Consider the following 60,948-nt stretch of genomic DNA (forward strand, 5'->3'; position numbering starts at 1 on the left):
GTGATTATTTGCTCTGTAGAAATAATTAAGGTTTCCCTTCCTTCTACATTTGATTAAATAATGGCAGTGGACAGTTACATGCATGAGAATATGCACTTAATACAGATACAGAAGTGAACCAAAAGAAATGTGAGCTAATTTACTGATCACCTGAAATGTCTGAAATAATGTTTAACAATGCGGAAAAAACACAATAAGTTTCGTAATGGTTGAAGTAATATTTAAAACAAGTAGGACATGACTGGACCTGATCGCTCATTTGAGTAATGGTTTATAAAGGGATTGCCAGAAAAGTTAGGAGCGTGTGCTGAGTGGGGTTGGTGACGAACAACCTGTAACCGGTCGGGCTCATTTCACAACTACCTAATGTAAAACATAATACATGATTACAATATTTAAACATAAGTATGGCTAAAATGACAAAAACATACTGTATATATGTGAGTATACAATTATGACTAAAGATGTTCGCGTGACATTTACAATATGTCACTAATGTTAAAAAAACTGTCATACCTGTTTCCTTTTTACCAGCTACAAAAGAAGGCTTTCACAATTATAATCACATAAAGAAGGTGTTTTTTTTATTTCTTGTTCGAAAGTTTATTTAATAACAAACAATATAAAGAGCATGCACGAAACTGTTCTTTTAACAGCAATGCACCTTCTTTTCATAGACCTGTCATGTTTTGACAGTTAATATACATTTCTTGGTTATAAAAATAAATTCAACATAATTCATACCCGTGTAAAAGCATCTGTTTTATTCTCATACAGTTTTCGGGCTAGTTTACTATTCAGTGAGTACGTGTGCAGTGCTGTACCGGATGAAACCAACAGGTCTCCCTGGTGATTGGCAATACCGGCACATTTATGTTGTAACTGAAGCTGTCTTTCTGTTACCAGCTGGCTGTTGTTGACTTTGATAAACTGCACCTCTGAAACTAAATTAACACAAACTGATTTGGTGTTATCTGACAAATTTCTTTTGGCTGTTCAGATACCATATAGCGACTCAGCAGCTGGTACTGCTTTGCTAAGCAGCTGGACTTTATGATTATACGAGTTTGCAACCAGGACCAGTCCACTATGGAGAACACAAATGCCTGTGACATAGTAAAATGACTCTTTCTTTGAATCACCTTGTACGGTTATATCATACTGAGACTTCCCTTTTAACCTTATTAATTGGTCTGGATTTCCACCCGTTGTCAATGGCTTGCGGCTTTGTTCAATCCTCTAAAAAACTATCAGCTCGGGCAGGTAAAGCAAAATTTTAATATTAGGCTGAAAAGTTATTGAAGAATTTACTTAAACAACGTTCTCCTTCCGATATTTTTCAAACTGCTGTATTTTGTTCTGACGTGTACTGCTGGCTATAAAAGATAGTTTATGCTTGCTTTGATCGCTAATGGCCTGGATAGAGTCTTTAGCTTGTTTCTATTCATCTTGAAAAGTGGCACATTTGTCGACACCACTTTTAGAAGGGGCTTGCAGTTTGGTGTCTTTCATTGCCTGTAGTGTCTTCTTTATAAGCATGTCTTAGGTTGGAACTATTTAAACCTTCGGTTCTTGTATCTTTGTTAACTGGTTATTTAATGAACTTTGCAGAGATCAAATGCTAGCCATATGGTTGTCTTGAAGCTTATTCATCTCAGCCTGAGTAGTTTGGATAGTAAATGAAACTTTTTTGAGGTCTGTGGTTGAATTGTTTACCAAGTTTGATATAAACAACACCTAGTTTGCATGGCCTGTAAGAAAACGTGTTGTTTTTATAACAAAAAATAATTCATAACTAATGCAAAACAATAAGTTTATTACAGCTTGACCAATCAATTTTGTATCATATAATTTATATTGTCCACATAGTGTTCCACTTAAGTTTTTCCAATACACCATTTGCAGAGCATTTTACAAATATATATATAGTCAAAATCGATATTGTCTCAACATTTTGACCCCTAAACATTTCAATTTACCGCTGAAAATGTAGAACATTGTCATTTGACATCTTGTTATCAAAATCTATCGAATCCCTGATAAGACTTAAATATATTACCCGTTTAATATTAAGATGATAACTGTAGACTTCCTGCAATAATTCCGCAACCATGGACGTTTCTTAAAATAACATTTTACACATTCATATTATTCATATTATTAACTTACCTTATTAATTTACATTTTTGGAAAAGTTTTCAAGTTCAGTTCACATTAGTTAAATCATACACGTTTTCTCTTAAATGCTCTTATGTGCAAATTTGGTTTCAATACCTGTGATGTAGGAAAGCACATTGAATGCAGCACAGTGGTTATGGTCTTTGAAACATATTGCCAGGTTTTCTTCTTTTTGAACATCACATTTAACAAGAAACTTGTCCACCTTCTTGGCAAATGGCCATTTCTTCATATCACCTCTTCAATGAGGATACTTGTTGGAAAACGTCACACACGATTCACAATAGCAGATTCTTGCAGATTCCTGTCTTCGCGGTCCGAACACATTTCTGTGTCTTAAACCCAGTCTTTTTGAATGGTAGACTGCAAAAAGTTCACCATTGTGTTGCCAGCTGAAACTTTTGATCTCAAGATATTTGATTTAACTCAAATAATATGGTTTCTTGGCCCATTGATAACTAAACAAAACTTAAACACAAATCTTCATATAGTCCAAAGTATATAAACACGTAATGTCCAGCTAAACTGAATCACATTTAAGTAAATTTGAAGTGTGTTTGCAAGTTATTTATCCAGCAAACAAAGTAACTCTTGTAACCAGTCATGTCGCATGTATTTAAGTGTAAATCATAGTTACACACAGTCATTTAACAACTTTCTTACATGTACATTCACAGAGGACGTATCTCATCTCTTTGAATGTGTTCAATCAATAAACGCGGGTAACTTCAAAACATAAGTATACACAAAAGAATCATTAATCTATGGACTACTTGTATTTTTTAAAAGGCAAATATTGCGATTAAAGCTAGTGTTTGAATGTGCATTATTAAATCAACAAGAAACACATGTTTACAATATTATTACAAAAAGAGAATTCGTTACAATAAGATTACACTAAACTAATATACGTCGGAACTTAACTATTCTGCGAAGGTGGACCTCAGAAGAATACAGTAGTATATGAAACAAATATTTCATTTATATGCACACTATTATACTATATACTGTAAATGTCCAACGCAGAATGTATATACACATATAAAAACAGTATGTTATATTATATCAAAGAAAGTCAGAAGCTGGTTTTATTATATACCTGTTAAATGCTTTTAACAAAATACAGGTTGTATCAATCGTTGAAATAAATCCCGTATTATGTTACTCGCTGTTTTCCGATTCCGTGTTACTATACTAGCCGGACTACTTTTTTTCGACCCATTTAATGACGTCACATTTTGCGCACCGAAAATAGGAAACCCCTATTTTATGTTACGAAAAATGGGGCAATTTCACTTACGGTACGTAAAAAAAATAACGGAAAAACGTACCCTAACCCTAACCCGCAACACCTAGCACCTATCGCAACACCTAATAACCCTTTCTATCATATATATTTCCTTTGTATCGGGAGTTACCGCCCCCGAACTCCCGCTGTGTCGATAGTGATAAACAACTGGGCACCGGTAAAGTGCAATCTAGCCCGAAATATAATTATTACGTAGTACATCGTGTGACGTCATTACTGTGATGAAACACAATTGTTTTATTCTCACTCTCTGGAAGTTACGGACATGTCGGAGGTGGTGTTTTTTAACAGTAAACTATTTGTTTTAAACATCGAAAGAATGCAAAACGTATTTCGGAGTGTGTGTTTATCATGCATAAATGTAAATTTCCATACCATACAATAGTGTGGTTTAAGTAAGTTTCGATCAAGAAATGGAATAATAGAAGTGGAAGTGCATATCTTTTAAACGTTTTTGTTATAAACGTTGAATTAAAGCTGTCAACTTATTTGTTATAAATATTGGATTAACGATGTCATTAAAGTGATATTATGGGAATTTTGCACTGTTGAATTGAGCTGAAAATAATCAACAGGTCGAAAGACCCGTCAAAAAGTTAGTTAAAATGTGGTTACAACTCATTATCTGCAACTCATCTTGCTACCAGTTGTTTATGAAAATATATTTTATATTCGATATTCTTACGTGACCCATCCAATCCTGTAAGCCGAAATGATCCGTAAAACAAAACTGTGTCTTTGTGTCGTATGAACGAATCTGCAATAAAACTAAATTTAGGTTCACATCGTACATGCATGATCAGTTGTCAAACGAAAGTACGGTTGATATTCAAATGCATTATTTTTCTCTTTCCGGGATATTGTTTTAGTATGTTGATGCTGCATTAACAAATATAAGTGTATATGAAGTGAAAACACCAAAAATAAACAACGGTTGCGATAGACACCTATAAACTGCTAGATACCCATAATATCACTTTAAAGTAAGCGTGTCAAAAACCTGTGTTTTCCCGGTTGAAATGTTTACACGTTAATTTACATAAACTGTATTCATACGCGTTTTAAATAAACTATGGCGTACCGTTTTAGTCATTGTTTTGTCAGTTTTGTTAAAGCAAAAAAATACAATTCTTAACTGTTTTCGTCAGTTTTTGTATTTAATAAAATGAATATAATGCAAGTCAATTGTTCCAAGAGTTTTTATCAGTCTCGTGGCTTGTGCTATTTCGCATTACACTCGAGGCTCCGTCTCTCGTGTGATACGTCATCACACAAGCCACTCGACTGATACAAACTTTTGGAACAATTGACTAGCGTATTATTCCGTATATATCTCCTGCAAAAGGCTGTCTATACAATTTTCAAAATATTACTTCTGAATAAGTTTTAGATCAAATTGAAAAATTCCGATTATTGTTTATTGGATTAAAGGTAAAATAAGACTCATATAAAACATTTGCACGTGTTTAAATACTAAAGTATGTATTGATTTAATGCATACAAGTTTAATATGAATCTGTGAAAGCGGAATTATTACAATCCAAACATTTTGTAGAAGTCATGACACAGAATGTGTAAGCCTACTACTACTTTCTTTATTTACAATTTGCATACATGGGATAAAAAAAAAACGGCAACGGCAACACTGAACATCTGCGAATACTCCTGAAACTCACTACACCACTTATATAATCCCAACAAATAAACCTGTAATTGCATAGCACCATTTTTCGTTAAAATGCATATTGTCATATATTAAATAAAATGCGTGTGCCAAACCAGTATTGAATTTAACTAGGTGTATTGACTTTAATCGTCAAAGGGCAGTAAATTAATTTGAACTCTTATATGTATTTTGAACATTCTTTATGATTGTTACGAAACAAAAAGATCACGCCCCGTTTGCTGTATAGAATGCATTTAGGCACATACAATACATTTGTGTTTCTAAAAAAAACCTCTTTGAACCTCATGTCGACAAACATTCTATTCAATAAATGATGAACATTTTTTATCAGGCAACATCAAGTGTCTACATGCGATAGATCGATGAGGAAATAAAATATAATAATTTGTGAAAATGACATATATTCAAACAATATAATACTCACCGCATATACACAAACATCCACCATCGAAATTATGCGTTTTCACTGATAATGAAGTTATTTTGCTACTGATAACAGACGCAATTAGTAACTTCCCTTAATAAACGTTCTTTTAGTGATGATGGGCATTATCTCAAATGATGTTTACGCGTTGAAATTTGTGTCCATCTCCTAAAAACAGTACATACAAGCAATCCGCTATCAAAGCAAAGTAAATCGGAGATTCAGAATGTTAAATAAATATGTCTGTTTTATGTGCTTTCAATGTATTGGGGACTTACCCTATTATTGTATTCAGAATGCATATAGGTACACAATGGCATTTAACATACATTACTTAGGAGGAGTGATTCAGAATTGCCAGCAAAAAAGACGATGTGCGTGTAATGGCAAAGAGCCCGAGAAGATAATGCTCCACGCGGGAACGTCAGTAGACACATGCAACTGAACCGTCCACACTAAGTTCGTACTTGAGAAAGAGCCGATTAAACGGAAAAAAAATCCCGCTTAGCGAATATTATAAAGCACTAGGAGATATATGAAGATTGTACAATCAAAGGCGCACGAGGAATGTCAGAAAGAATGACTAACAAATTTAATAACGCTTTTAGTTATTCTGAAGTCCGACAAGTTGTTGTGCAACATGACCAGATGAATGATACATCACGGACAGACAAGCGACACTGACTTAACGTGAAGTCATATTACCTTTTTAGGTATGAAGCGGTTTTCATGACAAAATTGTAATGCGCATTATTAAAAGCTTGTTATGCTTGTTAATTATATTTTATGAACAATTATTATTCGATCACTGTTGAAATGTTTTAAATGTACTTTTCTTTCGGTAATTTCCAGTCCGCTTTTCAAGTTTTTTGTTATGATATTGTCTGTTTTATATCGGCAATTTGCAATATTGCAACTTCTAATCGCCTAATTCTTAACTGTACACCACAATGCCCTAAACCGCAATACGCTAAACTGAAATCGATAACGAAACTAAACTTGATGTCAGCTCTACTTAATGACGTAACCAAACGATAAATTTGCGTTCAGCAAGCTTTTTAATGTTTCACACAGTTTCTTAAAAAAAAAGTTGCGGTTGTTAATTTTCGTAAATTAAATCAATGCTTAATAGAAATGAAATTATTGCAATTCGAATGCATGGATTTAAATACTGAGTGACCTGTGCAAAACATGGAGGTCGACATGGTTGTATTGAAGCTTATTCATCTCAGCCTGAGTAGTTTGGATAGTAAATGAAACTTGTTTGAGGTCTGTGGTTGAATTGTTTACCAAGTTTGATGTAAACAATACATGGTTTGCACGGCCTGTAAAAAAACGTGTTGTTTTTATAACAAAAACTAATTCATAACTAATGCAAAACAATTAGTGTATTACAGCTTGTCAAATCAATTTTGTATCATATAATTTATATTGTCCACATAGTGTTCCACTTAAGTTTTTTCAATACAACATTTGCAGAGTATTTTACAAATATATATATAGTCAAAGTCGACATTGGCTCAACATTATGACCCCTAAACATTTAAATTTACCGCTGAAAATGTAGAACATTGTCATTTGACATCTTGTTTTCAAAATCTAAAGAAATCCCTGATAAGACCTTTATATATTACCCGTTTAATATTAAGATGATAACTGTAGACTTCCTGCAATAATTCCACAACCATGGACGTTTCTTAAAATAACATTTTACACATTCATATTATTCATATTATTAACTTACCTTATTAAATTACATTTTTTGGAAAAAAAATCAAGTTCAGTTCACATTAGTTAAATCATACACGTTTTCTCTTAAATGCTCTTATGTGCAAATTTGGTTTCAATACCTGTGATGTAGGAAAGCACATTGAATGCAGCACAGTGGTAATGGTCTTTGAAACATATTGCCAGGTTTCCTTCTTTTTGAACATCACATTTAACAAGAAACTTGTCCACCTTCTTGGCAAATGGCCATTTCTTCATATCACCTCTTCAATGAGGATACTTGTTGGAAAACGTCACACACGATTCACAATAGCAGATTCTTGCAGATTCCTGTCTTCGCGGTCCGAACACATTTCTGTGTCTTAAACCCAGTCTTTTTGAATGGTAGACTGCAAAAAGTTCACCATTGTGTTGCCAGCTGAAACTTTTGATCTCAAGATATTTGATTTAACTCAAATAATATGGTTTCTTGGCCCATTGATAACTAAACAAAACTTAAACACAAATCTTCATATAGTCCAAAGTATATAAACACGTAATGTCCAGATAAACTGAATCACATTTAAGTAAATTTGAAGTGTGTTTGCAAGTTATTTCTCCAGTAAACAAAGTAACTCTTGTAACCAGTCATGTCGCATGTATTTAAGTGTAAATCATAGTTACACACAGTCATTTAACAACTTTCTTACATGTACATTCACAGAGGACGTATCTCATCTTATTGAATGTGTTCAATCGATAAACGCGGGTAACTTCAAAACATAAGTATACACAAAAGAATCATTAATCTATGAACTACTTGTATTTTTTAAAAGGCAAATATTGCGGTTAAAGCTAGTGTTTGAATGTTCTTTATTAAATCAACTAGAAACACATGTTTACAATATTATTACAAGAAGAGAATTCGTTACAATAAGATTACACTAAACTAATACACGTCGGAACTTAACTATTCTGCGAAGGTGGACCTCAGAGTATATGAAACAAATATTCTATTTATATGCACACTATTATTACTAAATTATACAATTGTTACTGTAAATGTCCAACGCAGAATGTATGTGCACATATTAAAACCGTATGTTATATTATATCAAAGTAAGTCAGAAGCTGGTTTTATTATATACCTGTTAAATGCTTTTAACAAAATACAGGTTGTATCAATCGTTGAAATAAATCCCGTATTATGCTACTCGCTGTTTTCCGATTCCGTATTACCTTACTAGCCGGACTACTTTCTTCGACCCATTTAATGACGTCACATTTCGCGCACCGAAAATAGGAAACCCCTATTTTATGTTTCGAAAAATGGGGCAATTTCACTTACGGTACGTAAACAATAACGGAAAAGCGTACCCTAACCCTAACCCGCAACACCTAGCACCTATCGAAACACCTAATAACCCTTTCTATCCTATATATTTCCTTTGTATCGGGAGTTACCGCCCCCGAACCCCTGCTTTGTCGATAGTGGTAAACAACTGGGCACCGGTAAAGTGCAATCTAGCCCGAAATATAATCATTACGTAGTACATCGTGTGACGTCATTACTGTGACGAAACATAATAGTTTTATTCTAACTCTCTGGAAGTTCCGGACATGTCGGAGGTGGTGTTTTTTTAACAGTAAACTATTTGTTTTAAACATCGAACGAATGCAAAACGTATTTCGGAGTGTGTGTTTATCATGCATAAATGTAAAGGGATGGGTTCACGAAGGGGTGAAAAATGCCCTGTTACAGAAATAAATGAATCTACTTTTATCTTAAAGGGAAATATATTAAGTAAAGGAAAACAACAGTTTTATAGTTAATATCACTGTATTATGGTTGCCATGGCAACATCATAAATACATGTGAAAATGTGTTATGATATATAACATCAATTGCAAATGTAAATAAATATACATTATACGTCATTATTAAAATTATAAAAATGTACATGATTATTGAACACACACACAGCATGTCGTGAAACAGAAACTTATTGTCGTTGGTTGTCATGGTAACGAGCTACATGCTGAAATGTTGTATACATTTTTTTCCAAAGAAATCTAATAGAAGACAACTATCATGTATTATGAACTGCAGCTTTTTCCTATGGCATACCCTATTGATCGAATGATATGCAGAAATGTTTTAATTCATAATGTGTGAACCAACAATAGCCGTTTCCATGGAAAAAATTCTATATGTATATGATATGATATGTAATTTTGCTAAGTAAATATCGACCGGAAAACAAAATAAACAAAACAACTTAACAAATATATATCTTAATTATTTTCCTTATTACAATTAATAATTATTACATGTACAAATAATCGTATAATAAATACTTCTACATGTTACCATGGTAACGGAATGAAATTAAAATTAAAAGAACAAAAACATAATGTAAATACTCAATACACGCTCAAGTATCTGATAAAAAATGAAACATAAATCACCAGTATCACATTATAATAATTTTTTTTAAATGCACAGTGTTTCATGGTAATACATATTATATACAACAGTATTTCATACAACAATTGACATCTTTGCGTTACAAACGCATCAACGTTTCAGAATGTTTATGGCATAAGCAGACTAAAGCAGTCCTGCACATTACGTCAAATAACGTAAAAGTGTATAATTTTTTAATGTAAACGTTTCACTTCACAATGACTTATAACTATGCAAATAAGCGATACAATATTATATTTAAATATTCTTAACATCTAAAAAATGTTAATGTGTTTCATCAGCCGATAACTTGTATCTACAACAACTGGCATGTGACTATAAAAGCGAATGAACTGGACATTGCACATAAATCTTGTTAGGGAGATATATATCTATGTATCAAAGTTGTGCATATTCCGGTTAACAAGCCCACAATTATCTATTAAGATCTGTTGGTGAAAATTATACATTTTGCCATGTATAAACATGTTAAACTACACTATTGTAATCGATGATGCGTATGCGTATAATCAGGTATGTGTATTAACATAATGGTACTTTTCATGCATGACTAATCAACTACTACGTCTACTACGTATTTTCCCACTGCATACTATGAATATAAAAACTTAATAAAATAGTGTCCTATTGTTGAAACAATTATGGGTTAAAAGTCGAGATACGCATTAAACAAATTCAGATACACATTCCGAGTTACCAACAGAATACTTACATTATACGGAATCCGGAAAGTGCCATCTATAATCTCGCACTTCTTTCATCAAGGGCGACACTAGACACATGAAGCGATACTTGGTATTTTTCTTGACAGTCGCGGCGATGCATGACATATTTAACACGATATATCGCCTTTGTGTAGGTAGCCCAAAAAGGCGATATATCGTGTTAAATATATATCGCGACTGTCAAGAAAATTATCAGGCGTCGCCGCGACTGTCAAGAAAAATATCGTGTGTCGCCCCAATTTTCAAGAAAAATATCAAATATCGCTTCGTGTGTCTAGTATCGTCCTTGATGAAAGAAGTGCGAGATTATAGATGGCACTATCTGGATTCCGTAACATAAGGAGGAGTAAATAAGACTTAAGTCGTTGTTATTCTTTTATAAATATTTAAAAGACCTAAAACTTTTTTACTCCTCAACAGTACTGACGTCGGACTCTTTTCTTCTTTTAGTTTGGCCATTTGCGCACATAACATATCTTCAGAAGATTAACAATTGGCACTCAAGGGTGGCAGAAACTTGTTACATAAAGCACAAATAATTTTAACATAGTCGCCTATGTATGGCACTTGATTTGTTGGCAGGATGTGATCTAAATACTTCCACCGCTTGATTCTTGCGTTAGCCGCTTCAACTACCCATCTCACCTAGAAAGGTATTGTAAAATATTTAAGTCAATAAATCGCTTTTGCAGCTTACATTTGGTTTAAATAAGCCCACTTCCATACAACGTTCGATGTATCTACCTATAAAGAGCAGTTTATTACGGAATCCTGATAGTGCCATCTATAATCTCGCCCTTCTTTCATGAAGTGCGACACTAGACACACAAAGCGATACACGATATTTTGCGAGACAGTCGCGGCGACGCACGAGATTTTGCGCGACAGTCGCGGTGACGCACGATATTTTGCGCGACAGTCGCGGCGACGCACGATATATTTAACATGATATATCGCCTTTTGGGCTACCTACTCAGCGGCGATATATCGTGTTAAATATATTCTGCGTCGCCGGGACTGTCGCGCAAAATATCGTGCCCTTGATGAAAGGGCTAGATTGTAAATGGCACTATCCGGATTCCGTAGTTAATTGTTCCAATGCATAGAAATTAAGTTAAATCGGTATGCTGACATTTGACATTCATGCGCGGTTAAGACACACCGTTAGTCAATTGCAGATACAAACGTGCATTTGAAATATTTATATTCCAGTGTTTGATCTTGTGTTGTTTCTAAGAGAATTCTTTTTTAAATATTTTGAGACATGTTTATTTACAGGACGGCGCTGGTGTATTTTGAGCCGTTTTTCGCATAAAATACACGTTTTGAGAGGCATTCTGCAAGAAAAAGAAAAATCATATCAGCTTTCTCTTTTTAACACACTCATAAAAATAATGTTAAAATATTAGGTGCAATATTTTTTTTACAAAGTCACATATATATTTTTGCAGTTATTGTAACAAAAAAGGTGACTTGAACGAGAATAGAACTTCGCGTGTAAGTCTAACGCTGCATCCATTACACCACACATGCAACTGCCACTGATCGACGATAATGATTTATATATATATTGAGCTAAATAGATCTAACGTTCACTGCAATTTTCATTCGTCTTTTTAAATGGTTTTAATTGTTTATATCGTAATTTCTCAAAGCTTGCACGTTTTCAAGTTTAAACATTGTTTCAATCGATTCTATACAACTATATATAACATTGCGATAGAAATCAACAGGTTTCACAACAATATTGCTCGAGTCGTCTGCAGTCGCAATACACCAGAATACTCCGCGTGGATTTGTCAACAATTTATTGACTATTTCAACAGAAGAAAAACCATTTTAACGATAATAAAACATTTAAAATGGTAACCTAAAATTAATGAAAGTTAAATAAAGGTTAACATTTACGTGAATGCTAGTGATCCTTTAAAATTATCAATCTGAGTGTTGACTACATGTTGTCATGGAGCAATGTAAACAAACGTGAGAGTTGATTCCCTTACTAACAGTAGTTAACAAAATTCGTTAATTTACATAAAAAATAGTTTTCTTCCCATAAATTAAAAGAAACATTACATTGTGCATGGAAAACGTGTTTTAAATATAACTACATTATGAATTGACAACAAAACACATATAATTTACTTTGTGTTTTAATGTGCATAACAACAAAGAAATTGGGTTACACTGTAACTTAAAGCGCAATATTAAAATTCACAAAACTTCAAAATTAAATATGAAGGCATGTTTCCCACACACAGAAACTTTTTGTTTGCATCTATCTCCAAAATAGGAATCCTAACTTAAAATATAAAAGTGAGGGAAACTTGCCTTCATATTCTATTATATCATTAAATGTACAAAAATTGTCAAAATTTAGGTTATTCTGCTTAACTTTATGTGTTTGTGTTCAATTTTTGGAGATGTTTAATGCGATTTGTACGGCAAAAGTGCTTTTGAATGAGACAGGTAAGATGTTAAGTTCCACAAATATACAAAATTTATGATGATTCGTGGAACTTATTTTTTTACAATTTCATAGGGCATATAAAGCTGCTTCGTGAACCTTTCCATACAATACAATAGTGTGGATTAAGTAAGTTTCGATAAAGACATGGAATAATAGAAGTGGAAGTGCATATCGTTTGAACGTTTTTGTTATAAACGTTGAATTAAAGCTGTCAACTTATTTGTTATAAATATTGGATAAACGATGTCATTAAAGTGATATTATGGGCATTTTGCACTGTTGAATTGAGCTGAAAATAATTAACAGGTCATAAGACCCATCAAAAGAGTTAGTTAAAATGTGGTTACTGACCAATTATCTGCAACTCATCTTGCTACCAGTTGTTTATGAAAATATATTTTATATTCGATATTCATACGTGACCCACCCAGTCCTGTAAGCCGAAATGATCCGTAAAACAAAACTGTGTCTTTGTGTCGTATGAACGAATCTGCACTAAAACTAAATTTAGGTTCACATCGTACATGCATGATCATTTGTCAAACGAAAGTACGGTTGATATTTAAATGCATTATTTTTCTCTTTCCGGGATATTGTTTTAGTATGTTGATGCTGCATTAACAAATATAAGTGTATATGAAGTGAAAACACCAAAAATAAACAACGGTTGCGATAGACACCTATAAACTGCTAGATACCCATAATATCACTTTAAGGTAAGCGTGTCAAAAACCTGTGTTTTCCCGGTTGAAATGTTTACACGTTAATTTACATAAACTGTATTCATACGCGTCTTAAATAAACTATGGCGTACCGTTTTAGCCATTTGTTTTGTCAGTTTTGTTAAAGCAAAAAAATACAATTCTTAACTGTTTTCGTCAGTTTTTGTATTTAATAAAAGGAATATTACGTAAGTCAATTGTTCCAAGAGTTTGTATCAGTCTCGTGGCTTGTGCTATTTCGCATCACACAAGCCACTCGACTGATACAAACTCTTGGAACAATTGACTAGCGTAATATTCCGTATATATCTCCTGCAAAAGGCTGTCCATACAATTTTCAAAATATTACTTCTGAATAAGTTTTAGATCAAATTGAAAAATTCCGATTATTGTTTATTGGATTAAAGGTAAAATAAGACTCATATAAAACAGTTGCACGTGTTTAAATACTTAATTATGTATTGATTTAATGCATACAAGTTTAATATGAATCTGTGAAAGCAAAATTATTACAATCCAAACATTTTGTAGAAGTCATGACACAGAATGTGTAAGCCTACTACTACTTTCTTTATTTACAACTTGCATATATGGAATATAAAAAAAACTGCAACGTCAACACTGAACATCTACTCCATAAACTCACTACACCACTTGTATAATCTCAACAAATAAACCTGTAATTGCATAGCACCATTTTCGTTAAAATACATATTGTCATACATAAAACAAAATGCGTGTGCCAAACCAGTATTAAATTTAACTAGGTGTATTGACTTTAATCGTCAAAGGGCAGTAAATTAACTTGAACTCTTATATGTATTTTGAACATTCTTTATGATTGTTACGAAACAGAAAGATCATGCCCTGTTCGCTGTATAGACTGCATTAAGGCACATACAATACATTTGTGTTTCTAAAAAAAGCCTCTTTAAACCTCATGTCGACAAACATTGTATTCAATAAATGATGAATTTTTTTTCTCAGGCAACATTAAGTGTCTACATGCGATGGATCGATGAGGAAATAAAATATAATAATTTGTGAAAGTGACATATATTCAAACAATATAATACTCACCGGATATACACAAACATCCACCATCGAAATTGTGCGTTTTCACTGATAATGAAGTTATTTTGCTACTGATAACAGACGCAATTAGTAACTTCCCTAAATAAACGTCCTTTAAGTGATGATGGGAATTATCTCAAATGATGTTTACGCGTTGAAATTTGTGTCCATATCCTAAATACGGTACATACAAGCAATCCGCTATCAAAGCAAATTAAATCGGAGATTCAGAATGTTAAATAAATATGTCTGTTTTATGTGCTTTCAATGTATTGGGGACTTACCCTATTATTGTAGTCAGAATGCATATAGGTACACAATGGCATTTAACATATATTACTTAAGAGGAGTGATTCAGAATTGCCAGCAAAAAAGACGATGTGCGTGTAATGGCAAAGAGCCCGAGTAGATAATGCTCCACGCGGGAACGTCAGTAGACACTTGCAACTGAACCGTCCACACTAAGTTCGTACTGGAGAAAGGGCCGATTAAACGAAAAAAAAAATCCCGCTGAGCGAATATTATAAAGCACTAGGAGATATATGAAGATTGTACAATCAAAGCTGCACAAGGAATGTCAGAAAGAATGACTAACAACTTTAATAACGCATTTAGTTATTCTGAAGTCCGACAAGTTGTTGTGTAACATGACCAGATGAATGATACATCACGGACAGACAAGCGACACTGACTTAACGTGAAGTCATATTACCTTTTTAGGTATGGAGCGGTATTCATGACAAAATAGTAATGCGCATTATTAAAAGCTTGTAATGCTTGTTTATTATATTTTATGAACAATTATTATTCAATCACTGTTGAAATGATGTACATGTACTTTTTTTCGGTAATTTCCAGTCCGCTTTTCAAGTTTTTTGTTATGATATTGTCTGTTTTATATCGGCAATTTGCAATATTGCCACTTCTAATCGCCTAATTCTTAACTGTACACCGCAATGTCCTAAACCGCAATACGCTAAACTGAAATCGATAACGAAACTAAACTTGATGTCAGCTCTACTTAATGACGTAATCAAACGATAAATTTCCGTTCAGCAAGCTTTTTAAAGTTTCTTAAAAAAAAAAGTTGCGGTTGTTAATTTTCGTATATTATATCAATGCTTAATAGAAATGAAATTATTGCAATTCGAATGCATGGATTTAAATACTGAGTGACCTGTGCAAAACGTGGAGGTCGACATTTTTCTTATGGACAGATAGTCACACAGTCTAAAATATTACCTCAGACTTTAGAAAGGAATTAAAATATCGTTTTACTCAACATTCTTTTCTCAAAACAATCACATTCAGTTTAAAGAGAAATAACCAATGATCACTTTTCATTTATCTTATATTCTACCACGGCACGTGACTTTTTTTCTATCTACAAAGAAGGAAAAGTATCGTTGGTTATTCTGCAACAAATTAAGGACGAAGACAAATGTTTTGAAAATAGTTTTGGAAATTCCAAAAATTATTTTAGTAAAATGCACTGGCGCTAACGCGAGATTCGGAAAAGAAATACATTTCCGCGTTTTGCAGTTCTTTTTGACCAAAATAGCACTAAAAATCATGCTTCGTTCATTTAATGTATTTTTAATATGGTTATTTCTCTTTCATTTTAATTAATAAGCAAAATATTTGTTTATGTTTACAAATACGTATGACGTCATTTTGATTGTCGGCGCATTGTTTATGAATAAAGTCGACGTCATTTGATTTTCATTGATGTGGTGACGTCACGTCTTCACGAAAAAGTGGAGGAAGTTATGTCAATATAATTTTCATTTATTAACTTTAAGGTAGCGCATCCCCTAATGATTTCCCGCGATTTATTTTACGATCATTGCCGATCTTCAATGATCGGTTATTTCCGAGAGATGCATTATATATTTTTTAACTTCGAATTCTTATATATGTTTACGTAATTCCTTTAGAATACATTATTTTCACAATAAATATTGACTTCGATCCAAATATCATCTGAAAAAATACGATTTCGCGATTTCTTCAAAGATCGACGAGCCCTTTTACCTGTTTACTTATGGATATCTAATTTAAGCTTGCACAGATGTGAAGTTGTCGTGGCCGAGTGGTTCAGGCGACGGCCTACAAATCTTTTGGGATCTTCCCACGCAGGTTCGAATCCTGCCGACACCCCATACTTTTTGCGACGCGTTTTATTTCTTTTCTAACTTAATTTGATTTAATATAGCATATATGCTATGTTTATTGTTAAATATGTTGAAATTTTTATGCACATCCTTCAATTTTTTAAATAAAAACAACGTTATGGCTAAATTGGCTGATTTACTGCTGAAAATACGAATGATGCATGTTGCATTTTTATTTTTATTTCAAAAAGTAAACGGTAAATCTGTCTATTTCTTGGTATTTTTGCTGTATATAGTGTTTCTATAAAAACTACGTTTAAAATATAACTTAAATGATACTATTTTGAATTTTATGACACTTTGTTTTTAACCGACCCAATTTTTACTTGGCTGAAATCACTTACATTTCATGGCGCTCTTCCATAGATAAAAATTGGTAAAAAATAAATGTCTGTAAAAGAATACCTATTTCATCTTGTTTAAACTTTAAACACCTTTACTGCATCTGTACACACCAACTGCATGCCCATATTTGGAAATTTGAATGAATTATGGAACTTTTATATATCCCAGGGGTGAAAATAAACTGGACAAAAGCCGAGCATGGGGTGGTTTTGAAAAAATCGGTTTATTTTTTTAAAAAGCATGGAAAGCCTACCTACACATTTGCATGTAGTTCAGTGAAATGATGCTGATTAAGAAAATAATAAATTATATTATATTTGGATATGTGCCCATTAGGGGTGCGCTACCTTAAATCGCGGATAACGTATTAATAAAATCGTGTTAGATTCGAAATAATCGATTGTATGCGTTTGTTATTGCGGTAATAACCAATGGTTTGTCGTTCCGATGCTTGTTATCAAACCACTCGGGCTACACCCTCGTGGTTTAGTTACTACGCATCTTTTTGAATGAAATATATGCAGAAAAAAAGGAAAACAACATCAATCATCACAGCCACTTCCTTACCACCAGTGTTGACATTTCAAACTAGAGACACTCGGTGGTGAAAATGTTTTGCCCACCCACTTTAAACAGGTCATACAATATATCATTGTCATGCCAAAAAGATATTTATATGCTTACAGCAAAAAATAAAACAATGGCAGACAAAGAAACTGTTTTCAGACTAGAAATGTCTTTATGCGGGGCGTAGCTAGCTTAATTTGAGTTGTAGGCTCTGATATGATACATAAAACCGGGGGTCCTACCCCTGATTTTTTTTTAATTCCTATAACGCCTGTGATGAGATTTAAAGCATATCTCGACAAAAAATAAGATAAGAAAATATAAGGCTTTGGCCTGTTTTTCTTTGATATTTTACTGTTTTATCCCAATGTCAGAGACCTAAATTTTGTTTTTGTTCGGCATCAAGGGACCGAACCGACGCGGATTCATCAATGGGTCGGGATACGGGGGAAAGTTCTCCATTTTAAATTTCCGCGGTCATAAACATCATTTGGAATGTTTCTTAAAAATCCAATTATAATCGATTACAACTTACTGTAGTGTTGAAAGGGAGACGAGTAGATCTACATGTAGATCTATGTAAACTTGTAACAGCAAGTCACGTGAAGGAAACGAGCTAGAATCTATGCACATAGAAAGTAGTAGAGTTGATAATTGGAAGATATGTCCTTTAAACACGACCAGAATCCATTGTCTGAGAATTATGTCAATATGAAATGCAGATTTCTAAAACCTCACCCCCTCAGGGTCAATATTTTAATGCGTTTTTCGAAATTGAAGCATTTGTTTTTATGTTTCAAAAAAAGTAGGCCCGGGCCAGCTGTGCCTAATAGCAGCTATGCCCCTGATAGGGCACCGATGCCTCACTGATTGGAACTTGACATAACTTCTAACGGACATGCGGACATGGGCAACTCGTAAGATCTTTTTTTGCGAGTCTTCAAATGAAGGAGCTTGAAAATCAGATTCCCAAAGTGCACGATTCGGAAGGCGGACATAATGTATCAATGTTTCCTATGGATTTTGCGTTTACTATCGATTCCTTACCTATCATATTAATGCAAGCTTTATATTAATGCATTACCTTATGCCTGCTAATGTTAATGGAAGTAACCACTAATCAACAGAATTTTTTTCTCTGAAAAAATGTTGAAAACAACAGGCAATGTCCAAAAAATGCCAGCAATATTTTCAACAAACAAAATTAAACTCGGTCAGTTACAAAATTGAGAATAATCTCAATTATTATTTAATTTTAGTATGTTAAAATATTTATATAGCTAGAAATGTCTCAATAGGACACGGGTGCCCTGCTGATTTCTGCTCATCAGAAATTTAGAGGACAGATGCACAGATGGACGAGGGTAACCCTTAATGCCTCTTCAACTGGCAGCTAGAGCATACACATAATTGAAAATCACCAGATAACCTGCTCATTTAAAATAAAAAAATGTTATGACTAAAATTACTGAATTTCGTGGTAAATTGTTATAAAATGGAATTATACACATTTTTTACTGCATTTGGGAAAAAGATGTTTTGCCATTGGGAATTTGACCGAATAATGGCTACAAAATCAACTGAAAAAAAAAGCCCAGCAGGCTGTCTGGCTAGCGCTTTAGTTGCCACACTGGCTACTCAAGCTGGATTCCTGCATGCGAGTGTGGTTTTTGATCAGAACACCCGACGGGTGTGGTCTCCCCGGGTACTCCAGTCTTTACTAACATCACACGATCTCATCAAAAGAACAAAAATGTTTAAACATAGCTAAAACTGCAGCTATTATGCAAAATGTATCGCGTCTTTTATTAGTCATATGCTTATTAAGAGTGCTGGGACACACTCCGGATCCTCACATAATGCAGCCTCATGCGCCGAGAGACCTCATAAACTTTCACATTGACATATGAACGGTATGAAAAGGCACTGCCACCATACCAGTATACACATTCTACTAAGTCAATTAATTTGCACATGTATTTTTATAATCACAATAGTTGTTCGCTTTGAAAGCACGTGTTCATGAAATTATATAATTATAGGATGGCGACAATGCGATAGTAAGATGGCGACAATGCGATAGCGAGATAGTACGATGGCGACAATGCGATAGTACGATGGCGACAATGCGACAACGCGATAGTACAATGGCGACAATGCGATAGTCATATCGTTCAATCGCCATCGTATCATCGCATTGTCGCCATCGTAATATAGCATTGTCGACATCGTATTTTTGCACTGTCGTCACCGTATTATCGCACTATCGCGTTGTAGCCATCGTACAATCGCAATGTCGCAATCGCATTGTCGCACTGTCGTCATCGTTTTATCGCATTGTCGCCATCGTATTGTCGTACTTTTGTCATCGTTTTATCGCACTATCGCATTGTCGCCGTCATACTATCGCACTGTCGCTATCGTATTGTCGCACTGTCGCCATCATATTATCGCACTATCGCATTGTCGCATTGTCGCCATCTTAGTATCGCACTGTCGCCATCGTATTGTCGCACTGTCGTCAACGTACTTTCGCATTGTCGCCATCGTACTATCGCGTTGTCATATTGTCGCATTCGTACTATCGCATTGTCGCCATCGTACTATCGCATTGTCGCCATTGAACTATCGCATTGTCGCCCTCTGAATTTTAATTTGTAACCACGATGGCCTTAACGTTTATTCCGCACTCTATGAAATGAATAATTACAAACCTTTTATTAATGCCATCATTTAACCGCTCGCCAACACGAGGCACGTAACTCCAGGCTTCAACAGCCAAACTTGAAGGGCGACAATTAACGTCGATACCGTTTTAGTAACAGCTAGCTATGACAAGCAATAGTTTAGTTTCGTATTCGAATTGCAGTCAAGCGTATTGCGGTTTATCGTTTAGCATTAAACATTAGCGGTGTACAACATGGCCCAAAAACTATACGGACAGTATTATAATATTATGAGACAAGTTTTAATATTTAGTTCAGTTTCGTATTCGAATTTCAGTCAAGCTTTAACCTATTGCGGTTTGTCGCATTAAGCATTAGGCACTCAGCGGTTTACAACATTGCGATTTACAATTTTGACATGAATACCGCTCCATAGTTATTGTTCCAAACGAAAATTAAGAACATGACCACGTGTATCATATAGGCTTCAGATATACATTCCCATTGAGTATGACTATATATTCAGAAAAAGCAGTGTGTTTAATATCATAACGACTTAGACAGCTAACGATTATGATATACTATGAAGAAATCAAACTATAATAGATTAAGTTCCTAAACGACTTTTGTGAACTGTATGTCTTCTTTTTATACGTGTCAATGGTAATAAAATGCTTAAATTATCGTACTAAGCGAATATACGACGTTAAATGTAAAATGTCATGTTTTTGTAGTTGTGTTTTGGTGAAAAAAATCGAAAGGACATATATGCAATCTATTAATGTACACAAACATAACCGAAAACTGAACGTGTTTTTTTTTCTTTATAAAGCCGTATTACTAGTGCTAGTGGTATATAAATAAAATCAATAAATAGTCGTTTTTACAAATGAAAAGTGTAATTTTGGTTGGTATATTGTCATTCAAGTCTTATATGTATATTCGTTACGTGTATTCATTGACATTAACTCATTACAAAAAATAGGAAAACAAAATCTAAAAACTAGAAATTAACTCATTAACTATTAACCATGTTGCATCATGCAATTTTTCATATACGATTCCTAGAGCTTTAAACAGGAACCATACCAACAAAGCTCTTTAAGCTTATTACTAACTCAAGAAAATTACTTAAAATAATTCAATTCCTTTAAAGGCTGCTAGTTCATGTTCAGGTCATTTTACATTTAAATGTCTTGCTCAGGTAAAAAATATCCCTTTAAATACTATGTAAGTTCAGGTGTGCCTTAGACGTTTTAAATAAATACTTTCGTCGTAAGACCACACACAAAAACTTGATTATATATGGGATTTCTCTGCTTGTAAGCGGTCAATGCCAATCACCGTTGTTTAAATAAGTTACATATGGTTCAAGGGAAAAATTGTATTAACATATACTAAAACTGTTTGCTTATGAATAGTTACTATATGATGACACTTTCAATGCTTCATAAAAGACTAAAACCAACTTAATCGCTCTTGTTCCGCAAACATGAGTTTTAAACCTAAACAAGTTTACACTACATTTTAAAATACATTGTAAAATAGTGTGTGAATAGCTATGCTTCAGGTAAAACCTGACAAAGATCCGCGCGTACACTACCGTGTAACCGCGCTATTTCGACAGTGTGTACTTCCTTATTCAGTAATTGTAAATCTTTAGGACTGCGCTTAACGAAAACAAATGTTGTTCTACAAAGTTGTATGTGTTTTGATACTGGCTACGGTTAAAGTAAATGGTAAGTTTATACTTTTGATATTTATACTCATGAACAGCTGACTAATTCTGATGTATGTACATATGTAAGTTTATAATGTCTTAACTCATCATTTGTTAACACATTCTCAGACTAGTGGATACTATTACGTTTAATACGTCTTCATTTCTGTAAATAAATTATTTACTGAGGTTACTGATGTGTCTGTAAACCCGAAGCTGTAATAGCAAACTGCATTCGAATCCGAAATCGATATTGTGCATGTATTTCTACCAGTTGTGTTGAATTAAAAATATTATTATAATAGCCGTTGTTCATTTAAACCAAAACATCGAAGTGGAGAAGAAGAGTTCAGTAGTCATTTACCAATAACCCTCAGTACTTCATATATAATTTTGCAAAATCGCAACGAGGAAGTGTTACTATTAATTTATTGGGGATTTTATTATTGTTGTAAAAAGTTGTTTACAATTTGTCTGAGGCTAATATGAAGTTTTAAATGATTGCAGACTCGATAAAAGCAGTTTATAAACCGTCTGCTTGTGTTCATCGTTATGTACAATTTTATTCGCTCACGTTACGATCCAGTGGACACTCATGCAGATACAAATTAACACATATGACACAATAACTCTTAACAATGAACGCAAGAGGTTGTTTTCTTGAGCACTGCACCGTACCATAATGATATATTTTTACCAGTGACGTTTACAATTAATAAATTTCCAAATATATTCCTGAAAAAATTATCCGACGTTTGACCACTTTTAACCAGTAAACCTGACCACTTAGTTGATCGGAAGTATAACTTGACAATAAGTTTTACACACGCCTTTTGATGCTATCTGATTTGCATACTATCTCTCTTTGTAATATTTATTGACTTACAAAGTCGGCCGCTAGTATCCAAACAATGGTGTAAATTTGACAGATGTCCATAAATAATAGTTTAAAAAACAATAATGGACATGCTCCAGGAGCACAATCATAGTTTTATTTTCAAGTTATTAATCATATAATTTAAAACGATTTATGCGCGGCGACATTTATATGTCTCAATAATAGTGCTTGCATTGTCTTAATTCAAACAGCACCAAAGAAAAAATAACGTTAAACGGGCAATACATTTTTGAAAACTTGATAAAAACTTTGAAATATGATGCCTAACAAGTGAACCTGTAAAGATGTACAATGGAAAAATTGTCCGAACATAATATATATAAATAAATATATAAATAAATGAATATATATGTATATATATATGTATATGTATATATATTTTGTTTTCTACTTTATTTGCTCAATTCAACCGATGAGTACCAATTGTCGTGGTGATCAAAAAGTTTCGGTATCTTACAAAATATTTATCCAGTTTAGTCTAGATAAAATAAGCATGTTGATTTTACGTGGTACTATTAATATTTCCTAAACGTATTCTTTACTTCCTGTTGATGGTTATCTATAATGAATGGTTACAGCCCAAATGTGTGTTCATAACATGGAGACAGCTCAGATACTATTAAAATTGATACTAGTAGTATCTTGTCGGTGGAGTGAAAATCATATTAAGAATTATTTCCCCAATTGTGTTTAATATGTTTTTACTTAAATGTTAATAAAAATGCAAACATTGCTTTGTTGTCAAAACATATCATATAAGCGAGTTAAAAAATGAATTATTGACAAATCCGTCGTAATTGAAAGCTACTCACACTATTCAAACAAAGAACACAACTTTTGTAAACAAGTACATGTTCTAAATCTGGTCAAATACAAACTATTACTTATTCACAATGTCTCTGTAAAATGTATTGAATATAAGTTCATAGAGTATGACTTTTACGTTAAATACGTACATTGCAAAGTATTCTGAAATCGAAAATACGCTATCGATTATCTCCGGAATTATCTCCGGAATTCTCAGCGAGATCAATCTCATGTCTTATCAACCAATCGTAATACACCGACTTTCTCCGGAACCTCCGTAAGATAGAACGAATCGTCAATTCAAAACTTCGGCTTTCGGTTTGATAAAGGTTTTTATGTAAAGTTTTTGTCGGCAAATGACTCGCTTATTGATATCGATGATGACAGGTATGGTGTTTGTAAAGATGTATTAGGTTGATTTAACTCGATATAACTCGATTTGTTAGACATACGTGATACCTTTCTCATGGAATTTCGTTGTATCAAAAAGAACGCTGAGCTGTACGTATACACCCATAACAGCTCAGAGCATTCAATCATAACGTATGTAAAACCGTATAGGCAAGTTTGAAGTTTAAGTGCATACACACACCACTTTCAAAGTTTAACACATATAAACACATAATTAACAATATATGCTAAAAACAAACGGAAATGAAAAAGCAAACTTTACCTGGATTAGTTTCCAGTAAAACAAAAACAGTTTATTATATGAATCCACAAACATGCCATCATCTTGTATTTATTATAGTTTTTAATTTAATCTTTGGAGTTTTGATGATGATACGACTTTCCCTATCATGTTTTTTATAATTATGGTTATAAGATCGTCGGTACAATAATTTGGTCCACGTCAAGTAATGTATTAATTCCTATCCATCTATTCATAAAACACTAACAAATATTTTGTGTTTGTTTAATATGTGTAATTGTTTTTAAACATTAAATTTAGGAACTGAATCTTTACCAAATGTCTAATGAATTAGCGGCGATATAACATACATGTACTCTAGGAAATTCTCCGGAGTAATGCGCTAAAAATCAATCTTACCGTCATCATAAACAAGAGCAATCCTTTTCAGCCAACTACTTTCTAAGCAATGTATCAACTACGTGGAGCTCCGTTGACTGCCTTTTGGCAGAACCAGCTATTTCTTACAAGAATCATTCTTTCCAAGTTAACGAACCTCTTGGTTTAGAGCTACACACCGCTGGCACATGGATTGGTTATCAACACGCAAAGCTACCGTTTCTATTCCTGGGTAATTGTATTTCTTGTGCGACTCATCAATACTGTGTAGCGAAAAAAATATACTTTTATCTTCACTTGAAAATACATAACATAATTAATTTCTAGGATATGCACATGTGTAATATTCTTAAGCACTGATTCGTTTTTATGATAATATGCATAATTGAGAATACTATATACTCTTCACCATGGTTTATTTAGTGGGAGGCTTGCTATCGTGATAGCATTATGCCCAGTCGTCACGTTGTAAATGTTTTCTTGGTTTCTTACAGGTTGTAGAGAATTTAATTTTAATTATGAAAATACGTACAACGTAACACGTATCGGTTACTGCTTCAATGTATGTGGCAATGCACCATTCGGCATATATATGTCCGACTACAATGATATCACATCGGATTTAGTAAGTATACATTTTAAAGTTCAAAACATTCTTATATAAGTAAGAAGTTGATTAAGTTTGTAATGAGTACACATTTGTCATGGTTGTTATTTAGAAGTAAATAACTGTTAATTAAACATTAAAACATACAACAATGTATACAGTTATGTCATTTTTATTGGAAATGCTCGTCTTAACAATAAAACCATACTGGCTATGCATTATGTAAACATGTTGTCTATGATTTATATAATTTGAAAACATGGATTTGACTTGGGTTATTCACATATGTTCGCTGTGACTGACATCATTGAGATCAATTGGGATTTTATCCATGGTGTTATTTAACATGTTATAACGTTTGAAAATATGACATATTAGAAATAAATTGTATAAGCTAAATTGAATATATATTTTTGTGTGGCAAATTTGGCATACAATGCATTTAAAATGCATATAAAACACATTAAATTACACAAACTATTGTGTGCTTAAAACATTATTTGTTGGTATCATTGATTTAAAAAATCATGCCTTTGTATTCATTAATTTCAGGCAACCAAAGAATGTCGCTGCGCCAATTTGTCAAATATCGATACGCTTAGCAGTTGCGATAAAAATGCGGACGATAAAAATGAAGAGCATTTATGTCTTGAAAACTATAATTGTTCTGCTATTTTCACCCATGTGTACGGTATGTTACGTTGTCTAAGATTGAATTATTTAGGACAGATTTGTATGTACAATCATGCATAGATGAATGTAGTAGATACAATCAATGTTTAAAATTTATTTGTAAATTAAATTACTTTTGTTTATTTGTTTCAAAGCGATATAATGAGTATTTGAATATGTATGTTGTTTACATAATATTCAAACACGTGTGTCTATACTACCATTTTCCGTTGTTATATATTGTGTATACAATGTTGATAATAGTGTATTATCGATGTCATAATGTCCAATGAAAGTGGGCCAAAGTATCAAATTTACAATTCCCGAAAATATACAAAATAAAATAAAATAATATCGTTTTACTTAAGTAACTATTTTATTTATTTCTTATAAATTATGTGAATTTGTGTTCATCGCCGTGGTTCAAAGGATTGTTTTATAGATACATATTTTAACACTGGCTTAGTCATAAACTAGCAAGCTACGGTCGTCGACCTGTAGATGTTCAGAAGACTCTTTTGCACTTTCACGCGACTAAAACACTTGATTTAAAAACGGCTAAAAATATTGTTTGGAATGATTCCGGGTTTTAACAATTTAACGACTGTTTTCTTTTGCGGTAAAATTATTTGTTTATCAAATTGTTTCGTGTCGAAATAAACCTTAAACAAGATGCTAAATTACATTTAAATATATTTGAAACTAGCCAATACTTTGAAATTAATATATATATATATGTTTAATATTGAAAGCTTGTCAACATTCCCACTTAAAATTAATATTGTTATGTTGATAAAGCAAATAATCGCAGATTATTTTTAGTTTGCCTTTAAGGTCATCATTTTTCTAAAATTATGTATATTCTTTCATCGACACGAGTACATACAATACATATCTACTTTTGTTTTGGCTACATGACGAAGATTAGGTTTTTGAAAACGAGAATATGACTCTTGCTTCGCGCAAGTGTTTATACAAATTAACTTTTCTCCACAGCGAACGGAACCGAAACAGACAACGGCATCATTTCTTTAGGTGATTGTTTGACATACTACTACCCATATTTTGCATGGGCGTCATGTAAACCCACCAAAGGAAATTTAAAAGTCATGTGTAGCAACACTTCATACGCAGGTATTTATGAATATGTATTGCCCATGACATATACGCGTTTGATTAGTCGTTTCATTTTAAAATTGATTTTGTTTAAACATAAACATGTAACATTAAAACCAATTGAGCATATACAGTGTGCAACAAATGATGTGACTAAAACAAACTTATCTTTCTTTATAACACTAGTTTGTTTTTAACAGATTCATCAGCCACTGCAGCAATAATAAAATCAACTGCGGCCAATTGGTTGGATGGCAATATAGAATGTTTGAAGGCCAAACAGCATCCAGCTTCTGTGGAAAGTATTCAGCGTGGACGATTTGGCAATCCACAGGAACAATATTTCTGGACAGGCATTATCCGATCTATCACACTCATAGGAACATCAACTTCTGTTAGTACGTGCTTAAAATATTGAACGTAGGGTTTCTATCTTTTAAATGTATTTATTTTATTATATGGATTAACACTGTATATGTTCATTGATAGTTATGACAAAACAGCTATTTTGATTCATCTGATGTGATTGCTTATTTTTACGAACCAAGCGGCGTCCAAAAACTATTGGTCTTAATTCTGAAAACTTACAAAAGAAAATGACAAACTTTTTCAAAAATGATATGAAGAAAGTTACATCATTATTCTGCTACTAACAGCTTTATCAATAAATGCTGAAATAAAGCTAACTTTACTCGTAAGGGGTTTATTTTTACAATGCGCGTCAGATCGTTGAATAAATTGTAGTTCCTATTCAGTAGTCGATGCTTGTACATCACTATCCAATCAAGGGTTACATTTAAATTAGTGTATTACTATTTAGTACTTACCACAGTGTGCATAATGTAAACTTTATTTTCAGACGAATCAATTCGCCCAATAAATTGCTATGCGTTTGTAAATACCGATGGTCTTTTGCAATTCGCAAGCAATGGTACAAAAGAGTCTATTTGTGTCAACATAGGTAAATATATAAATAATTTACAGTTCTATTTTAAAACATATTTTATCAAATCAATGTTGACCACTTTAAGCGATACAATATAGGCATACACATTTTAGCACAATTAAATTTATTGTTATGCCCCCCTTCGAACAAGATGGGGCATATTGTTTTGCTGGATGTCTGTCTGTCTGTGGGTCGGTCGGTCTGACGGTAGAGCAGTTCGTTTCCGATCAATAACTCGTCAACGGATTTACCAAATGGCTTGATAATTCACATGTGTATTGGCCTTTGACAGTAGATGACCACTTTTGAAATTGGGGTCACCAGGTCAAAGGTCAAGGCCACTGTCTCAATAAGTGTGAAAATCGTTTCCGATCGATAACTCGTCAACCAATCGACCGCTTGATACTACCCATACACATTGGACTTTGACAGAAGATGACACCTATTGACATTGGAGTCACTAGGTCGAAGGTCAAGGTCACTGTCACAATAAGTGTGAAAATCGTTTCCGATGAATAGCTCATCTACGAATTGACTAATTGGCTTGATACTTCACATGTGCATTTGCATTGGACAGTAAATGACTCCTACTGAAATTGGGGTCACTAGTCCAAAGCCCAAGTATTTGGGGGAGTATGTCTCCGACCGCGGAACTCATGTTACGGTTTGGTTTAATTATCAATGATATTGTGTTTTGTAAAACATAATTTCCCATTTTGAGTAGTTTAAAGCCGTTTTCCTGATGACAATTAACTTATTTTATTTCAGCTATGTTGTAAGTATATATTTGCCAGTCGTATAAAAGCTTGAAAGTCTGTGACGCGTGTTCGTGGGTCGTGTGCGTTGTAAGTAAGTCTATAAGAGAGTAGTAAATACGAGTTTCAAATCACATGAACTTTTTTGATAAACTAAAACTTTAATTTCAGGAACTAATCTAACTTCTACAATTAGAACAACATATACTGTGTCGACGAATGCCTCTTCCGATGAACCAGTAACTCATGAAGGTTCTACTCCTGCACATACTGTTACTAATCGTTCTTCTGACGGCACAAGCCCAGAAGGTAATATCATTGCAAGTAATTACACAGAAAGTTATATTCCAGAAGGTTCTACATCTGCATACCCTCACAAGTTTACTACTGTAGATTCGAACTATGTGGTTCAATCCCCGCAAGATTCAACGGATAAAACGACAGGTCTTTTTCCATTTACTATTCGTCAACATTGATCTTATTCCCTTAAAGTTTATAACCATACAGTACGCATTTGAATGCATTCATTCACTTGTATTCAGACACTAGTTCACAAGATTAATGATGCCAGTGAAGTATAATAGTTATATTATTTTCTGTTTTTTTAAATTGCATGCCTTACTGTCTTTATCAGGTTTATGTTAACGATCAATACACAATATATTTGCAGAAATCATACTGGCTATTATGTTTATGCAATTGAAGAACAGTTTTTGATTGATACTTTTTTGCAGTACTTGAATGTTTGTATCAATATTATTCATAACGCTTAGTTATTATTTGTTTGACAGCTACAACGATAGGCATCGGTGTGGCAGTTGGATTACTTGTTGTTCTCGGAGCAGTGCTGGTCATTTATTTACTAAGAAAAAGGTAGCGTGATATATTTTAGTGTTTCATCACATATCGATGTTTAGTCTCTTGAGCGCAATTGCACAATAAATACATGGCCCATGTTAAAAATGTCACTCAATACTTATAAACATGATAACCAGGTACAATTTTGAACACATGATAGGCAATTATTTAATTTATGTCGATTAGTAAATGCTAAAGACAATCGTACTACAAATGACAAATACGACATTTTCGATAATTTAACAAATACTTTTATACTATCGATGTGATTGATTCTACTATCATTATGCAGATATCCTTTGCAAGAGGATATGTAATCACATAGTTGCTTTATGTTGTTTTTGTATCATGTGTAACAGTGTTTAAACTTGTAAGTTTGCCTTCGAAGATATTCAAACGTAATTTTTTGAAAACATCGTAATTTCATGGATGTAATTTTCCAGGGGAATACTGCCGTGCAAATCGGGCTCGAGTATTAAAAAACCTAACGAAAGTAGCAAAGATTATGAAGATAACGTTGGAAACCAAACCTATTTTATATTGGAAAAATCCGCACTCTCAGTGGTCGAAAGTGAAGATCATGAGAACACAGCGTATGAACAAAACGAAGGCAATGCTGAGGCCGATAATTACAATTCTATCGATGAAACAGAGGATGCATATCAAAGTGTGAAAGATGAGTACGACTGCACAACCAATGCATTACGAACCAAACCTACTAGCAAGAAACCAGACAATGTGTATAACAAACTTAAGATACCGCGACCCGTAGACTATGATCACGTTGGAATACGCGGACATAATATTTTTCAAGAAGGCAGCGACTACGATACAACTTCTGTGGCGCGCAGGAACGACGGGGAGGGTGACTATAACCATATCCCGCATCCTGATAGTACAACCTGTGCCCGACGGAATGGATCAAAAGATGACTATGATGTTATCACTGGAAAGAAGATTAAATTTTCCCAAAGCGACTCTGCTGATTATGCTCACGTCAGAGCGTAGAAAAGAATTAAGTAAATACATGATTGAATGAAAATGTAATAGAACTGTGTGACGTACATTCTGTGACAAATACTCCGAAAAATACATTTGAAGCGTATTGGCGTTGCCTGCGTGAATTTTTAAATATTAATTAACCTATAGTTGAGCCAAATTGACTATTCGTTGTATTCTTACTTCATAGAAAAATACATTAATAAGACATGTGTTTCATATTAACAACGAATTTAGCAACAAAAAGGACAATGGTGTAGAGTTTATCAATATATACTTGGTTTACAATTTAAAAATACCAATACATTTGATGCGGAACAAATGTTTATGCGCCAATAATGTACGTGAGTGAACATTAAACGCAAGTATTCCTTGCTTGAAGTGACGGTATCGCGCATATTATATTTTTTTATTTAAGCCGGTTCAGTCGCTCTAAACTTTATTCAGAATTAGACAATATAATTCCTAGATCATGTTATATGTTAAATAATATAACAGCAGCCATTTTTGTAGAATGACAGTATACATGCGTTAACTTTGTTCTATGTTTTCTTATAACCGTATTTTATTTACGAACACGTAACAATCACATCGAATAACTATTAGTTTTATTTCGTAAATATATTGGCTATCGCTTCTTTCGAAACCACTTTGATGTGAGTACGGATTAGAAGATGACATTGATTTTGTATTGCTTATTCAATGTGCAATACACCTGCTTATGTTGTATTGTGTTTAACATAACATCTAACTGCATTGTAACAAATTTAACTACATAGTGGCACTAATTTTTATCTTGATGACGTTGTGTACAAACAAATTGGAAGTCGCATGTTTTATCTCTTAGTGGCACAATTTGAATATAGCTTCAGCGTTGTATAAAAAGTTTCAATAACGATTACCTTGAAACAAATAGCAAACATATTGACATCCCCACGTTTATTTGCACTGTAAGAGTGTTAAGCTTACTCAATGATAAACGTTTTACATGAATAAACCCTTTTATCTCGCGAACCTTTCACTTCCTTGTAAAGTTGATATTTTTTAAGAAACGTGATAATCAGTGACAACAGCAATGTGTTAATGCGATGGTTTATGTTGTTTATTGCTGGCGATTTCGAAAACTGATCGTAAATACATTTGCTGATTAAGCGTAATGTTATGTTTGCTTTTAAATTAGTTGAAACTATGTTCGACCAAACTACATCGTAAACACATCGAATAGCATGTATATAGCAAGTAATACGTATGCATTATGTATTGATCGACAACGCTCATATTCTGGTAACTTTTCAATAAATTATTATTTCTACTATTCAATTTAGGAGTTAAAGCGAGCATACACATATATAAAGCTTTTCTTTTACATGTATGACGTAACAGATGAGTAAATACGCAAAGGCAATGTTTTAAGTATTGGGCATTGGGTTTTTATTCAAATGGGTATGCTTTGAAAAACTCGATATACGACCACCAACCGACACACGTTGGGCCTTGCTATTTTTGAGACGATAACTTTCTAAGTGTTTACTACATGGAAAACAAGGAACCCATTGGGCGGTGTCATTTTAATCCCAGGGACAGGTTTTGAATAAACTTGGTAGATGATCACCATCCAATTTTACAGCCAAATTCCAAATATGATAAAGACAGTTCACATGTAACACAAAACAAATATCCCCAATACGGGACAAATTTGACCATAAGGGCATGATTTGAACAAATGTGGTTTACGACTACCACACCTGTTATACACCATATACTTAACTCCTGTCTTATGCGGTATCAGATATACAAATGTCTTTTTAAGTTTGAATATTTTAACATCTATAGTTAACTCTGTCGACGCACATATGCAGCGGAAAGAAACGATTGGAATATCTGTAAAAGAGGATCACCAAATAATCATTTTTAAAAGACTATTTTTTACAAATCTGTCAAGTGGTTAAGGAGTAGATTTCGTTTGAATGAAACGTTTCCTCGCGACACACGACTTAAGACGGACGACGCACGCCGGACAAAGCCGATCAAAACTGTTAAATGTGCACTTTACACCATTTCAATGTCAGATACCCACTTATAAAGTTAACAGTTGATAATTTTTTAAGTTTAGAAGATTTAATCCAAAACCTTATAATTTAGGTACACATATTCACAAAGGTTAATAACTATGAAAAAAGAAGCAATATTAATGTCTCTTCTGTTTTGCACTTTCCTATAATGAAATGTATCTACATGAGTAAAGTACAAATTGTAACCTCTTTAAGATGATAAGATTGACCCCCATACCATAAATCCGTCATGTTTCGGAAATCCAGAATACGTATAGACAACTTGATACAGTATACATCCCCACCCTTCATGACGCTCAGACATCTTGATAAAGCGGGCGTTATAACAATAATATAAGTTTGTCATATGTCTTTCAATGCTATCTGATTAGCCTTAACTGTCTCATTGTAATGTATATTGACTAACAAAACGACGGCCGATGTTGTCTAAAATAGCGTTAGGGAAAGACACAAATATCCATATCGCTCAATTAATAATGAAAACCAATCATCTTGGAATAATATTATTATCAAATTACAATTGTTTTCATAAGACGAACTTATTTTTGGTGAAATGTATATAGCTGAATAACAAGTTTTGATAAATGACTCATCATGTCCCGCTTATCCATTGAAACGATATTTAAACCCAACTAAGTGTTTTCAACCAACACATGTGAAATACACAGTTCCAATTGAATGCTTCTTGTTTACAACCGCAAACCTGCGCTAGTTTGTCGGAGTTTACTTCCTCATTTAGTCAGTTTAAATCTGTAGGAGCGTAAAGAACGAAAATAATGTGGAGTAAAAAGTTTGCGTGTGTTTTTATACTGGCTTCCGTTTCAGTAGACGGTAAATATATGCAGTTCATTTTCATATTTTATGTACTTAAATAATGTATTTGTTAGCTCTTGTACTGTTACGACAAATTGGTCGTTTTGTCTAAAATCATTATAATCTCGTTAGCAAGTAAAAGTTAAATTATTTCAGCGGCTATGAATTTGAATTAAAAATTTACTAATAAACTTATGTAGTATAATTCAAAGTCAATATCTTTCAAATTTTGTACAATTTCGAATGTATTTGAACCTTTAAAGATTGTTATATATGTAATCATTATTTGTCATCGTTTGTATTTAAACATATCAAAACGTGATCCTTAGTTGCATCAGCACGAAATCTTACAATCACTAACAGGAAATTTATTTATGGAAATAGATACATTTCGCAACACATTTGTCATGGGGCAAAATCAATCAACACACACTCATAAAAATCATAACATGGCATTTCGATTAATTATCCCCACGCGCCGAATTGGAGCGGGGGTTAATGTGATTATCTCCGCCGTCCGTCCGTCCGTCCTAGCCACTATTTACTCCTACACTATTAGAACTACAACTTTGAAACTTAAACACATGGTAGCTATGAGCATATGTGCGACAGTGCACTATTTGGAATTTTGATCTGACCCCTGGGTCAAAAGTTGCGGAGTGGGGATACGCGTCGGCCGCGACCGCGCCATTTCTAGTTATGATTCGACACTACAGTAGGTAAAAGTAGGCTTTACATCAGCTGTTCTTATAAGAAATTTAGCATGGAAGTGTATCAATCATTCGAAGCAGATTGTATTAGCGTTATCAAGCAGTTCTTTTACAAGTTTATGGTCACATTGGTAAGATTGTATAAACCATAGTGAGCTGGTTTTAATAGTTGTGTCCAATTTAAACAAGTCTATTGATTTTGATCTCGCGTTATGTGAATACTTGACACATCAAAAACACGGATAAGAAGTGTTAATGATTTTTCTGAAAAGTATTTTTGCTTGATTATCTAATTAAGTTTGCTGTTAAATGTAATCTGACTAACATGAAGGTAATTTTATCTAGACTAGTTATTAATTAATACAGTATTATGTATACAAATCTTTAATCGACTTTGAACCCGGAAGATGTCAATTCAAATGTACGTTGTTTTTTTTACAAAATATCTTATGTAAAATTAAACACGTTCAGAAGCATCCCGAAAAGTATTTTTGCTTGATTATCTAATTTAGTTTGCTGTTAAATGTAATCTGACTAACATGAAGGTAATTTTTATCTAGACAGGTCGCACCTACAATGTCGGTGACAGGTTAACACAGAATTTATAAATAGTCAATGACGTCACACGTTCTCATATCATCATTTCTATCACCTCACCGTTTAGATTTGAAATATCGATTGCAGAATATTTATTTCACAACAATGCTGTGTTATCATACTTATAAATTGCATTTCAAAGTATGATATATTTTGACTGAAATCGAAAAAATTCTGACAGAAGTATCGCAGTTTAACAGGCTAGTGAGGGGCCGATGCACTTGAATCTAGTCCAAACGTACTTTAAAGTATACAGTGACACTTTTTATAGCTTTCGCTTTGCATAGGAATCTTCAAATCTAGTTTAATAATTATGTAAACTGGTGTCATTCTCGATGTTAATATTGAATCACTTTTTCTATAATCGATATCAAGCAAATGTGTTACAGAAGAATTATTGACAGTATTTAAGATTTTAGTTATAATTTGCGTTGGTTGAAGGATGCCATGGATAAATAATGGTGCCTTTATGTTGTCTATTTACTGCTTTAAAAGTGAAAAATATGTTTGTAAATTTTTCTAAGATCCCATTTGATTTCCCCTTATAAATGATTAATTCTCTGAAAAACATATATGATGTGAATTAACTAACAAACGGGTAAGAGTAAATAAATGAAAACAAAACAATAAAACAGCATATTTAAATTATTTATTTTAAGCAGATTATGGATATTATAAAGTATCTATCAAGAGATTCAGTTAGTTAAAAATATATCCATGTAAATGCGAGGAATTTGAACGTTGATCGTTAATACTTCGAAGACTGTTGAACGCATATGCTGATCAGACTGCTGACCGTCTATTTTCCACAGACTGTTGACGTTATATGTTGGAAAGATCATTTAACGTTTATGTTGAATATAATATTACACGTATATGTTGCGCATACTATTAAAAGTATATGTTTCACAAACTGTTAAACATATAGTTTGCACACACAATTTAATGTATGCGCAACGTATACGAACAACAGGTTAAGAGCAGTATATTGACGCTACGTCAGGAGGTAGAAATAGATGTGACTATGACAACTTTCTCACATATATTCGGCAACATGTTTTTAAATACTGTTTCACCAGAATTATTTTTTCATCATTATGAAAATGCACACCTCTGCATTCAAGCTTTAGTTTTCAGTTTCTAAATTGTATGTCGGTAAAGTTTTGTTTTTGGTCTTTGTTATGAAAGCATTTAATAACGCGAGCGTGTGCCAATTAGATGAAGATCTAGTTACATGGTTTTCGCAGTATTCTGTTTGTAACGGTTGGTTATGGTCAATTAATACTTATGGTACTATACATAGTAACAAATTGACTCGAATGCATGATTATCGGTCAAATCAAGGTGATTATCACGTTTGGCCGGCAGGGCCAGATGTTGATAATCGATAATCGGCCCCGGTGACGTCAACAGAACAAAATGGCGTCCATATTCAGTCTTTTCCAACGATGATTAATAAAATTAAGCCACAAATCAATGAAATCATATTAAAAAAAGTTATTTAGACTTAGCACATAATAAGAATTATAAAACAATATCGATTGCATCTGAAACTGTAGACTGTAGATTAGATTGATGCCACTATTTGAGCTTTAAGTTTTACAGGAGTCATCCAACATCAAAATTTAGTAAACGACAATCTTACCTCAATGACAATTTTAATCCACTGCTTTTAATAATAAAATTTAACGATATGCACTTCAATATTCTGTTTTTCCACCCCTGTATCTTAATTTATTTCAAACTACACTTTTTGAAACGTTTCACAAAATCGAATGACTGCTCGGAGTGATTTCTTTAATTCCTCTTGAAGTTTCCAAGTATAAATTACAATCACACAATCCGAAATACGTTTTGGATTCGTTCGATGCGTTTTAAAATAAATATTTTACTGTTAAATAAATCACAACGTCCGAACTGTTGTTAACATCTTGAGAGTCAAGCTTAAACTGGTGATTCGTCAAAGAAATTACGTCATACAAGGTAGATACGTCATATATTGCGTAATCAATTGAATGAAAAAATAAAATACGGAAAGCTGGTTCGGCAATATATTTTAGTGAAGAAACAAATAGAATAATATGTAGCATGCACCTTAGTTAAATATTACAGTTAACGGGGATTAAGTATTAAAGACGTTAATACCATCGTGATTGAGGGACAGAAGTGATAATCGGCCCTGGAGTGAATAGTCGCCCTCAGGACATCGGCTTACGGCCTTAGGGGCGATTATTCACTCTGCGGGCCGATTATCACTTCTGGCCCTAAATCAACGAGGTATTAACCTCTACATAATTCGCCTATCCCCGTAAATATAAATGATGTCTCTTCGACTAGCCGGTAAATAATATCACATTATTTCATGATGCAAACAACTGGTTAAAGCATTGCTTTAACAGCAAAAAAAGAAAGTCAGAGCAGACATTGGTTCGTAATTTGTAATTTGTAGCTCGTAGAAAGCACTTTTGTTTCGATGTTTATATAATTTTTTATCCTCAACATGTTTACTACAGAAATGTAATGGGTTAATACGGGACATTACAACGAATCGTTTCAGTAAAGTCAGTATATCTTTCGTATAAAAACGAAGAAACCACCAGAACACGCGCAGAGCTATATTGCTAAAGGTTGAATGAGCAACACTCATTGCACGTTATAATTTAGGATTAAACTACTTACTTTTACGTATATTAACTTTTATCAAATAATAAAGCTAAGTTTATTCAATATTGGATACCGGAAAGGAATTGAGAAGTTATACACGCTACATTTCATGATTTTATTAATTAATACAGTATTATGTATACAAATCTTTAATCGACTTTGAACCCGGAAGATGTCAATTCAAATGTACGTTTTTTTATACAAAATATCTAGTGTAAAATTAAACACATTCAGAAGCATCCCGAAAAAAGATTCACTCTGAATGTCCTAGTATCTAACACGGTGACTTTAAATTGTTTTATAAATTCGACCGAATAAAATCCCCGTTCGGATAAAAACCCTCGTTATATGATAACAAACTATCATTAACCGCTGTATCAAACAATGTAACTACTCTTATACTAGATATAACTTATTAAAAATAATAAATACTCGCGGATGGTAAGAAGATAAACCTTATTAAAAGAAAGAGGGCATTTATTTAAGGGAAGTTATAAATCACACACCAAATTAGACACAGGTATATTTATTTAAAGTTATCGTAGCTGTACAGCAGGAGCAACAGCCGTTATTCTTTATTAAAAAAGTTAAGATGAACGTTTCCCCATTCAATTGAAGGGGATTTAAATATCCCAATGAAGCAATTGTGTGTACAACATATGGCAACATCACGAAGATTTTATACACACTAAGGCCGGAGAAAATCTGTTCCTTCTCAGTTATCTGGTCGAATAGTTGTGTACAATATCAACAAGTTAATCGATTTAGATGTCGCGTTAAGTGAATACTTAATAGATCGAATATATAAAACGTATCATTGGATTTGTTTCAAACGAGAATTGCTAAATCTGAATTAGTTTGCTTTTAAATGTATCCAGAGGAGCTTGAGGGTCATTTTTAATTTAAAAGTCGCATCGATATTCTTGCTTACTTCTGGTCTTCACAGAAGTTAACGAATGGTTAATAACGTTACACTCTCATGTATCATCATATTACTCACCTCACTGACACATTGTTGAACAATATGTTAAACTTATAGCTTTTAAACATTAATTGCAGCAAAAGTAAACTATTCATAAAACAGCAATGATGTTGTCTTATTATAAGAGTTACGCTTCAACGTATGCTATAGACTGATATAACGGTTTGAAAGCAGTATCACAGTATGACGGGGGAGTAGTGGGTAGTGTGCTAATACGGAATTTACAATATTGATCTCGCTTTAAATTAAGAAGCGTGCGACTAAAGGCAGATTATAATTTTTGCGTGCTATGTATCTTCTTTTGTTTTGTGACACTTTGTATCGCTAACGCGTGATTTTATATATTTTATTAATGTGAACATATACATTTATTTCCGCGTTGATGCAACTACAAAACAGCAGCTTGTATCCTATTGATAAACTAGTTAAATTGCATTGTACGTCATCTGCGAAATGACTTGTTTGCTAGAAATGATGCCATTGCGGGATTGTTTTGCACTTTCTTGCCGATTTAAACTTTGGATAAATTCAAAATGAATGTTTAGTCACAATCTTACTATTCCGACTGTTGTGGATGGAAATAAATGTATATGTATGCATCGGATGTGCTAAAAAAAGATTTTAGCAAATTATCTCCTAAATTTCTTGCAAATGAATTGTTTGATGTTTAAGTGGATAACACTCATAGAATTCATGTATGTATATATATGTACATGTACTGAGTAAAACTGATTTTGAAAAACACAATTACATCGATCTCAGTGTTGATGAACAACTAGTATGCCTCTTCGATTCAATCAACAGAAACTATGACAACATTATTAACGTCGAATCTATAAATGAACAGTGCATAGAACAAATTAATTAATTGACCAGTATGGTGTAACGAAACGAGCATAGCATCGATATCCACAAACAAACTAAAATGCTGCCGTGTACGTTTATAAAGATATAAATCAAAACAGGCCAAATAACCTTGTTGTATGGGTTTATCAGTTGTTGATAAACCTCAAACAACGTATCTGAACTTTCTTGCAAAACGAACTTGATATTCATACAGTCACATATACATCGTCTCGGTTTCAAGAAAAAATATACCCGTTAAATACAGGGATGACCCCACGAGACCCATGATTATGTTGCCTGCCTAGTTACGCGAATGTTGTTTTGTTGGGTTCAGGCGAAAAACAATCGAACCGATCGAAGTTTTTTTTAATTGATAGATAAGGTTATCTGAAATAAACACATTTAATACATGGAATAAGAAATATAATCAAAATATTATATGTTTGCATTCGAATGAAAGTACATATAATAATGACAGCGTTGCAACGCGGTGTGAAAATTACTAACTATACGTTATTTTAATAAATAACTAATAAACACAACCGTAACCGTCAGGTTTCTTTAATAATAATATAAACAATTGACAAATTAAAAAAAAACTAAATTACTTACCTGCAGAAAAATAAAATATCCTACACTTATAATATGTCTCATCAAACATGTGATGGCCGTCTGAAAACAACTTTTATCAAGCAAACTAAATATTGGAAGGAAAGTGAATGATCGGATGTTACGTGAACGTGTTAAGAATAGGTTAGAATCAACTGTAGGTAAACTATAAAAAAACTAAGGCTACAGTCTATGTTTTATATAAGAACTAACTAAAACTACTCGACATTAATAAACACAAAGTGTTTAATATTACTTTAATTTTAATTTATACCCTGTGCAATATTCCCCTGGCTTAAGTAATGTCGTCCCGACATGTATTTATATCGATCGAATTAACGCATACAATTCGGAGTTATTAAACAAATCCGTTAATCACGTTACAATTGGTGTTGTGTTCGTAAGAAAACAAACCAATTGTTAGCATCCATCATAAATTTTATCATTCAACATTTTAAATACAATCTTTTGCAACGCACTGCTTCAATATGTCTTTCTGATAAATATTGGACCGAATCATACTTTCGATTTCCAATTTTCATTCTGTAAATTGTGTTTGGACAGACAAGTTTGGAACACTCAGTTTCAACATAAATTGTTGATTATGTTGCACTTTTAGTTCCGTATTTCTCTGACATATGGTTCGGTTACATTTATTCTCAAGTTTTAATTCCTCATGTAATGACGTAATTGTGCTTTGTATTTATATCATATCTTGTTCAAATTATTGCTTTGTTCGTTTCAATTTCCTTATTCTTTCTTCTTTTTGTTGCCTACGTGTTTCTATCTATAGTTCTTGTTTCTCTTATTAATGGTTTATGTTTCAAAATATTTGCATCCTTAACATCGATATGATCAGCTGTTTTGTTTTCTAATTCATCTCTACGTCGCTGAATTTCAAGAAATAATATTTTTGTCTCTTTCTTTTATTCCATTCAGTTTTCTAATGTCTTGTTGCCTTTCCAATTCGTGTACCTTTAATGGTTGTTGTTCTTTCTGTTTTTCCCTTCTTTGTCTCCTTAATTATCTCGCCGTATTCATTTTCAATAACGTAGGTTTTCACGAAAAATAAATTTCACGTTCAACACTGCGTTTTATATTAACTGATTAGAAATATATGCAAAAATCAAATTCTACTCTTTAATTCACTTTTGTGCGCATTATTCTTCGCACTGTACTAAACAAAACGTTTCAGTCAACTCAATTATGTATCTAGTATTTGTTCACATCCAATAACTCTAGATACAATTGCATTATGTCAATCAGTAATACTGTTCATTTGACGTTAATATGACTTTCAATTTAATAATTTACAATTAGAACTCAATAATGTTTACCACGTGTCTTTTTCACTTTAGTAGTATACACTTTGAATGCCAATTTTGTTTTATAACACTTTGTAAAACTCACACTCCAAATACATCATCCTTCAAATCAACAATTAATTAACTCCGTTTTACATCAATTGTCTTTCTCTTTAAATCAAAATGATTTAATATAATACAACACTAAATCACTAACTTCAAAAGTGGCCAATACACCTTATTCAATTTTTAACAACTATACATGTCATATAACACAACATAGCAAGAAACAATTGTACACACTCATTAATACTTACTGTAGCGTTTAGATAAAACATAAACCAATATCTTAATAGTCAAATTTTATTAAGCAAAAAAAAAAAAAATCTAAATAAATTTTCACGATAAATTAAAATAAATTTTATTTAATAAAATTAATAATTATGATTTAAATAATGAACTCATCTTATTAAATTATTATAATTACAATTCTTTATGCGCGTTTATGAAACAATTGAACAATAAATTCAATTAAACTATTTACTTATTTACTCTCACAAACGTACAACTATACACATGCACGCACACACATATTGAATTGTATTATACCATACAACTAAATCACTACATGCACAGATTCGATTCCGCTAGTTTCGGCCAGGAAAAGACACTGGTCACTTTTATCTCGGGTCAAGTGTAACCCGCAAACTCTATTTATATATACAACGTATTTGCAAATATATGCAATCAATTATTGCACGATTTCTTTGTCAGTAATCGTACAAATCGATTATTTAAAAGCACTGTTCACATACCAAATGTGTAGGCTTTTAAATTGATAAATCGATTTATTTTTTTTTCCCGTTCGAAGACGCGGTAAAACGACGCGATTATGTTACCTTGCAAGGATTTATCTCACAACAATATTTCTCAATTAACTTAGCTGATCGGTCTAATTTCAGTTAGACAAAAACTCGGTTTTCAGGATATCCTATTCATAAAATCACAATAACAAAACATGCGAGTTATCATTGATTGAAACTTTTAATAAGTGGTCAAAAAATCTATCGATTGTATAGATCCCAAAGTATGACCTTTTTAACTATCAACTGAGGTATCTACTTGACTGTCTGTGTTTTAAATACTTTTTGTTCCTATAGTGTTATTGGTAACGGTTTTTACGAGTGAAAACACAGTTTACACAACGCAGGGGCGAATGTTAAACGGGACAATCTAGGAGTATTGTATTGATTTATAAACAAATATTAAACCTAAGTTGGAAACAAATTTACATTAATTCATCAATTAATGATACAAACTGAACAATTGATACAATTAATATACTAAATAGTCACTTATAAAATAAACAGCTGACCACACCGCCATGCGTCATAAGAACGAATCACTCATGTCAGTTTATATGCACAAACTCACGCAACGACGAATGGTCCATGATCCTGAGGATGTGGCGTATTGGTCTTGAAGACGGCTCTTTGCATGCTATAACGTGTAAACCCGGATAGAAAACGACGTCTTATGTGGCCATCCTCGAACAAGGAAGCCGGCCTTACTACTCGCATTTTGCGTATTTGAGTTGGAGCGACAAACAATCGAAACAATCAAAGTTTCAAAATTTTAATTACTCGATAAAGATTTACTGAAATAAAAACAGCAATTAATTCATGCAATTAGATATATAATAACAATAAAATATGTATGCATTCCAATGAAAATACACATAAATAATTACCAATGTTGCATTGCGGTGTGGATATTACTAACAATAAGTTATGTTAATAGATGACTAATAAACACAACCGTAACCGTGATATTTCAAAAATAATAATACATACTATTGTCAGAGAAACAAAGAAATGATTTAAAAAAGTTACCTGCAGGAATACAAAATACCCTACACAAATAATACAATGTCTCATCGAAAATTTAATGGCTGTCTGAAACAACTTTCAGCAAGCAAACTGAATATTGGAGGAACAGTTAATTATCGGATGATACGTGCACGTGTTTAGAATAGGTCAGATTCACTAATATGTTAACTATAAAACAACTCATGCTTCAGTCTAGGTTTTATATAAGAGCTAACTAAAGCTAATCGACAATAGTATTAAAACAACACAAAGTGTATAATATTAACTAAATATTTATGTATACCCTGTGAAACATTTACTAGATGTTTATTTACTTTGACTTATAACATCCGTGATAAGTTCATTAAATCAAACTAATATATTTTAAAGAATTTTTTTTATAAGTGTAACAGAAAACAAATAGTATTATGTATGAGAAAGTAAATGTTGATTGTAAAATAATTGGTAAACAAGGAACTTCAGAGAGAGAGAGTGATAACTATGACTCCGCGTGAAATGATACTGCATTTTCACAAATTGCTGTGCAACATAACCGTTTGAATGGCAAATGACAGACATACCAGCACAGTGACTATTACGCAACGTATTGTTATGTAGGATTTCAAAAAGAAGTTGAGGACCATGACTTAATGTATAAACGACCCTAGACAGATCAGCATCGTGGCTATGAACATGAAAAGAAACAGGAACGTGTTCAGTTTTGTAATCTGGATCAACATACAGCTAACGACTATTACACATTGTGACTATGACATTTATTTTTTTCGAAATTTAATTTGTTAACTTCTGCAATAGGAACCCAAAAACATGTCGTTATCCTATGTTTGTCTCAAACAGTTTTGTCTCAACAGCCAATTTGTGTTATTTTTAGTCCATATTTTTCTTTCATCTTTTATGTTAATAGTATGCTATGCATAGCATGCTAAGCGATTGTGTGTCGTTCTTTTTGGTACACTGCTGACATGTGTATTCACTTATACTTGTATATTTTAAATTAAATATGAACTATTCAATTTTATAAAGACGAATTCCTAGGGTTCTTTTTGGTACACTGCTGACATGTGTATTCACTTATACTTGTATATTTTAAATTAAATATGAACTATTCAATTTTATAAAGACGAATTCCTAGGGCTTTCAAAAGGACCCCTATTAAAAATTCTTTTATAATAAACCAAAGAAAATTGCTTTAAATAATAAAATTTACATGGTCAAAAGCTAGTTCGTGTTTAGGTCTTTTTACATTGTAATGTCTTAAACAAGTACAATAGTATCTTTAAATAAATACAAGTAAGGATTTTTATTGTAAGCTTTGATGACATACTTTCGTCAAAATACGAAACATAAAACCTCATTACATGGGTGTTTGTCACACCTATTGAACGGTTTAAACATCTTGTAGCAAACCAGTTTAAATTTACCATTATAAATACGTATCATGAAAGGAATTGACATCAAACTATATTAAAACTGTATGATAATGAAAAGTAACTTTTTGATGAAAGGTTAATAGCTGCAAAATCACTTAAATCCAACTGTGTCACCCTCGCTTACTCGCATACCCGAACAGTGAGTTTAAAGGTAGTACAACTGTAATCATTTCCCGCGTTTTTTGTAAGATCGGTTGACATCGGCTAATGTCGGTAAATATCGTAACTGAAGTCGTGAGATGTCCGTTTTGTTCGGTTTATTATTTACAAAGCATAAATCTTAAATAAAAACATGGTTTATATAAGTCCATAATAGATTCTTCGCTGATTTGCATAGTGAAATATATTACGACGTAAAAATAGATTTTTCTTTAAAAATTGTGTAAAAAATGAACCGGAAGTGATATATTTTCGCGACAACGTAAACAAGAATGTATTTTTTAAAAGATAAACGGCATTGATTGTGGTTGGAGTTGGTGAAAGGTAAAGAGTTCAATGAATGAGATCAAAGATAGCGAATGTCTTTTTCTGTGCAGTTCTTAGCTGCATCACACGCATTACAGGATGTTACGCGCAGTTTTCGCGGCTTATTTTACATTATTACATATTGCTGGTCATAAACCTATAGATACAAAACAGAAAACCAAAAGAAGTATGGAAGTGAAATTAAGACATATGAGTCAACCGGCCACACGCGAAGTATCCGTTCATATTTTAAATATTTATACGCGCGTTCTTCGAACAGACCTGTTTTAGTGGTTTGTCGGGCATTGCTATTTGATTCGATTATTAACAGTATCGAGAATCATCGCGCTCATGCTTAATACATTAGTCAATATGGTGGAATAATTCTTGTTAAATTAATCAAAAATAATATTTATCATGGCATTGTTGAAAACACATTAAGAATCTATTATTGACATACCATAATTATATCGCTGAATATCTTCATTTAACATATTTCTGGTCTAAAGAAAATTACAGTTCACCTAGTTCACGCGAGAGCGTCTATATTATATAACGATTATTTTACTGGCCGCGAACTGGCTCTGATACCTTGCGGGCTGGAATGCAATTCATTCAAGTAAGGCCACGCTTCCACTGCTGGAACGACGGCTTGCTTAAAACTTTGTACTTTTACATGTTAAATGTTCAATTTTGAAAACAATTTAAAATGGTTTGGCCAAAACTAATATCAGGATAGGGAAAACGATACTTTTTATGAACTTAAATACACTAGTACACAGACAGGAATATGGAAGTAATTACGTCATATGAGAACATAGCCTTTAAGTACAAAAGCTCTGGCGTGGCAATTGTCTGAAAATAAAAGGTGCACGCACAAAATGTATTGATGTCAAGAGTTGAGTGTAAATCTGTTCTATCTATCAAGCCTTTTCATTAGAGATAAAACTGTTTCATGTTGAACACGCAGTAAAACAGTGTTACAAAGACGCGGTCATGTGTACAATGTTCTGATGGTATGCTCAAATCAGCAAATGGAATAAATGAAGTGTATTCTTTCGTGTCTAGCCGCGGGAAATTTTATTTGAATTTTATTGGACACTTACAAAGGTCAGATAAGGTCAAATGTGACGTTAAACAGCTATGCCGAAAAAACAACAATAGTGAATCGTAACCAAAATGACGGTTAAAAAGTAAAAAAGAAGTAGCACACAAAAAAGTCTTTATGATCCTTCATATTCTGGGTCTAAACAAAATATTGATAGCACACCAGCGTCTTCACCAATATGACCACAAGTCCAATCATTTGCAGAAAAATCACTTTTTATTTATTTGTCTATGGTTGATGTTTTATGTATTTGCTATAAACACATGCGTGGCAATACATGAAAAAGCGATTTTTTGATGGACAAATTGTGCATCACATATATTGTGTTTTAATTAAATATTTCTGCTAAGATTGAATTATAGTTCTCTAATAAATGCATTATCTTCTCAACATTCATTTGTGATGACTAAGGAACTAACAATCGAGCCAGAGTAAAATGTATAAGTGGAAAATGAAAATAAGATAGGCCATATTAAAAAGTTAAGTTTAGCAACGCATTTACTTTAAACAGATATATTGTGAATATCATAAGCTTCGAATAGTTCGTTGCGTATATCTGGACAGTAAAGCATAAATTGACATACATGAAATAGACAATGAATTATTATAAATATACATGAAACTAAAATGAGTGTTAGCTTTGCATAGTTCAATTTTTTTTTATTAAACGACGTTTGGTTATAACTTCGATGAACTTATATTGTCAGGATGAGGGCTTATCAAGTGCACTACGGTTGTTGTCTCTATTTTCGACACAAAGTATTGTTTAGTCGCTAATCACAATGAATTACTTGCTAGTCTTACAATTAATATAAATTTTAATTATATTTATCACATTTATAACATGGTATCAAGTTATCCAGTTGAACTGTAGATCTTTAAATATGTCATCCCATTAAAAGGTATACACTACATGATATCCAACGAAAGGACGGACTGGAACAATGCGAGTTGTAAACTAGCCGTTCCAAATCTGAAGTCTACAACAGAAGGTGATTGGCAAATTGACGAACAACATATGAATCAGTTGAATATACCAACAAATGGCGTTTGGATAGGGTACATACATGCCACTGTGGCGTTTGAATACTTAGGTAAATACATTGTCCTGTATTAAATAACAACGAACTAAACATATTGTATTCAAAATTACATGTTGTATTAAAAGTGCATGTATCTAGTAAGTTTTAAGTGGTAATGTGTGTGATGTGTGTGTGTATAAAGGTTGTAATTTGCACTAGACGAACCAATAAACAGGGAAATAACTTAGAAAATGTTGCTTTCTCAGGTTGCTCACAAGCTTCACAGTCAACGAACAAAATATGGATGAACAGCATCGGCCACTGCAATTCGAAGTGCAAAGGAAACATGTTCGGTGTCCAAGGAACCAATCAAGGTAGACAGGTAGGAATTAAAATCTTGTAAAGTGAAATACAAATTAGTTTTATTGTTTTCATATGATGACGAAGTTTGATATAGTATACGTGAGGAGAATGATAGTATATTGTATTATTGCTTACAATTATTTCTGTAAATACGAAGCATATTGTATTATAAATTAAAAAGGTTATTTCAACTACACATAATATGTCCAACGGTGTTCACTGCTCACATGAGGGCGATAGAGTATTTTATCATTGAACTCTTAGCTGAAGTAATCTGCTGCTATTTAATTTACATAACTGTTATTATGTTGTATGCCTGTTCTACATCATTCGAAAAAAGTAGTGAGTAACCACATTGATTTCAATATGTTACAGAAAACGTTTTGTGTGCACAAACATTTCATTATAACTCGATTTATTATGCTGTGAGTTTTTTTTTTTGATGGTCGCTTAAATACAGTAAACCTGTTTATTTTTTAAGGGTGTTTTATGCGCGTGTATTGCCAGCAGCAATGCCATGACAGCACAATCCTGCACAGAAGTATGTGACCAAGACTTTATTTGTGGAATGCACAATACCGATAACAATTTACAAGAAAACAAAAGGTAATATATACTTTTTAATATACGATTTAAGGTTCAGTATTCGTAATTAATTATCGCGTTATTTTTTCGGAATCTGCTGATGGCGGAATACTTCTTAGAGTATACGTCGTGCGTCGTAAATATGCGTCATACGGAAGGGGGAAGTATTTTTTCTTTCATGCAAACGCCATCTAATTAAAGCCGCTGGAAAAGTTTAACAAATCTTTTCATAAATGTCCACTGGATGATCGTCTTACTAAGTTAAATAAATCGTTCCTGTCCGCTGCGCAAGAGCTAAAATAGTTTAAAAAAATTACAAACTTACAATCTGAATCTCTTAAACCGCATGGGTCATCGATGAAAATGGTGTGTCCAATTTTATAGAAGTTTAACATTCTATAGAGATTTGTTAAAGATGGTGTTCAAACATACCTCTGCGGTCAAAACTGACCGAGCCCGCGGAGTCATACAAATAATCGTCTTCCCCGAGACCGCATGCAAATTGCATGTATCGTCATATCGCAGTCCTCAACTAAATTGTTCAAATCATGGCCGCATGGTCAAAACTGGACACCAGCCCAGAGAGCATTTGATTATATAGCTTACATTGCAAAAACACTTTTTGTAAGGAAATGCCAATATATTTGAGTTTTGATGTAAAATCTGATGAACGGCCTGTACCATTATTGTTAAAATCATGATCCTGGTCAGGCTACAGGGATCGGATGATTAACAAGCACTTCTAAGGACAAGTTTTTTTTAATCGTTTTTTTTAATCTTCTGCATTTGACCGTAATGATCAGGGGTTAAATATGTATTGTGTTACATCGTAAAGTATTATTCAACAGTGTTTATTTAGAATATGCTAAATACGGTCAAAACTGGCCCATGGGTCGCATTATTTGTATAATTTTATAACAAATACTTTATAAAAATAATTGATTCCTCTGAAATCACATGTTCCTAGGCTTTTGTGATTGCCTTTTATCCGCTGCCCTTCGTCCATTGTTCGTCGTCAAACTTTACCTTCTGAAAATTCCTTGCTAAGACTATTGCCAAATGATTTTAAAACATTAAAAAATTTTGTTCTAATGATATATCACCCAAGTTTATAATACTTCTGATCCATTGAGAAACATGGACACAGGGGGGGGGGGGGGGGGGGCGATGATGTTTTCATAACACGGCTTTAGTGAAATTTACTTAACAATTTAGAAGTCTATTTGTTTCCAATCTTCAAAACAATGTGGCCGCCACGTGGACGGGGCAGTGCTCCGTATGCGGCTTTGGCAAAGCATTAACAACAGTCTAGAAGTCAAATTCATCTTTGAGTCTTCATTAAACTTGGTTATGACAAATGTTCTGACGAAAGAGGTTGCATTCTGTTCCGTTCCGTTATAAAAAATATCGGGATGTTTTCCGTGTATTTCCATACTCAAACTGTGTGAACCCTGAATAAGTCACATTTGTAATCCAATATTCATAAAATTTGGTAAGATATTTGTCCATTTATATCATGCTCTGGTGTGATATTAATGTTTTTTGTCCGTTGAAATACATGGCCTCGAGTGTGTATGGGTGGGGGGGGGGGTGCGGTTGTTTAATTTTTTTGCGTGAGTGAACAGTGTTTATTAATTAAAATTTAATAGCTCTATTGATAAGACGGTAAACGTTCACATGGCGTGTGAATAACTAACACGATATGAAATATGGCAGTATTTAAATAATTTTAATTTAAATATGTTTGATGAATACATCGTCTTAGAAAGAAATATAGATCATGTGTGATTGTAATGAAAACCTATTATTACGCATGTCACTGTATACTAAAATATCGCACTTATTGCTTGTTTTTTTGTAATGCATCGCTTAATCTGAAGTTATGATTTTGTTTTAGTCTCAAATACGGTAGAATCGTTCCTAATTATTCTTGCCTCATATTTCGCTCATTGAAATCGCCTTTTGAATGGCAGAACTGTAGAGGTCGAAATAATAGGCTTCTGTGCAGTATAAAAAACCAAGGTACGAATCTCATTATATCATCTGTGATTGTGTTGTTTTTCTAAATCCATGGACTTGACATTGGTATTGTGCACTTTATTCAATCACATTACAAACCAGACCCAAATGTAACACAAATGTAAATAAAGCCCGTTTTCTAAAAATATGCTATTTGAATTAACATATTTTTGACAATACCATGGGTAAATAGATTGTTAAATGTCTTGCGGATATTGTTCAAACTGTCACAGATTGAACTAAAAAGGTATATACTCGTAAATATGCGACCATTTTTTAAAAGATAAAATGAAGTTCTTAAACCTTAGAGAATTTCATTCACTTTAAATCCCATTTAACTACTTAATAGGCTTCGATCTAAGTAATACAGCTAAATGAACTTATTTTGTTGGTGATCTTAAAGTATAAGATTAAGGCTGCTAAACTATCTAGCAGAAATAAAGCCCTTTTTCAAGTACTTATTGTTACGTCCCATCAAAATATGTGTACTCCTTTATACTTGTTAGTATGATCCGCTAATATAGCTGAATTACCTTAATATGTAGGTCACAGGTGGTTAGCAGGTTGATATGATTTTAATTAGTGAAAACATCATTTTGAATGATAAATAATCAAATAATAAAGAAAAAATAAACTTTTCTGAAAAACAAATATATATATATATAATATATATATATAACTCAAGAAAATCTATACTGATACGTTTTGCTAATTTCTGCCCTAAAGCATTTAAACTTAGAGCCGAAAATTTATAGATAAGTTTTTTAACCAGAATTGGAATTTTGTATATATTATCTAGCCGCATTAGTTTTCGCAACCAATTACGGATTTTTACATCCATTTAACTTTGTTAAAAAGTAATAAAGAGCCTTCTCTTACATATTACATTCTCACAAAAATCATATATTAGTAAAAATGCATAAACAAAATTGTTGTTATTGTGTCGCATGAGTATTAATGTGTATTGATTATTGCTATATTGTTATTGTGACGATGAGCTGTATATGCTTAAGTCGAAAATAAACTTTCTGTTCTGTTCTATAACAAGGCACTAGTATCCAACACAAAATCACCCGAAAACGGGTTGCATTGCTTTCAACAGCCATAAATTCATCAGTTGTGCAGGACCTCGATACCATAATTCAATAAGACGTATTAAAAAACATTTTTACCGTGCTTGCCGTCACATTATGTATCAAAACTGTCAAGCGCCGTTTGAAACCTTTGTTTACATACATTTCAACTAACCGACATTTTAAACACACGAGTGATTTCATTGTTCCAATGCGAAGGTGTGTCTTTACACCTGAAGATTTCATTCATGAATTGGGTCTGATCGCTGACAAATAGGTAACGCGAGTTGTGTATCGTGTTATTTCTTTAAATTTGACCAAGCATTTGTAAAAAATATTACAATATATGTACATTTCTAGAACGGAAATTCATTTATGCGTTTAATTGATTAAGTTATGGCTGTTCAAAGCGATGCACCCAGTTTTCGGTTGATTTTGAATTGGATACCTTGTTTTATATATATATACATATATATATATATATATATATATATATATATATATATATATATATATATATATATATATATATATATATATATATATATATATATATTTGATAGTGAAAAATTTATTTTTCAAAAAAGTTGGTTTAATAATTCTAATTTGATTATTTATCATTCAAAATGATGTTTTCACAAATAAATGGTGTAGGTGATCGCACATATATGTCGCTGAAACAACTAGTTTGTTTTAGTTCAGAACAGGTTAACTTGGTTATCTATACGCAAATGCGCTATAAAACAATACTATGATGTCGTATATTTTCATTTAAATGCGCGATTTTTTAGAATCGAATATGAATGTTACGGTGACGTTGAAAAAAATATTTCTTAACGCTTTCAACACACTCACTATTTTTAGAAAGTATATGCATAAACAGCCGAAATGTACATTGTTTGAATGCTTAGCTATATACAGGGTAATGTGCCCGTTTTCCGATATGCATTTTAATTTATACCATATTATTTTGTTCCGTATCAATATTTGTTCACATGTGTGTTACATCGAGTCTTTCCGGTCCGTTCTAAAAATAATTTAAACACGAATACCCGAAAGCCAGATGTTTAATGATGTATTTAATAACATTGACTTTTTATTGATTTAATATGTGCACAATCGAAATCATTTTCAAATCATGACACATGAGTGGTACCACATAGTTTTAAAATAAAAAAATGTAATGTTTATGTTCGCTCTAGGGGGACAGTGGGTCGCTAACAGTATTGACATGTACCCCTCCTCATGGGTGGACGCAAATAAAATATGTTTGTCCAACGCAACTTTGCCTGCGACAGTGGCCAGTGTATTCAAAGCAAATTTTAGTGATGCATTGAATCAAGTTCACTGGACAGGCGTCATTCGGACAAATACAGTGCTGATGGCAGACGATGCAGGTACACACAATAGCTGGGGATGAGTTGTCTATTTGCCGTAAATCATATACTTGTAAAATCTCCTATTGCACCTAAGAACTATCGTCAATATGGTACACTAAATAATAAACAACAGATTCACAGTGATATTTGAACAGCATATTTATTTAATAATATGGGCAAAGTCATTTCCAGATGATACTTCCAGATTAATTCAATACATTACTTTGATTTGTTTCTATATTTATTAGAAGCTCATTAACTGAAAAATTAATTTGTCAACAACGAAATGCAAACTTAAAACGTAAAGTTATGTACACAAATCTGAATGATTTACTTGCAACAGCAGTACACCAATATATGCATATTTAACAAAGATTTATTTGAATTATGCGACAAGTGCAGTCAATGCATGCAGGATTTATCTTGTCATTACATGTGTGTATATGTGTTACAATAAGTATTCAAATACCAATAATCTATTTTTGTATTTCGGTTCAGATTTTATTACCACGCATGGAAAAACTACTTATGCCTTCATGACAGATAATGGAAAAATATATTTCGAAGAACGTGGGTATAGAAGCAGTCTGTGTACAGCAAGTAAGTTATGCATTATAGTGAGGTGTCAACAGGTGAACACGCTGGATATGTTAAACCTTCGCATTAAACGTCATCTCCACGAACTTGACCATACGAATACGAAGCGTCACTTGTTTTGTTTCTACGAAAGGAATCTTGTTTTCACTATGACTATCCGCAAGTGAAATATGGAAGTTTTACAATGTCACAAATATATTGTAAACCTAATGTAACGGTTGTCATACTTACAAACGCATGATCGCCTTGAAGGGATGAATGGGCAAACACCATATGTTTCCCAACATGTTAGTATATACATAATATTGAAATCAAATATATAATATACTGCAATACAGTTGTGTTTATTCACTTGATGTAAATTACGTGGGGACAGTAGCCTAGTGGTAGAATGCTGGTTTAGGGATCGGAAGGTCCCTGTTTCGAATTCCGCTGGGGGCACTGGATTTTTCTGAGCAAAAAAATAATCCCACGCTTGCTCCTCTCCTCCTTTCAGGTGTGTAAATGGGTACCTGTGAGGGAAATAAGTCAATTTGCCGTGGCTGCCTTCGGCGCAATATGTAAACGAACGACTTAAATCCCAGTGATCGGGGGGTTAATGTCAACGTCGGCTGAAGATGCATACGTTATCGAAGCAGACTGTAAACCGCACCTTTTTTGCATGTTGCCTTCTGTTGTTTCTTTAAAGTCGTTTAGACGAGTAAAGCTCACCACACAATACTGAAATCCACACACCGTTTCTAATTAATCGAGAAGCGGATTGGGAATTATATCATTCTACCTATTTTATATTAAACATAGAATATTAAAATATGTATCGTCGGTGAACTTTGGGAAATTTTCATAAATTGTTTGAAATGAAATAAATTACTGATACACATGAATGCAACCAATCAACATTTAGTGAAGCCGATAAACTTGAACAACAAAGAACTTATACAATGTAGCATTTTACATTTGCCTGAAAACAACAAGTACAAACGATGTTGAAAATTGCAAACTGTTATCAAAAAGACAAGTTTGATTGACACAATATTGATTTATAGGCTATAACACAAAATAGTATGACTAATGACAGAGAAGATTGGTTTGATACCTGCCCATTTGTATTTACCGTTGAATTCAGTTTGCATTTGAATCTGATATTAAACGCAAATGTATGTTTTCCTTGTTCATTGAAAACCTCAAAATAAGTAAACAAATATCATTTTCAGCGGCAGCAGCAACAACAAGACCAACGTTTCACTTTTCAACAACAACGAAGCTGTCCGAAGGTAGCTTATACAAACTATTATGCCAAACCACATAGCATTTGTGACAATATATTATGTGTACACTAAAACTCAATTTATTAAAATCAAAAATTGTTTCCAAAACTAAAAAATAATTAATTTTAGATATTATGTTTAAGATTGAATTAATCATTGAGCAATACATAATATACAACATGAATGAATCAGTGCGATAGATACTGGCCTTTTACATTGTTTTATTGCAAAAGGAATTGAAACGACCTCATCAACTCAAAGTAATCCTAGCCCTGTCAGCCCTACAATCAGTGATTCGACGCTCACGGAGTCATTTACCAGTCATCAAGAACTAAAACAATTCGATAACGTGTCTGAACGTACGTCATTCTTTCTTATCAGTCGATTATTATCAATATTGTTTTTGATTTTATTGTTACAGTAAATTGTACACGCAATCTTACTTACAAATTAAACAGCGCATGCGTGATTGTAACGTTAAATGTGTGTTCGTTATATTCGTTTAATATTTATTTTTTCAGAGTCTCCTAAATCCTCAGCCGTAGGAATAGGCATCGGCGTTTCTGTTGCAGTAATTTGTTTAGTGGTGGCCACGATTACCATTATCGTCCTGAAGAAAAGGTTTGTTTTTCGTATGTGTACATGATTTAGTATATGTCATTTTGCAGTCGAGATTAAATATTGTAATGAATCCATAAAATTTCCAGGAGGTGGTATATATAAGAATTGAATGTTAATACTGTTCTTGGGCCACTACATGACGATATGAATTAGGTTAAATGCCAGATAAAAGTGCATATAATTTGCTCAAATGGTATTATGTTTTAACAAACAATAGTTGTTTACTGCAATGTGCGAAGCAAAATATATGTACCATAACGCAAAAATAGTTGGAATGAGACGCAAGCACTACTCCACGATTTAATAAAACAAATATGTTTTTACTTAATAGTATTTGAGCTGAATCTCCTTCATTTGATATCGCGATAAAATGCGTAAATTTAAAATACTTTTATCTTTAAAATCGGCCAGTAGAAAAACACACGGAAAACAGCGGTCAATATTCAGGATAAGTTCGGCCAATACGGGTTTACATTTGTGGATGCCGTTTTAAAGCCACTCATATTTGATCGACTTTGTAGTTTTATTGAAATGTTTTTCATAAACATTATGATAAACAGTTTTAGAGCCTACCGAAAAGATCAAATAAAATTATGAGGGTTAAGACGCTAACACGCCTTTACAGAATGAGAGAATAAGCTTCCTTGAATTTTGTTAAGTCTGTTAACATCATTTATTAGCTCATTTATTTTTTGAAAAAAAAAGAGCTTTTGTCATCACCTTTGCGTCGGCGTCAGCGTCCGGTTAAGTTTTGTGTTTAGGTCCATTTTTCTCATAAAGTATCAAAGCTATTGCATTCAAACTTGGTACATTTACTTACTATCACGAGGGGAGTGGGCAGGCAAAGTTAGATAACGCTGGCGTGCATTTTGACAGAATTATGTGCCCTTTTTATGCCTAGAAAATTGAAAATTTGGTTAAGTTTTGTGTTTTGGTTCACATTTCTCATAAAGCATCAAAGCTATTGCATTCAAACTTGGTTCACTTACTAACGATGATGAAGGGACAGGGCAGGCAAAGTTAGATAACTTTGGCGTGCATTTTGACAGAATTATGTGCCCTTTTTATACTTAGAAAATTGAAAATTTGGTTAAGTTTTGTGTTTAGGTCACATTTATTCCTAAACTTTCAAAGCTATTGCTTTCGTACTTGCGACACTTACTTAACTATCATAAGGGGACTGTGCAAGCAAAGTTATGTAACTCTGACTGGCATTTTTACAGAATTATGGCCCCTTTATGCTTAGAAAATTGAAAATTTCGTTAAGTTTTGTGATTTGTTCCGCTTTACTCCTAAAGTATCATAGCTATTGCTTTCAGACTTGGAACACTCACAAACCATCAAAAAGGGACTGTACGGAACAAGTTGCATAAATCTGGTTGTCATTTTGACGGAATTATGACCCTTTTTTGACTTAGTAACTTTGAATATATGGTTAAATTTTGTGTTAACATCCACTTTACTTCTAAAGTATCAAGGCTATTGCTTTCAAACTTCAAATACTTTCATACTATCATGAGAGTACTGTATCTGGCAAGTTGATTTTTACCTTGACGTTTGAATGACCTTGATTCTCAAGGTCAAATAATTTAATTTTGCAAAAATTGCCACGACTTCGTTATTTATGATCAGATTTGATTGATACTTTGACAAAACAACTCTTACATGACAAACTACAATAGACTTCACCCAAACCATCCCCCATGCCCCCCCCCCCCCCCGAATACCCCCCCCCCAAAAAAAAAACAACCAATTTTTATTTTTCATTTAAAAAAAAAAAGATCATCTTATAAATGACCACACCCTCACACTATACTCCCCCCCGACCCCACCCACCCCCAATTTTTTTTGGGGAAACATGGTTAAAAAACAAAAATATTTATTTTTATTATTTTATTTTTGAAAGACCGTCCAACTATCCCCAAGAATTCCCCCCCCCCCCCAAACAAAAATATTTTATTTTGTTTTTGCATTTTTATTTCTTATTTTTGGAAGATAATGTTTTAAATGACCACACCCCACACTATACACCCCTCTCCACCCCACCCATCCATCTTTTTTGATTGAAGTATTGAGATAGTTCCCTTCACCTTTAAAAAGAAAAATAGATGAGCGGTCTGCACCCGCAAGGCGATGCTCTTGTTAAGTTAATGTATTGACATTAATCTGAAAATATTGAATTTTTGGCGAGTTAGGTGTATTTTTATTTCCTTAACTTGTCGAGGCCATCTGTTCCTGAGCAGGAAATAGGATACATTTTCTATGTCATTTGTAATATATCAGGTGGGTTTACAACACTTGATCTTTTAACAGCGTTGTTTACAACATGGTGATATGTTTTTAACAAATTCACTTTTGACATACTCTATTGGGCGGGTGTAATGTAAGAATACAATATGTAAATGTACACATGAACAACTTTATCTCAGTATTGTAAACAAAGCTGTTAAACAGTAGTTTTTCGATAAACCATATATTATATAAGATATTTGTATAAATCACATTAATAATACATTATACTTTCAAGTTCGCGGAAAAGCAAGTTGTGGGGCCTAAGTTTTATACATCATGATTCTCGTGACATTATCTTATAGAAATTAATTTATGAAGTGTTCAAGTGGGCGTTGTTATTTCACAACGTTTTGGACGATCTTCACTAGTTTAAAGTATATCTCAATGTAGATTGTTTCTATATTTTGAGGAAGTTACTTTCGTTCTTGACTCGGAAATGATCTCTTAAATTCGGACCGTCCTGTACGGAATATATAGGACGTAAACGCGTTCAATACGGTTGAATGTGTATGATTACGTGGAACAAATGACGAAAGCTGATTTGGTGATATAATTATGTATGTAGAAATTTAATATAAGCAAGCAATATTTTGTTTTGCTAGCCGAGTCTGTTATATTACATCACGAGTGGGGAGTAAAATGTATTTTTCTGTTTATCATACCATTTTACCATTTTAAAGGAGAAACTTAGATGCAATTGATACGCTCCTGCAGTCTTAGCTCGAGTAAATATATTGTATGCTCTTTGATGCGACGTCTCAAACACTCTCCGAATTATTCATAACATTTGTAAAATGCGCTTTGTTTTGTTTCTGTGTCGTTGCTGTTTGTGTCTAGAAGGTTATTGTTCAATTGAATCGGAATCATTTCTGCCAAATCGATAACTTTACTATTTATCGAGAGCAAAAGCAAAATTGTCGGTTAAAAACTTGTAGTGTCCCGAGATAAAAACATGATATTCAAGCTAGTATCGGGCTGATATCAGAGTTGCGTTATGAACCAAAAAGTGCAACCGTAAAAGATATAATGTAAAGCAAATTAATTTTTTTTGTTACGGTATTGATTTTCAAATAATCATAAAAACCAAAGGTTGCTCATACCTATTATCTCCTGCGCATGGGAGTAGAGTTTCACATTTAGCATAGTATCTTCTTTAAAAAAAATGATAAAATTAAAATTGTTTCAGAGGATTATTGCCCTGCAAACTAGGAGCAGACAAAAAACAACCGGCGGTCGAAAAGGTTGCATTTGAAGAAAACATAACGTACACGAAAGGCCTTGACGACACTGTGAAGAATCATAATTATTTCATCCTTGAAAAAGGCTCACTATCAGTAAATGAAAATATCGACGATTACAATACCCAATGTGAATCAAATCACGAAAATGGTGAAGACGGTACTTACAATTCAATAGAGGACACAGAGGAACCATATAAACATTTTAAAGATAACAATGGTGAGTATGACTACACAACCAATAATTTAACAAGTGGATCGAATACGAGAAAACCTGATAATGTATACAACAAACTAAAGTTAAACCGACCAGGTGACTATAATCACGTAGATGGACGTGAACATAATGTTACCCAATCAGGAAATGACTACGATATAAAATCTCCTGTTGTTGCTCCCAGTAACGCTGACGTTAGTGATTACAATCATATTACACACCCTGTTGAAGGGAATGTTGACTATGACATCAATACAGGGAGAAAGGTAAAACTCGCCCCGAGCGATGCATCGGGGTATGCTCACGTCAAAATTTAAAACAAAAGAATGAAGTAAATAAACTATGGAAGTTATATACCATTAACTGTGTATACTTTGCTGCAAATACGTGTTTCCTTTGTACAACTTTTACATTTAATGTATTCGGCTGTGCTTAATTCGACGATGTACATAGAAGAAAAATAGAGATCATTAAACAAGCATGGATTACCAATAGATCAACAACAATTTCAATAGCAATTGTATCGTAAGTCTATACAATATAAGTGTGTTACATAACTTCAAACACTGGCACATTTCTACAAGATAAAAACAAACTATTATCCGTACGTTCATAAATGTTATGTTCCGTTTATTTGCGCGTAAATGTAAATGTACGCGTACATCATCGCTCTCTCTCTCTATATATATTGAAACAATAAATATAATGGTCTATTTTTTATGTCTTACAGAATTATTGATTAAGGTATAGCGACTATATGTGTAGGCAACAATTATGTTAATGTTACAAGTATATCGCCACTCCACGTGGACACGTCAAAATAATGTCTATTGGATAGACCGTGTTAATACTGATATTTCGTGCCTTTTTGACACTACATTACCGTTTCGTAAGTTCTCATTTTAAGATATCTGATTTCATACTTAGTGTTTATTGCAATTTATGAAGGTATCTGTTCAGTATGTGTTTTGTTTTCAAAGTATGATCACTGTGAACTGTCTATTTCTTTCTGGCATTCTGATCTTATTCAATATTGTCTCTAACAATAACCTTAAATTCGTTTATTTATTGCGCATATTTATTATGGATATTTCGTTGTATCTTATTTATCAACCGTTTTCAAAAATATTTTTAAAAACATTACAAACCATACAATTACCCTCGTTTATATTTCTGTCACTTTCAAATACATTGTTAAAATTGTTAATTTATGGTAATAAGAAGATACATCTTTACTCTATGGTAAACGTAGGCGCGTAGACTATGTTGTCGCTTGAAACGTTAAATATAATGTAAAGTTGATAATTATATGGAAACAGAAACAAAAGGTAGTATAAACGTGATCATACGAGGGATTATACATACGTTTTGTAAATGTTTCCTTAAATGTTACAGGTTAATACATAAATATGCATTATAAGTATTAGGATTACGCTTGTGAGTATAATATACACATTTAAAGATAATGTGTTCAATCACATTCTAGAATGGTTTGCATTGCCTCTGTTCATATTCGCTTAACTATGTATTTCATGCTAATCAACCGTTTAATTCAGGAGTTGGAAAGAACATACAAATATAATAGCAATGTTTAAATTAGTTGACTTATATAAATGAATACGTCGATACATTTTTAAAGATGTGTTTACAATAAATGAGTCATCATATCACTGGTCACAATCCAATCCTATCAGACACACGCCAAGAAAGTGTCTTGGGTATATATGTTTGCACATGCCAATTAAAAACGGTAGATATAATCTTTTGAAAAGGTTTGTTAAATGTGCTGTTCTTTGTAGTATATACTTTAGCAATTTAACATATATTATTCCTACAAGCTG

At 33.0% G+C, this 60,948-nt stretch overlaps 2 protein-coding genes across 6 annotated transcripts; both read left to right on the forward strand.

Moving 5' to 3' along the window:
- The first annotated feature begins 22,106 nt into the window (after positions 1-22,106).
- Positions 22,107-32,096, forward strand: LOC127860546 (uncharacterized). 2 transcript variants are annotated; one of them, XM_052398655.1, is made up of 10 exons: positions 22,107-22,275; positions 25,044-25,223; positions 25,486-25,616; positions 26,151-26,289; positions 27,267-27,404; positions 27,587-27,784; positions 28,246-28,347; positions 29,259-29,531; positions 29,879-29,960; positions 30,389-32,096. In XM_052398655.1, exons 1-10 carry the CDS (start codon positions 22,221-22,223, stop codon positions 30,951-30,953), a joined length of 1,863 nt encoding a protein of 620 aa, XP_052254615.1. In that variant the 5' UTR covers positions 22,107-22,220; the 3' UTR covers positions 30,954-32,096. The 2 variants fall into 2 exon arrangements, with proteins under 2 accessions (XP_052254615.1, XP_052254616.1); XM_052398656.1 differs by having other exon boundaries at positions 22,108-22,275; positions 29,259-29,396.
- Positions 32,097-33,719: 1,623 nt separating this feature from the next.
- Positions 33,720-59,823, forward strand: LOC127860331 (uncharacterized). Of its 4 annotated transcripts, none has more exons than XM_052398340.1 (10): positions 33,720-33,847; positions 47,336-47,527; positions 47,722-47,837; positions 48,300-48,424; positions 52,698-52,892; positions 53,373-54,112; positions 54,686-54,745; positions 54,973-55,098; positions 55,261-55,360; positions 58,839-59,823. In XM_052398340.1, the coding sequence occupies exons 6-10, from the start codon at positions 54,070-54,072 to the stop codon at positions 59,422-59,424; spliced, it is 915 nt and encodes a 304-aa protein (XP_052254300.1). In that variant the 5' UTR covers positions 33,720-33,847; positions 47,336-47,527; positions 47,722-47,837; positions 48,300-48,424; positions 52,698-52,892; positions 53,373-54,069; the 3' UTR covers positions 59,425-59,823. The 4 variants fall into 4 exon arrangements, with proteins under 4 accessions (XP_052254300.1, XP_052254298.1, XP_052254299.1 ...); XM_052398338.1 differs by having other exon boundaries at positions 53,373-53,474; XM_052398339.1 differs by having other exon boundaries at positions 47,722-47,829; positions 53,373-53,474.
- Positions 59,824-60,948: the final 1,125 nt, after the last annotated feature.

The sequence above is a fragment of the Dreissena polymorpha genome, chromosome 15, assembly GCF_020536995.1.
Source record: "Dreissena polymorpha isolate Duluth1 chromosome 15, UMN_Dpol_1.0, whole genome shotgun sequence".
Classification (NCBI taxonomy): domain Eukaryota; kingdom Metazoa; phylum Mollusca; class Bivalvia; order Myida; family Dreissenidae; genus Dreissena; species Dreissena polymorpha.

Excerpts from the sequence above, each read along its gene's own strand:
- LOC127860546 (XM_052398655.1), top strand. The coding sequence starts at position 22,221 with ATGTTGTTCTACAAAGTTGTATGTGTTTTGATACTGGCTACGGTTAAA. Across the intron at positions 25,617-26,150 it reads ATGATATCACATCGGATTTA|GCAACCAAAGAATGTCGCTG; the intron begins GTAAGTATACAT and ends CATTAATTTCAG. Across the intron at positions 27,405-27,586 it reads TAGCAACACTTCATACGCAG|ATTCATCAGCCACTGCAGCA; the intron begins GTATTTATGAAT and ends TGTTTTTAACAG.
- LOC127860331 (XM_052398337.1), top strand. The coding sequence starts at position 52,679 with ATGTTTATGTTCGCTCTAGGGGGACAGTGGGTCGCTAACAGTATTGAC. Across the intron at positions 54,746-54,972 it reads AACAACGAAGCTGTCCGAAG|GAATTGAAACGACCTCATCA; the intron begins GTAGCTTATACA and ends TTATTGCAAAAG. Across the intron at positions 55,361-58,838 it reads ATTATCGTCCTGAAGAAAAG|AGGATTATTGCCCTGCAAAC; the intron begins GTTTGTTTTTCG and ends AAATTGTTTCAG.